This window comes from Phodopus roborovskii, unplaced genomic scaffold (assembly GCF_943737965.1).
Source record: "Phodopus roborovskii unplaced genomic scaffold, PHOROB, whole genome shotgun sequence".
NCBI lineage: Eukaryota > Metazoa > Chordata > Mammalia > Rodentia > Cricetidae > Phodopus > Phodopus roborovskii.
This window is the reverse complement of record NW_026125545.1, coordinates 2,026,716-2,087,663: the sequence shown is the minus strand read 5'-3', so window position 1 is coordinate 2,087,663 and position 60,948 is coordinate 2,026,716. Positions and strand designations below refer to the sequence as shown.

Sequence of the window (60,948 nt, the reverse complement as noted above, 5' to 3'; positions counted from 1 at the left end):
CTCAGATTTTAATATTTATTTATTTATTTATTTATTTATTTATTTATTTATTTTTGAGATGGGTAACTTTGTAAACCAGGCTGGCCTCAAACTGTCTGCCTCCACCGCCTGAGTACTGGGATTAAAGGGGTTCATCACCACTGCCCAGCAGATTTTATTTTTATTTATCTATTTATTGAGACAGAGTTTCTCTGAGGCTTTAGAGGCTGTCTTGGAACCAGCTCTTGTAGACCAGGCTGCCTGGTCTGCCTGTCAGCTCTGTAGACCAGGCTGGCCTTGAATTTACAGAGATCCATCTGCCTCTGCCTCCTGTGTACCGGGACTAAAGGCGTGCACCACCACCACTCAGCTTCAGATTTTAATTTTTTTAAATAACAAATAAAAATCCATTTAAGTTGGTGTATGTTTCTCTTTTTTGACAGGATGCCTTTATCCCAGTTTGCCAGTCGCCTTCGGAAAGATTTAAGCACTGAAATGATTAGAACTAACATTGCTCACAGGAAGTCGTTGTCTCAGAAGGAAAACAGATACAAGGTGTATGAACGGAACAGGCACTTGGGCTTTAGAGATGTCAACATTCCATTGGAAGGGAGAGAGCTTGTTAATATACATGAGGTGTCTCAAGACCTCGCTCCAGAAAAGGCCAGTACCAAAATAAGTAAGTAAAAACCTTTCATAATTGTAAGTACTTTTCCAAGCAAGTCAAAGTGGATCTGGAGAGATGTCTTAACAGTCAAGAGTGCTTACTATTCTTGTAGAGGACCTGGGTTCAATTTTAGCATGGTGTCTCACAACCATCTGTAATCCAGCTCCAGGGGATTTGACTCTTCTGATCTGCACAGGCTCCTGCATGCATGTGGTACACATACATACATAGGCATTCATGTGAGTGTGTGCAAGTGGAGATGAGAGGACAATGTTGCAGAGTTTAGCTGTCCTTCTACCATTATGTTGGTCCCAGAGATCACACTCACATTGTTGGAATTGTTCAGCAAACACTCCAGTCACTGAGCTGTCTTCCTGGTGGTATTGGGACTAGAAGATCATAGTCTGCCACCATGTACAGCTCTCTTCCAGGTTTATTGTTTTTCTGATTCAGAAGAAATGTGAGGGGCAAGAAAGAGTTAACAATAGTTACCGGTTTTTGTTTCTTCTGACCTGAGGTGAATAGTACATATTTGAAGAAAAAGGAACTGACTGGACCAGGTAGTTTAGCTATCTACAGAGTTGTTAAAATGGAAAAGGCCTAGAATCAGAGTTTTGAAAATGGGACATGTTTTTTGTTTTTGTGGTCTGAGCACATCTGAAATATGCAGTGAATATTGTAGCAGACAACAGTAGTTTCAGGAAAGGGTATTTTTAAAATGAAGAGTTCAGTTTTGAACATAATAATTTTTCTTTTTGGCCTGGAGGTGGTGGAACATGCCAGCACGTGGGAAGCAGAAGCAGGTGGATCTCTGAGTTCAAGACCAGCCTGGTCTCCAGAGTGAGTTCCAGGACAGCCAGGATGGTTTCGCAGAGAAACCCTATCTCAAAAAAACAAAATATAATTTCAAATTAAAATAGAATTGCTTTATTTTCCCCATTTCCTCCCTCCACTTCTTAGGTATCATTCCTCCAAACCTTCCTGTCCCCCCCCACAGTTGATAGCCTTATATTGCTAAATAAATATGCATGTATATGTATGTATCCACAAATACATAAATACAGCCTGTTGTTGGACATGTTGGAATTATAAATGCCTATTAGGCATGTAAAGGGATGATTTTAAGAAAATCATTGAGGGGCCTGCTGTGGTGGCTCATGCCTTTAAGGAGGCAGAGGCATATTAAAGCCATGGGGGCTATATATAGTGAGACCCTGGCTCAAAGCAGGGAAGAATGAAGGAAGATAGGAATGGGTTCAAAAGAGAATGGATAATATTTAGGATAATATTTTTGCTTCAAAGATTAGATGTAATTTCTACTCTAGGAAAACATGGTGGTTAGGAATAAGTAAAACACTTGAAATAGCAAAAACAAGGCCCCATTAAGGGCCCACTTATGTGGGCATGGATGGACTGGGCCTACGGACCTAATTAACACAAAAGACAATTCATAGAAATCCTTATAAAATTTACATGGGGGGTCTTCATAGAGAGAAGGAAATTAAAAAAAAAAAAAAAAAAAGGTATGATGCTTCTTAGACCAAAGGTCAGCAAGCTTGTGAAGGAGTGACAGAACAAGGTATTAAGTCCCAGGATTGTTGCTATGAGACACATTGTTGCTAGGAAGCTACGGCTAGTGGAAGACCTGCTATTTTCAAAAGTTGGAGCCCAGTGAGGACGGCTGTCCTCCTGGGCTTTGTATGTGAGTGGCATCCCTCCCAAAGAATTGTTCTGTTGTTTGCAAGGTGTTAGCATTGAACTCAGGGCCTCACCCATGCTAGGCAGTTACTCAAGTGCTTTCCACTGAACAGTAGACTCCCAAAAGAACCTTTGGGGGGAAGACCCAAAACAACCAAAAATGTTTTGGTAACATTTTGTTTAAAATGTTTTATGGACTGTTGTTTGACACCTTCCTCCTCTTAGAGTCAGAGAAGTCGGTCCTGAGTGAGCAGAGGAAACAGCTCCTGCAGAAATACAAAGAAGAAAAGCAGCTTCAAAAGCTGAAAGAGCAACGAGAGAAAGCTAAGCGAGGTGTGTTCAAAGTGGGGCTCTACAGACCTGCTGCACCTGGCTTTCTCATCACAGACCAGAGGAGTGTGAAAGCCGAGCCCGAAAAGGTGTGTTTGTGATTTCAACTTAAAGCAGACTGACAATTCCTTTAACTCCGGAACAAAACAAATAGCTGCTTATGGGGAAGTTTCAATTTTAAAGACATGGAATAAATTTTGCCTGTTGTTGTTTGCTTTTTTTTTTTTTTTTTAATTGATCTTTTTTGTCTGTTTAAAGGCTTTTCCATACAATGGGCGTATTACAAGATCAAAGGCCAGAGAACACATGGAACACACTAAGGTATCATTGCGTAAAGATAATTGCTACTAAAATAACATATTGTACCATTTTCCACCTACAATCAGATGCAAACATAGTGATTTATTTACCTGAATTGAAAGTGTGAAAATTCGTGGTGACATAGAGCAGCAGTTTCTGGCTAGATGCCGAGGAAGTTTGCACTCACAGTACTCTTTGCATAAGCACCTCTTAATGTAATCCATCCCAGATTTCATCTTTATGCTGCTGTTTGTTTACTGTGCTGCTACTGTGCATTGCAAACTAACTGCATGCAATGCAGATCAGAGTGAGACAAGCACAGAGTGGGCTGAGGTACATTTCTGGGTCCTCTAAATACAGCAACAAATGACGGATTTGGAAGGAATTAAATATGTTAGGTGGGAATTGGAATGACTTTTTGTCAAGTAAGGAAGCTAAGTTTCATGTTTTTAACATAGTGGAGACACTGCCATGTTCCTCTGGGATACTTACTCTGGGTTTTCTGGAGCTTACTGTAGTAGGCCTAAAAATAAAATCAGAACATAACTGTATGGAAGATGGGAGATGGCAGAAAGAGTAGGCATTGAGCAGTGTTGGGAATCAGAGAGGCCAGGGATCTGTACAGATTAGACACACTATATCACTGAGCAAATGATTGCACCATAGTACACCAGCCACTCACTGTTCATGGCTCCTCATGAGGCTGAGACAGGGAATCAGCTTGCCAGTCTAGACAGCACAAGAAAGCCTCATCTCAGAGAAAGAAAACCACAGAAAATGAACGTTCTTAGTGTTTTCAGATTCTCAAATGAGCATATGGCATTGAACACAGAGCTCTACCTGCCTCTTTCCTGAGTGCTGGGATTAAAGGTGTGTGACAGCATGCCTTCCTGGCTTTGGTTTTTGTTTTTGCGGGAGTTTTTGTTGTTGTTGTTTTTTTTTTTTTTTTTTTTTAAGATAGGGTTTCATGTAGCCCAGACTCGTGAATCTCCCTATTGGTTGATGCTGGTCTTGAATCGCTGATTGTTTTGAGATCAACTTACAAGTTAAAAGTGTGTTTTGATTTATTATGCAGTTAAATAACAAAGTACTTAATTCTCTTCAAAGATTGACAGTAAGAATGTTCTTCAAGCAACACGATCTGGCCAAAAACAAACTTCTGAAAAGAAAATATTGGACAAAGAGAAAAAAGGTGGGGACATTAGCAGTGATGATGAACTTGGTGCTGCCAAAGGAATAATTTATGCATGACAAAAAACATCTGATTGTTTTTCCCAGTTGTGCAGCCCATGGTGTCGTCAGGGAAAGCGACTGGATCAGCTGCTACTCAGCGGACAAAACAGATGGCTCGAACAGTCTCGTCTACCACAAGAAAGCCAGTCACAAGAGCTGTTAATGGTAAGAGACTGTCCAAATGCACACACAGTAAGACACTTTATAAAAAACAAGAGCAGCCCCAAAAAAGACAATCACTGAAATATAGTGTGTTAATAAACAAACAAAAAAAATAATAAAAACAGATGCTGAAGTATCAAATTGGTAATGGAGTCATGGGTGAGGGCTGTGTGTAGGCTATATGTCCATATTGGGTAGCTTGCCCATTAAGCTAGACTGGCTGGTTGGTAAGCTCAGGGGACCGTAACATTACAGGAGCGCTGGGGACCAGACTTGGGCCTGGCATTAGTTACAGTAAGCACTTTGTTTGCCAAGTGAACTACTGCTCTGAACTGTTCTGTTTTGCTTTGTTTTTGAGATTTATTTCTATTTATGTGTGTGGATTTTACCTGCATGTATGTTTATGTATCTATCATATGTGTGCCTTGCTCCCACAGAAGCCGGAAGAGGTGATCTCTCCTGGTCAGAGTTAAGATGGTTAACTTCCATGTGGGTGCTGAGAGGAAGCAATGCTCTTAATTGCTGAGCCCTCTCCCCAGCTGCCTGACTGGTTTTTGGAGGAGGCTAGCTTGTACTGATGATCCTGTGAAGTTACCAATTAGCTGAGGCTAGCCTATAGTGGTGATCCTGTAAAGTTATAGGCTGCACAGCTGTTCTGGTTACTTGGTTAGTTTAGTGTTGGTGGTAAGATTTGTTGGTTTTCTGTTCTTTTTTTTGTTTGTTTGTTTTTCCATTATAATCAGTATGTATTTAGTAATCAGGAAAAAAGAAAGGAGACATACCTTTATTTTGAAAGTAGATGGTTTGTATTTGACAGGAAATTTCACTTCATTTTGTCCCGTTTTATAGTGTGTCTCTTGATGATCAAAGTTGAGGTGTATATTCCTATTTCTCCTTCCTCAGACTTTACCAAATGATCTAGTACTTTAATGTAGCTTTGCTTATCTGTTTTAAAATGGATATCTCACCTCATTTTTTTATTTTAGAGAATGAATCGGAAAGAGTAGCGCCAAGTAGAGGAAGACCTGCCAGGAAGGTGGAAGGCAAGCCTGACAAGGTAGAGTACTGGGTCTCTCATGTCTAAGTGCCTTGACATCTTGGTCCTTTCACAGCTGAAATGAGGCATGCAGACTTCTGAGGGCAAGCCTGCACACATGCTAAAACCCGTCACAAGGACTCACTGCCAACTAGTGGCTTAATCTAGCCCTGGGTTTTATAAGTAGGGGGGCATAATCTGATTAACAGAGAAAATGGAGAATAGGAAACACAGCTTGGGACTGTTTCACAGGAACTAGTGATAGGGTGAGATGTTTCTGTTTCACAGGAACTAGTGATTTTGGATTTAGCTAGAGTGGGTTTTGTCTGTGCTTCCAATTAGCTACATAATTAGAATTTATTTCCCATCTCTAACAGAATTTCCTGTACACAGTTGAGAATTCAGTAAGCTAAGAGTTTCCTAGTAGCATCTGGCAATGAAGTCCTCAAAGAACAGGACCTGGGCCTACAAAGATGGCTCAGCAGATAAAGGTGCTTGCTGCCAAGCCTGATGACTGTAACTTAATCCCCAGAGCCCACCTGGTGAGAGGAGAGAGCTGACTCCTGTAGGTTGTCCTCTGACCTCACACATAGAAATTAAAATGAAAACAAAAATTTTTTTATATTTTTTTATTTAAATTTGAAACAAGCTTGTTTTACATGTCAATCCCAGTTCCCTCACCCTCTCCTTCTCTCCTCCCCCCCCTCAACCCCTATCCCACCCCATCTCTGCTCCCCAAGGGGGGTGAGGCCTTCCATGGGGAGTCTTCAAAGTCTCATATCATTTGGAGCAGAGCCCAGGCCCTCCCCGATGTCTGCAATGCAACCATAAACTTAAAAAAAATCATGTTGTAGAGTAAGAAACCTGCCTAGAGCCTTACTCCATACTGATATAAACATAAATCCTCCATAGAGGTCTGGAGGAATGTCCCTTAGTCTAAATAAAAGCTGGGTCAAACCACTGAATTCAAAGAAAAAGGTTCTATGTATTCTATAAACCTTTGGCGCTGGATGGGGGGAGTAGCAGGGAGTCAGGTGTGGCAAGCTTGACTGAGCCAGCCCACATCAGCTCACCCATGATTTTGCCCCTGTCCTATCATTAATGTTCACCCCATGTTGGGTGCCAAAATGTAAATGGAGTTCTTAATTGGTCTAAGTAGTAAAGACCCCAAAATCATATATAGAGGAAAATGCTGAGAGATGAGAGAGGAGCAAACCACCACCACACCTTACCTCCTTAGTGTCTCAGCAGACACGAGAGTGAGCTCCTGTTTCTCTCCCTGCTTATATCCTGTTTCTGCCCAGCTACCTCACTTTCTGTCTGTACAGACCTCCAGACCTCTATGGTTAGTGGCAAGCTCTATTCTCTGACCTTCAGACAGGCTTTATTGGTACAGGGAATGGAGAGTGAATCTTTTTAAGCCAGCTGGGCCTTAAAGGAAGAGTTACTAAGATTGATTTTGTGGGGCCAGTGAGATGGCTCAGTGGGTAAAAGCACTTGTCAAACCTGATGACTTGAGTTTGATTCCCGATTCTACAAGTAGAAGAGAACCGAAGTATTATTTTTCCGAATGTTATCCTTAGTTTTTACTTTCCCTGACACACTGGTCTTTGAGATTCTTATCAGGGTTGAGTTTGAGTTCAGATCTTAATAAGTCAGAAACTTTTTTAAAATATGTAAATATCAAGTAACAACTAAACAGAGCCATTGCTCCAGCCCCCACAGTCCCAGGTGTGTGTGTGTGTGTGTGTGTGTGTGTGTGTGTGTGTATAGGTTAATTTGCAAAGGGCATAGTGTAGTCCTCTAGAATAGGAGTCATTCAATAAATACTAGATTTCTCATTGTAAAAGCCTTGCAATAATCCATGTAATTTTGATAAAAGTTTATTTGTGGGGGGGAGGGGAGCTGGAGAGATGGCTCAGACCGTAAGAGCACTGGCTGCTCTTCAAGAGGTCCTGATTTCAATTCCCAGCAACCACATGGCAGCTTACAACCATCTATAATGAGATCTAGTGCCCTCTTCTGGCTTGCAGGCATACATGCAGGCAGAAGACTGACACATAATACATAAATAAATCTTTTTTTTAAAAGTCTGTTTCGTTAGTTGGTTTTTACATTTTAGTTTTAGTATATTTTAATTTGAGAGTATCTATTTTTGTCTCAAATTATGCATGTAGATGCTCTCTTGCTGGCTTTTCCTGTTGCTATGATAAAATACATGACTAAAGCAACCTAAGGAGGAAAAGGTTCATTTTGACTCATTGTTCAAGGATGTAGTCAGTACATTGTAGTTGTGGAATCTTGAGGTTAATTGGTCCCATGTCATAAGCAGCAATGAATGCCTATGTCCAGCTCACCTTCTCCTTTTGGTTAAATTGATCAGAATGGTGCTGCCTATGATTAGGCTGGGTCTTCCTACCATATTTAGCTAAACATCACTCACAGGTGGGACCAGAAGTTGAATCTTGTTGAATTCCAATCAGTACAATCCATCACATTGTCAAGCTTGTTGCTGCTGCTGTTATTTGTGTGTTTCTGTGTTAATGATTGGGTGCATTCCCAGGAGAGAAATTAATTCCAACTCTATTCTGCTTATACCTAGGTCATTCCCTCTAAAGCTCGTAGTGAAGAAAGTCGTATGGCCCCACAGACCAGTGTAACAAGTAGAATGGATCTGGGTGGCGTCTTCCCAGAGATGGAGAGTGTACCTGAGACGCTTCCGGCCAAAGTGGAAGAAAGGAAGTCTTTTGCACCTTCACATTGTGTGTTTCAGCCACCGAGGGGTCTGAAGACCTATCAAGTGGCTCCTATGAGTCATAGAAGTGACAGCACTTTCTTGACGCCCAGTTGTGACCAGAGCCCTTTAAAACCAGAAGTGTAAGATATAAATAATCTCGAAGCACACACAAATACTAATGCACAAATCATCTTAATAATAAGCACTTTACTAGAAGGAAAAACAAATGCCTGTCTTACATTTCTACCTTTTTTTTTGGTTTGTTTTTTGTTTTCTGTACTATTTATAGTTAGTAAAGTATGCTAACTACTAATCACACAAAATAAGTTCTTTTGAGAAAAGTTCTTCAGAAGCCTACGGTAATGTCTTTGATAGTTTTGATATTTTTCATGATTTGTCTTCACCATGAATATTTTTTGCTTTTAAATATGTGGGTTAAATATAACCCTTAAATTATAATTAATTTATTTACTGTTGTAAAGATTTCTTTTTATATACAAGAGTGTTTTGTGTTCATGTATGCAGTGCCTGATCCCCTGAATTGGAGTTACAGGTGTTGTGATCAGCCATGTGGATTCTAGGAATTGGACCCACATTTTCTTCTAGAGCCACAGTGCTTGTAGCTTGAACCCTTTTTCCAGTTCCTTGGGTTTTTGGGGGTTTTTTTGTGTGTGGTGGGGGGCTGAGATAGCAGCCTAGGCCTCCTAGGTCCTGGGATTATAAGCATGTATCATTACCCTGGCTTGAAATAATTTCTTTTACAAAAGAAAAATTGTCATCATTAAATCAGTCCTGCCACCTTTTTTCCCTCAATCTTAGATTTTTAGTTCTCTCTCTCTCTCCCTCTCCCTCTCTCCCTCTCTCTCTCTCTCTCCCTCTCCCTCTCTCCCTCTCCCTCTCTCCCTCTCTCCCCCTCTCTCCGGTTTCTGTGGCCAGAAGCATCACATCTCCCTAGAGCTGGAGTCAGAGTAGTTCTGAGCTACCTGATGCGTGCTGAGAATTGTACTTGGGTCCTCAGCAGGAGCAATATGTCCTCCTAACCCATGAGCCATATGTCTAGCTCTTGCCTGCCTTCTTCCTCTAGTAACAGAAAATAATTTGTAAATGGGAAGTGGAGGGCCACTTGGAATCTTTAGAGGAAAAGGGGGGATTATAAAGTAGCCTTCTAAACACTAGGTGGCCTCATGTTATTAGGAATCATTCAGCAGCATCCATGGCTTTTTTTTGTTGTTTGTTTGTTTGTTTTAATCTCCTAAGAGTTTCAACATCTTTGACTCCTACTATAATTAGTTTAATAACAATGTCTATTCTCACTGTTTTAAATTTTCCTGCCCAGAATAAACATTTTTAAAGATACAAATCAAGGCTGGCTGGTATGTGCCCACAACTATCCAAATTGGTAATCCTAAAGAGAGGAATTTAGAGTTTAAGGCCAGTCTCCATTTCGAAGCAAGATATCAATCATGTCAAAACCAAACAAAAAGATCCCAGCTTCCATGGTACCAGACGTCTTTAGTAGCCTAACCCCCATCCCAGTGCTGGTATAACAGTGTGTCACCATGCCTGGATTGAAATTTACTAAATAAAAGCAACTCTGTGAGTTATGTAATAAGGCCTGCTCTTAAACAAAAGCATTTCACTCTATCTTTTTTTCTTTTAAAGCAACATAACTTTCAAATCCTTCCATTGTATATATGTGTACTTCATTTTTCATGAAGTATATCTTTGCTGTTACTTTTAGCACTACAACTCAAGATGCGGCAAATGAAATCTTGGTACAGAAATCTGTAACTTCTACCAACACAGCACAGCAAGAATCAAATAAGTTACGGAACGATTTGGATTCTCTAGCAGTCTGTAGTGAAGGTACCATGTTTTAATTAAGATGTCACTTCTCTGGCTTATGATCTTGAAGAACTTCCTGTAGAGCTCATTTTCACCATGTACTTCAGAAATAAGACCATGGCCTGTGGAAAGTGGAAATGTGGAGAAGCTGGGGACATCGCTCAGCCACTAAGCTCTGGAGCCTGAGGATGGAGTTAGATGTGGGGTGGGCAGGAGCTGGAGACTGGCACTGGGGAGGTGGGGACCCTGCAATTGGCCTGTCCCAGGCCCTACAGAGACCATTACAGAAAGTGCTCGAAGAACAGCACTTGAAAATGACTTCTGACCTCCACGTACACAGACATATAAATATTGACAACCATATGTGAGTGAAATAACAGTCTGAAAAAAATTTTTATAAAGTTCAACATTGATAAAACTGAAGGATGTTAAAAACATATCTTGCCAAACAGTGGTGGCATACACCTTTAATCCCAGCACTTGGGAGGCAGAGGCAGATGGATTTCTGTGAGTTTGAGGCCAGCTGGTTTATAGAGCGAGTGCCAGGACAGGCTCCAAAGCTACACAGAGAAACCCTGTCTTGAAAAGCCAAACAAAAACAAAACTTGTGAGGACTGTCATTTTAGGAATTGATTTTTAAATTAATGAGTAATGTTTTGTTTCTTGTCATAGAACATGGCTTAAATCAAAAGGAAGCGTCTACAAACTCCAGTTGCCCTTCGGTGGAAGGAGTTGCATCACTTGAAGTAGGTGAAGGCCAGGTGTCTCAGCCTCAGCATGATGTGCCATATTTCAGGTATTTCAGAATTTGCATTTGTGTCTAGATGTTAAACCCCAAGTTAAGGTGTTTAATGTTTAATGCATAAATATTTAATATGGTAACTGGATAGACGGCTGACTTTGGGTGATTTTCATTTTGCAATAGCCAGAACCTAATAAGGTTTCTGTTCCAAGAATAAGCAGATGTGTGAGGGAAGAGCGACTGTTCAGCCCCATAGTTTGACCCTTCCATGCAGGTGTTAACTTTTTGTGAATATTTTGAGAGGTAAATAGTGGATTTGAGAACAAATACAGACCTTTTAGCGTTTGAAAATGTAAAAATCTTGTACAATATATTGTTGTGTTTTCATTTAGTGGTAATTGTTGGTGACGTTCTGTTTTAGAACCTGAAAAACTCTTACGTGTGAGTGTGTGATACTAAGAACTGTCAGGGCTAAGCTATGACGCCTTCCGCATTGCTTCGGTCATTCTGTTTCTCTGTTTCTCCATTGAATGTAAGCAGCAGACCTTTCTCCCTGTCATTTCTTATTCTCCACTGCGGGGCATTAAGCCCAGGCCTTGTTTGTGCGGTCCTTGCTCTATCACTGAGCTACACCTCTAGAGATGTATCCCAGCACTCAGGATACTCAAATTTCAGGCTAGCCTTTGTTAGTTACATAGTGAAGTGAGATCCTATCTCAAAAGAAGAGGACTTCAAAACAGAAAACTGCCCTTGGGTTTTCTTAGTAGGCAGTTTGTGGAGTACTCTGCCCATCTGTCTCCCCATACCCTCTTGTTTGTTTAATCTCTTGAGTTGTGTTGATATTCTTTCGATTTTTTTTTTTTTTTAATGGTAAGATAACATCCTAGAACTTTGACTTTAAGTGCACTGTTACATTTACATTTCTGTTTGTTTTGTTTGTGGTAGGCTCATGCTATATTTTCCTGACTGCTAAACTCACTATATGAACCCAGAACCTAACTGGCCCAGAACTCACTCGCTATAGCAGTCGCCAATTTAGATTGATCCTCTCTCCTGTCTCTGGTGCCACCACACCCAGCTTACTTCCACTTTAGCCATTAGAATTGCTGTGAACGCAAGTGTGCAATTCAGTTCTCTCATGTATACCTAGATATAGGTTTGCTGGATCATAAGTGTTGGTTGCTCTGCACTCTGGGATGCCTGTATTAACACAAATTGAACTCCTAGGCCTAGGTCTCTCGGCCTTAGTATTAGTCACATTTTAAATTGTGTACTTCTTGTTTGGGGTCTTTCTGTACATTGTCAGGTATTTGGAGCATCCCTAGTCTATAGTGACAATCAAAAATGTCTCCAGCCAGGCTCAGTGGTATACACCTTTAATACCAGCAGAGGGAGGCAAAAGAGAGGAGGATCCGAGTTCAAGGCCATCTAGGGTTTTATAGTGACACCTTCTCATAAGAAAAGTCTCTGTGTGCATCATCAGATGTTCTCTGAGGAGCAAAATGGACCCAAATAAGTACTATCCAAGAGGGCTGGAGAAATGGCTCAGAGGTTAAGAGTACTGGCTACTCTTCCAAAGGACCTGAGTTCAATTCCCAGCAACCACATGGTAGCTCACAACCATCTATAATGAGATCTGGGGCCTCTTCTGACACATAGGTAAAACATTATATACATAATGAATAAATCTAAAAAGAAAGGTTATCCAATAGCTAGATTTTGTAAGGCCCTATCACATGGTGGAGTGGTTTGCTGTCTGTGTCTGCCCTCGTTTTCGCAGATGTGATCTCGCTTTGTAGCCTTGGCTGGCTGGACGTCACTGCGTGCACCATGCTGGCTCTCACTTGCACTGCTCTTCCTGCCTCTGCCTCCTCAAAGCCCATAACTGTAATCCTAGACTCCGCAGGTTTTAGCTTCATTGCTTGCGGCAGTCCTTAGTTCTGTGAAGAGTATATGAGTATGTAGTATACACCAAGGGATGTTGGACTCAGCCTCTGAACAAAGGGTAGAACAGATCAGAAGTGGTTGCTTGAAAAGTGGGTCTTGGCATCACCCATCCAATAATATAGACTTGAGGTACAGCAGAATGGACATACACAAGATATATGGTGATAGGGAATTCGTCTTTTGTAAGTTTTAATATATTATAGTTCATTGAATCCTTACACATAAGATCTTGATATTATACTTCATTTAATTCTTACACATAAAATCTTAAAAATAACTATTTTTCCTATTATTTTGTACCTTTGTTTTAAACCATCCTAGTCTTGTGTATTAAAGTGTCATAATGGTAAAATTGAACTAAGGTGACCACGCCTGTATAACTAAAATGGATGTCACAATTTTAGAAAAATCCTCCAGTCTGAAACTGACAAATTAACTTCACACTGCCTGGAGTGGGACAAGAAACTGGAACTGGACATTCCTGATGATGGTAAGAAAAGTACTTTCTTGGTTTTGTTTCTTTTTTGTTGGTGGTATTATATTGTTTTGTGTTTTAGAGAGGTTCTCCTAGCACGGGCTGGCCTAGAGCTCACTCTGTAGTTGAAGGGGAACTTGAGAGGTGGGAAGATGACTAGGGTTCGAGGGCTGGGCTCACAGGTGTGTCCAAACACACCTGACAATAAAAATGACGATGCTGTGTATTACAGTTTCCTTGTAGTAGGAGGAGGATTTCTTTTATGTGCTGAGCAAGTGCTTGACCAGCATGCTAGCTACATCCATAGCCCTTATTTCTCTTAATGTTGCATTCCTTTCCAAATTAAAATTCTAGTGTTCAACTTTGTAGTTTTAGGTTTACTCAAAGTTCCAAGAGTTGTTCAAGTTATGACCTCTAATATCTCTGTGCTAAAGAAGTATACAACTTTCGTGTATTTTGTTTTTATAATGTGACCTTGTACATAGTGGTGTTAACCTGACATTTCTTAGTTTTACAAATACATGTTCTGAATTACGATTTGTAAGTCAGTATGAAAACAAATTTTATTTATCAAAAGTTCTTAGTCCTACTTATTTAGAGAAGCCATTTAAAAAGTTAGCAGTATAATTAAAAAATTAGCAGTATGAGGTCCTGGGATACTTACGTACCTTGACTTGTTTGAGGTTGAATTTTCATAAAATAGAGAGGAAAGGGAATGCTATTAATGAGGCCATGTGTGATTGAGGCTGTTATTGGTACTTGAAGCAAGGAGCTAGTGCTCAGTATTTGTGGCAAAGTGTTTTGGATGGTTATTTCTTGTTTTTCCAATACGAATTTAATTCTGTAAGCTCTTGGGATTAGGGGTTAAGTCTCAGTTGGCTGGCTGGCTATAAAGTCCCGTTTTCATTTCTTATTCTGTAGCCAAAGACCTTATTCGCACAGCAGTTGGTCAAACAAGACTCCTCATTATGGAAAGGTTCAAACAGTTTGAAGGACTGGTGGACAACTGCGAATACAAACGAGGTGAAAAAGAGACTACCTGTTCAGATCTGGATGGATTTTGGGATATGGTTAGTTTTCAGGTATGTGTAGGTGTTCTCTACATTTGCTTCTAACATCACTAAATAGTAGTTTTTTTTTTTTTTTTTAGCTGCTTATGATGTAATAAGTGAGCTATCAGGAGACACCATGTAAGCTGCATTGTCTGCTCCCCCATGTTCTTAATAGTCTGTGATAATTCTACATGTGAGGCATGAGCCAGGGCAATTACTGTATTCAGTTGCGTGCCACGCATTGCTTTTAGAAATGATAAAAAGGGACAGAAAGAGCTGACCATGGTGGCACACACCTTGAATCCCAGGCAGAAGAGGCATGTGCTCTTGAGTTTGAGGCCAGTACTAGGACAGCCTGGGCTACACTGAGAAACCCTGCCTTCAAGACAAACCAGGCACAGAGAAAGAAGTGAATGGTTTCCTTAGTAGCCCTTAGATACACCGTTGACATTGTAATGTAAGCTGAGTGTGGAAGGAGGCAATGGTGAGGAGGCTGTGTGTTTGGGGGAAGATCATTTTGTGCCCTGCTGACTTGATTTCAGAAATGAGACTGTGAGGAGCTGAAGAAATGGACCAGAAGGTAAGAGCTCCTGCTCCTCTTGCAAAGGCCTAAGATTCTGTTCCCAGCACCTACATTAGGCAGCTCACAACTGCCTGTATGTACCTCTGGTTTCAAGGGGTCTGGTTCTCTATCTAATTGCAACCCAATGTATACGCATGCACACACGTATAACATAGACATGTAATAAAATCATTCTCGTTTGTTTCGTTTGAGATGGAGTTTCTCTATGTAGCTTTGGCTGTACAGACTGGCCTGGAACTCACAGAATCTGCTTGCATCTGCCTCCTGAGTGCTGTGATTAAAGGCCACCACCGCCCAACTAAAATCATTAAGGAAGGAAAAAGAAGCAAGCAGATGAGCTGTGTGTGGTGGTTTTAATCTCATCATTCTGGGAACTATTTCTAAAGAATTTGCTTTCAGAATTACAAACAATATACAGAAGAATTTAAACCATACAGAAGGATGTACATAGGTTATGTGCAAATACCACCATTTTATGAAAGAAAGGGCTTTTACTTCTGTAGTAAATGTGGTGCTGAGGCCCTAAACTGAAACCTTCTCTCTGCCAGGCAAGCATTTGGTCGTTGAGGTATAACCTTCCTCTTCTCTGGATTTAGATTTGTAGCATTTATTCCCCTGCCTTCTTCTCCCCCTAACAAAGTTGAGGAAGAAAGCATGAAATGAATAACTGAATTTAGAAAGTTGGGAAAAGACCAGAACAGATGCCTTAGCACAGAATAAAAACAGATGGTGATTAATGAAATGGTGAGCTCATACAATGTCAGCATCATATTCCATCAGGCATTTAGCAGTTAAAGCAGTAAGGTAACAGCTAAGCAGACACTCACAAAACCCTGACAGTGAATGCTGGGACCAAGCAGCAAGGCATGGAGCAACAGGAACTATGTCATTGCTGGTGACAATGCCAATGACAAGTCCAGACTAGAAGACCATTTGGTGGTCCTGGCAAAACTAAACACACTCTGACTCTGGTCACTTATGATTTGTGTGCACTGCTGAGAGCAACACCATTTGTATTTGTCAACACCGGGGGAAAAAAACAGGATGTCCCTTAATGGGGTAATTGATAAGTGTTTAAAAGATGCTGTTTGTATTATATACTGAGGAAACGATGGTAGTGAGGCTATCTTTTCTAGCATCACAGTGATCAAAAATAGTTTGAGAGTTGCTCATCTATCACATCCTTTCTGTAGGTTCTAAAGGGCTCTTTGATTGAACACAGTAAGTTGGATAACCCCAGCATTTGGGAGGTAGAGGTAGGGGATGGTGAGTTCAAGTATGTCCTGCACTGTGCAACAAGATGTGGGTCATCTTGAATTAATGTAAGACCCTGCCCCCAGCTGGGAGTCGGTGGCTCATGCCTTTAATCCCAGCACTCTGGAGGCAGAGGCATGCAAATCTCTGAGTTTGAGGCTAGCCTGGTCTACAGAGAGAGTTCCAGGACAGGCTCCAAAGCCACAGAGAAACCCTGTCTCCCTGTCTCAAAAATCCTGCCTTCCCTACACACAGGAGTTTGTTTGTTTTTTTTGTTTGTTTGTTTGTTTTTAATTTATGTGCATTGGTGTGAAGGTGTCAGATCCCCTGGAGCTGCCATGTGGGTGCTGGAAATTGAACCCAGGTCCTTTGGAAGAACAGCTGGTATTCTTAACCACTAATCCTCTCTCCAGCCTCTCACACAGGATTTAAAGTTAAATAACTAACGAGTTCTGAGTCACCATTTTCAATTTATTTAACATAGTCATTTGATAGTCATAAAATAGCAATTTTAACATAGCCTTAATAGGATGAACTTGGGTTTTTATTAACAGGTAGATGATGTAAACCAAAAATTCAACAACCTGATCAAACTTGAGGAAGCTGGATGGAGAAACAATAATAATCCAACCAAAAAAGTCATCCGGGTAGGTTTGTGCATTTCCTACCCAAATTTCTAGCATAGATTCTTGTTTTTAAAAATAACTTTTATTTATGTGGGTGGGTAGGCGTGGTCCACTTGTTCCATGGAGTACATGTGGAGGTCAGAGGACCACTTGGAGGCATTGTTTCATCTTTCTTCTTCCTTCTTTTTGTGTGTGTGTGTGTGTGTGTGTGTTTCCTTTTCCTTTCTGTAACTGTGCTGGCTGTCCTGGAACTCACTCTGTAGACACGAGGCTGACCTTGAATTCAGAGATCCACCTGCCTCTGCCTCCCAAAGTGCTGGGATTAAAGGCATGCACTACCAACTCCCAACAGCATTGGTTCTTGTATGGTACAAGTTTTGAAAATACTTAGCTTTGGGTTTGTTGTTTCACAAACTAAATTTCATACATTGCTTATTACATTCTGATTGCCTTTGAGGGAAAAAACAAGGATGTAATCAACAGGAAGTGTAAGATGTTTACTTCTAAAGAGAAGAAATAAAAGATGTGTCTAGGTGACTTTCACATTCCCAGATAGTGGGTAGATTGGCATGAGTTTGTTCTGATGGCTGCACCTACATTGTTGACAAGTGTGGTATGGCATGATTGTAATACCAACTCTTGGACTGAGGCAGAATGGTTTCCATGAGTTCAAGGTCAAACATGGTCTATGTTGCAAGTTTCAGGACAGCCAGGGCTGCATAGCATGACCGTGTCTTACAAAAAAAGCCAAAACTCTTATATTTATAGATTTCTTTGTGATTGCAATAGCAGTAGATAACTCATGTTTTGTTTATGATAAATTCCAAGTAGTGCCATGTTAAGCTTTATAGAAGTCCCTTTAGATGGGTGCTATATCCATAGTTTAATGGTCTAAATCCCCAAGACTCCAAAAGACTAAATCATTTGCTCAAGATAGTGCTGGATTTCATTCCTGGCTTTCATATTCTATATTCCGTGCTCTTACTGGGCAGACCACACCCCCCCTCACTGTTTACATGCTTTCTGTGTGACACGCTGTAGAATGATAAGGTTTTGCATATTCTTCACTATGCTTATAAGGTTTTCTGTTTTTCTTTTAAACATGCTTTATTAATCTAGTAAGAGCACTTGTTGCTTTCTTGTGCACACAAACAGGGTATCACATAAGAGTAGTAGTTCTGTCTGTGACCACCAGATGTCTCTCTCCTCCTACTTTGTTTTAGCCTATTAGTTTGGTTGGTTGGGGAGACCTTTATATTCTTGGGATCATCCTAGGACAGTGTGTGGACAAGTGCTTTATATCTGAGCTATACTCCAAGCCCTTAAGGCTACTGTTAATCAAATAAAACTAATCTTGTACCTATACTGTGATAACAACCTTTATCTCCTACACATCTCCCTCTCAGTTTGTCAGTCATATTTTCTATTACTCCTAGAATATGTTCAATATCTAACCTTGATTATACTGAAACAACCAGCCTGTTCACACATCTTATGTATATCCCACCCCTTCAGCTCTTCTCAGTCACAAAACCTGAAAAGCAAAAGGAACTCTGCTCAAGCTCAAGTTCTGCACATCATTGTCTCAGTGCATCTGTAGTGAAACCAATTCCATGAACTTTTTCTGTCTTGGAAGGATGGCATTGCCGTGTTTTTCAGGTGTATGTCTTATAGTTCTATGGGTTTTGTTGAGATCAGGTCTCTAGTCCACACTATGTGTAATCCTCTTCCTTTAGCCTCCTAAATGCTCAGATTGCAGATGCCAGCCACTACTCTTGGGTTCTGCTCCAATATTCTTTCTGAATGTTTCACTTGTATGCATGTGTATGGATGATTGTGGGCTACCCTGTGGTGCTCTTAACCACTGAGCCACCTCTCTAGCCCGTTCTCCCCCGTTTCTGTTATACATACTTCTTCCCTATGCGCACCCAGTAGATTTTAAGTCCTCTCAATTTTACTTTAAATATTTGTCACTGCTCTAGAGGCAGTGGGACCTGGGAGATTGGAGTTGATAAAAGAGGCAGATTAAAGTCTCATGCAACAGCCAACTTTTTCACAGCTTTAAACAGTTTATTCTCTAAAGGTTAAGAACAGTCACCTGAGTAAAGTTCTCCTGAATTCAAGTTGTATACAATCACAATGACAAGCCACACGTACCAAAAACATATTTTCTATAGAGGCACATAAAGGACAGTTTGAACATTTATAGCAACAGCAAACAATAATGAGAAATGTGAAGTAAACTCACTCCTATCGGCAGTACCTGGGAGGAGCATGAAAACACATTCCCAGAACAATTCCATGTTTTAAAGAAACTGATGTCACAAGAGTGTTCACTAAGGTTTTCCTCACTCCATTCCTGGACTGTATTCCAACACAGTTTTCTTCCTGGCTTTTATTTTTAGACAGGGAAGTTCCAGGCCATCCTGTGAGGTTCTTAACCACAATAAAAGTTGAACATTTTTTTATGGATTTTTTTATAAGTTGTCTTAGTGAAGAGACACCATAAATAACCAAGGCGACTCACATAAAAAAGCATTTAATGGGAGCCTGCTTACACCTTTAGAAAGATAGTCTGTGATCATCATGGAGGGAAGCAGATGGGCAAGGTGCTGAGCAGTAGCTGAGAGCTTTACATCCATAGGCAGCAGGAAGAGAGTGACAGAGAGCCCAGTGTGGTTTTATGAAACCTCAAAGTCACCCACCCCAGTGACACTCCTGCTTCAGCAAGTCACGCATGTTTCAGCAGGGCCACATCTAATTCTGCCCAAATAGTTCCACTGACTGGGGATCAACCATTCGAGTGTTTGAGCCTCTGGTGGTCATTTTCATTCAAACCGCACCATACAAGGTGATGCTTAGTTGGTGTGGTGATGCCTGTCTTTAATCTCAGCTGGTCCTGAGGTTGAAGCAGGTGTGCATTCAAGACCAACTGGGACAACTGTGTCTCAAAATAAGTTATAAGGGCTAACGACTTCACTGGTGGAAACAATTTCCTGCCATTTACAGAGCTCTGGGTTCAGTCCTCAATACCAAAGGAATAGGATGGTAATTTCACCTTTAATTACAACTATTTCTCTTTGCAGAAAAAAACTGTGCCTGTTAGAACTAACAAAGCAAAACAGGATGATGATGGGAGAGTGGCAGCTAGAAATCGTCTAGCCGCCATAAAAAATGCAATGAAAGAGAGACTGAAGGAGGAAGAACGTGCCCATGTGGCAACTATGGGAACGCCAAAGAAAGCTGAGACAATAGTGTTTGATGCTGGCTTTTTCCGAATTGAGAGTCCTGTTAAATCGTTTTCAGGTTTGTGATTTTGCACAGGCTTAAGAGAAATATTTGGGCCAAATGAGGGCTTGTATGAAAGGTGAGAAATAGTTTCTACGTGAAAAGACGAAAGTGTGCTGATTTCTAGAGAACGGACTATGCTAGCAAACCCACATGCGAATCAACATTTTGAGAGGCATTTGTGATCAGATTGGTTTGTGCATGATATGTCTTTTAAGATGATGTTTGTATTTTCCAAGTGATTACATAGCTGCTCCTGCCATGCAGTCCCATAGTCTGTAAGGTCTGTGACAAGTTAGATTAGAATTAAGATGCAAAAGAAATTGAACCTCCACTTTTATGCTTTCATGAGCTGTTTAGCTGACTGCTGCCTTTGCACATGAGAGACTGAGCTACTTCAGTGGAAATCTGTATATCCCTGCACTTCATTTACTGTTTGTTGAGATTCTTGATCAAACTCTACTTTACCTAAGCTAGGCAAGCACTTGTCCATTGAGTGATAGCCTCCCTTTTTCAAATTTCCCAGGTTATCCTTGAATTCAGGCCTAGAACTTGCCCTAATCCTCTTAGCCCTGCCTTAGCATCTGGGGAGTCTGGGGTGTCAGACTCCCACTCACTTGAATGAGATCATTCTCTTACCTCCTGCTAGCTGGCACCAGCCATTCAAATGCCTGCCATATGGGAAAAGGCTGATTGTCCCAACAATTTGTCAGTAGTCACTTATTTCCGGGTACTAACTCCCCACTTTTTTTTTTTTTTTTGGCTATATCTGTACAGCAGGGTACAAACTGTGTCTCATCTTTTCCAGGAAATTCTCAGCTGTACAAAATAATCAAAGGAACTTGTTATAGTCTTCCAACTGAGGTTTTATTTTTGTTTTGTGTTTTTAGGACAAGGTTTCTCTGTGTAGCCTTGGCTGTTGTGATACTCTCTCTGTAATCCCAAGTGCTGGGATTAAAGGCATGTGTGACCTTGCCTGGCTGGGTGGATACTCTTGATCCAAACATTCATTTGAGTTAGCGAAGTAGTTCACTAATTTCATCATACTTTTGAAAGTATTCTTTTTTTTTTTCTTTAATGTGTGGGCCTTTTTATTTTTAAGAATATATATATATATATATATATATATATATATATATATATATATTAGCCACCATGTGGTTGCTGAGAATTGAACTCAGGATGTCTGGAAGGGCAGCTAGTGCTCTTAATCCCTGAGCAATCTCTCGAGCTCCTTCTCAAATATACTTACTATTGTGTATTGTCAGAGTTGCACCTTTTTTTATGTTTAAGTTTTAGTGTTGTATGTATATAGATGATTTGCCTGCACTTTGTCTGTACTATGTGTGTGCTTGGTACCTGCAGAAGCCAGAAGAGAGCATCAGATTCCCCAGGGCCTGGAGTTACAGCTGTTATGAAACACCGTGAGGTGCTGGGAATCAAACCTGGTCCCTGTAGAAGAGCAATTAGTGTTCTTAACTACTGAATCATCTCCCCAGACCAGGTCTATAACATTATAGGCATGGGATATCTAAGGGACATAATCTAATACGGTAGTTAAAAAGAGTAGTCCCTAGCACTTGACTTAAATGTTAACAAGAGAAGGCATAGTTAATAGGATTTGCATTGCCTTTCTGAATGAAAAGTGAATGAAAGGACTTTTGCTATGGAGGTTTTTTCTTTTTCTAGCACTTTCTTCTGAACGTCGTTCTCAGAGATTTGGAGCACTTACGTCTGCCAGCAGAGTCATGCCTGAGAGCAGGGTTGCAGGGGACCATCAGAGACAAAGGATATCATCACTGGAGAATCCTGAACCTCAGAGCAGCCAAAGTGAACGTGTCAATAAGACATTGTTTTCACATATTCTTGAAAGCAGGTATTTCCTTAATGTGCATTACAAGTTTAATAGTACTGATATTAACTGTCATTTCACATGGTTAAGCTGTTAAGATGTGACAGACATGTTTCCAATTAAATCTCGCATATGACCTGTAATATGTAGGCAAGACATGCATGCTCTTCTCTAACAGGAAGCAGACTTACGATTTGAGGTTGGAAGAAGGTGTGGTGGTGGTAATCCTGGCCACTCAGGAAACTGAGGTGGAGGAATGATTTAACCAGGGGTTTGAGACCAGCCATATCAAAACACTGCCTGTATTAAACAAAAGAAAGCGGAAAGATTGGAATTGATAAGTGGTCATTTTTAGATTGGCAAAATGTATGGTGCAGTACACCAGAGAGAAAAGCCATGTGATGTCCTCTAGTGCTTGCCAAGACCAAAACCAACAACATAATGGCCAGCTGGGAAAACTTGGGACAGGTTAGTTAACTGAGCTTCACTCTCCTCATCTTGAGAGGCACATATTTCCATACCAGTCTATATAGGAAGTACCCATGTGTGCAGATGACCTAGACATCACTTTAGGCTAACCTATCCTTTACAGCAGCCATGTCAGGTGTACTGAGTGAGGAATGTTAACTAGGCCCATTCTTCATACAGGATCACCTATCCACAAATGCATAGAAGAACCTAAACTGTCCCTATTAATGGTTCATAAATGCTAGAACATCTGATGGGGGAAAGGGATTTTTAAACAAGTAGATAAAATTGCAATCTGATGTCTGGACAACATTGTTGGGCTTACTAATTAATCTGAAGTTTGGAAAGTGGTAAGCACTCATCATTGCTAACAGTATCACTAAGGCATGGAGTGCAGAGAGGCAGGCCCTGTGAGTTAAAATAGGAGAAGCACATGAAAATTCTTAGCTGTTTTATAAACTTTAAATTTCTGATATACACCAAAGCATTTTTTTATCACTTAGGGCTTCAAAAATGCTTTTGGTATTGTAAAAATCTGTTTTGTAAAGCATCAACTTCTTATCATGCTACTTTGTGTAGCTTATGGTTTATGATCTGTATTAGAAAGACAAGTATTTGTCGCCCCAAAATGAATCTGGGGCCAGCAAGATGGCTCAGTGAATAAAGGTGCTTCTTTGCAAGCCTGGTGCATGAGTTAAATTGCTACAAACATTGTAAAGGAGAAAAGAGCTCACTGCTGTGAGTCACACTGACCTACAGTGTGCAGTGTGACTTCACACACACACACACACACAGTTCTTTGTTTTAATGTTCAATTTCAAGTACCTTTCAGGAAGGCATCTTAAACAACTTTGCAATAAGTTGTTCTTTAAGATTCATTTTCACGCCAGCAGTGGCGGTGGCAGCACACGCCTTTAGTCCAGGATTCCGGAGGCACAGGCACGCAGATCTCTAAGTTCTGAGTTTGAGGACAACCTGGTCTACAGAACAAGTTCCAAGACAAGCTACACGGAGAAACCTTGCCTTGAAAAACCAAAAAAAGGGGAGGGGGCTCAGATTTATTTATGTGTATGTACACATGTATGCTACATATGTGAGGGTACCCATAGAGTCCAGAAGATGATTTTAGGTTTCCTGGAGCCTTAGTTACAAGCAATTGTAAACTGACCAACATGGAAGCCAAACTCTTATCCTCTGTAAGAACAGCAAACTCCATCTCTCCACAAGAGAATTGTTGTTGTTGTTGTTGTTAAGGTTTTTTTTTGAGACAGGGCTTGTCTGTGTAATAACTCTGGCTGTCCTGCAACTTGCTTAGTAGACCAGGCTATCCTTGAACTCACAGATATCTGCCTGCCTCAGCCTCCCAAGTGCTGGGACTAAAGGTATGTGCTACCACCACTCTGTGAGAATATTTTTAAAGCAAACTTTGAAGAGGTTGAAATTAACATTTTGTTTATTCACTTTGAATGTGTAGATTCATGCATGTATGTGCCATGATATGTGGAGGCCAGAGGATAACAACTTTTCAGGGATCAGTTCTCTCCTCCCAACATGGTCCAGGGGTTGGACTCAGGTCATCAGGCTTGGTGGCAGGGAACCATCTTGTGGGTCCCCAAAGAGACTATGACAGACAAAATTTTTAAATTTGTTTTTAATAACATACAAAAGAATGAGTTTTGTTATGACATTCTTGGGTGTGTGTGTGTGCGCACACCTGAGCACTGGGATTAACATAGTACATGCTAGGCAAGTACTCTCCAACCCTATGTTTTTTTTTTTTAATTACATTTTTATTTATATATGTTGTGCCTGAATGTTGGCACATGCATACCCAGATCTGATCTAAAGTTTATGATTAGAATATATTGAATTGTACTATTAAATAAATGTAGGAGACTTGCAGGCATTATGGCATGTCCCAGCACTTGGGAGCCAACCTGCGTTACATACATAAACGAGCAGTTTTCCCACCAGCCTGGTCCTACAGCCACGTCAGCCCCAAATAACACACAGAGACACTGTATTAGATATGAAACTTTTGCCCTGCTAGTAGTATTTCTTATTGGCTAACTCTATCTTAAATATTAACTCATTTCTATTAATCTAATGTTTCCATGTGGTCTTATCTTACCTGAGAGAGGGTCCAGACTTCTCTCAAGTCCTTACATCTTGACTATCCTCCACTACATCTCCCAGAATCCTTCTTGTCTCCTAATCCTGCCTATCTTGCCTTCCTATTTGCCAACAATGCTTTATTCATTAACCAATGAGAGAAACATATTTACAGAATGATATCTCCCATTAAAATATCAAGACTCTTTTACACAAAACAAATAGGTTACACAGTAATTTAGTTGGCTTTGCTTCAGAAGTCAGCCTCATCTTGACCTTTCCCTAGGTTATGTGGCTCTGAGTTTGGCCGTGATTCAGCATTGCAGGCGAAGCCATATTAGCCTGAGTGATTGGCATGGGAAGGGACATGTGTTCAGGGGAAGAACACATCTTGCAATAACTGTAATCTGGTCTGTACAGATCAGGCAGGCCCCTGGGCCAGGCTCTACTCTGACCTCAGTATTCAGACTAGCGCCCTGCATGAAGGATGGGCTCAAAACCCAGGTCGAATGACTATGACATGCTTAACTATTGGTGTATGACCACTGTTTGTTTCAGGTCCAGCAGAGTAGAAGACACTTCGTGTCCTAGAGAGCAGGATTCAAGTGCCAGAGACCATGTAAGTCCTTCCTATTCTGGAATGGCAGGAGCTTGCCAAGGGTGTCATCTGTTTATGTCAGACAGGAAGTCACTCAAAGAAAGGAAGAAAAAGTAACAAAACTTCCATTGGAAGGCTAGGTGAATCAATGCAAAGTCATCATGCTCATCTGAATGGCCCTTGAGTTCCTTGAAACATAGTCTCTTTGTATTCTTCAGCAGCATGAATATAGAGCCAGTGGATTGGATCAAGGGTCCACACTCTTCAGCCTCTTTTAAATATGTTCTAATTATTTTATATATAAATTTTTTGCCTGGATGTGGATATCTATGTGCTGTGTACATGTAGTGCCTGAAGGGTAAGAAATGGGTGTCACACCTTCTGGACGTGGAATTATAGAAAGTTGTGAGCTTCCATGTAGGTCCTGGGAATCAAACTTGGATCCTCTGGAAGAGCAGCCAGTGCTCTTAACCTTTGAGCCATGCCTTGCTCTGGCCTCTGTGTTTTGCACTGAACTTTATGATAACGGTAGCTATACCCATCTGTGTGTCAGGTCTGCCTTCTTTTCCTGTGTAGACCTAGCAGGCTTGAATTGGAACCCTCTTACTCCAGCATCCTGAGTAGCACTATAGTCTGGTGCCACCAGGTCCAGTTTGCTCTTATAATTTACTTTCCTTTCACAAAAACATTGGCCAATCTTTGAGCTGAATATAGGTGCTTGCGGAGAAGCTTACTGTCGTTCCTATTTGTTCTTTGTGATGCGTGCAATACAAGACAGTAGGATTCATAGTATTCTTTAGACTTTTTGTGTGGTTTGTTGTTGATGTTGTCACTGTTTTATAGCCCTGGCTGACCTTGAACTCACAAAGATGTGCCTATCTTTGCTCTGCCTCCTGAAGTTCTTAGATTAAAGGCATGTGCTACCACCTGGCATTTTTTAGACTTTTAAATATGTCAGCCTTCTGCTTTTCTTATATTTCATAGCAGTAACACTTTTTAAAATTTGTTCCAATTATGTGTAATTGGAATCGATGATGCCCATTTTGACCTCCAGGATGTGAATGAGATAAATGTCAAGATGGATTGTTTCCCCGATGAAATGATGGATTTGTCTATCCCTGCTGTTGGAGTGACGGGTGATGATAAGCAGAAGGAAGCACTTTCTGGTGTGGAAGGCATGGAAATATCCTCTAAAGTCCCCTCCCAAGATGTGCTGATGAGTAATCCTGAGAAAAACTCCCCCTCACGAAGTACCTCCTCTCAGGAAGAAGCCGAAGTGTCCCAGCCAGGTAAAATTTTCTCAGATGTGGTGAAGCCTGGATGAAACATAACTTAGATGAAGGTGTGATTGTCATAGAATTCTGAGAACCAGTTTCTTATGATGAAAGTCAAGATGTTAGAAGCTCACTTTAAATATCATATAAACTAGTTTCAAAACACTGTTCTTCAACAAGGTGTGGTGGGCCATACTTATAATTCTAGCAAAAGAGAAGCAGAGACAGGAGGCTTACTTCTAGTTCAGTGCCAGCTTGTCTTACAAGGTGTTCCATGCCAGCAAGAGCAATACAGTGAGACTCTGTCTCAAAACAACATCCAAAGAGAGAGTATGCTGCTTCTAACCCGAGGCCTGAGAGACAAGTGCTAATCCACACTGGAGATGGTGGGCATCTGGTATTAGACTTGTTTGGGGGTCCTCACAGTTAGAAAAATGCCTTTAGTTCTCTTCTTCAGCCCATTATCCCCAAAATTGTCTTCTATCTACTGCCTTGTGATTGTTCTGTAAAAGGGACTGGGTCTCACATTTGTGTTAAGGTAGAATGAGGGCCTGGTCTCCTGCTGTCCTCAGTCTGCTGGAGACTAAGGTTAAGTGTTGGCGCTGTGCAGACATTTCATGTCTTCACCTAGACTTCTTTTGCATGAGACATGATCTCACTATGTAGCCCTGGCTGTCCAGAACCTCATGTAGATGTGCCTACCCCTTAGGAGTGCCAGGGTTGGAGCTGTATGCCTCCACACTGGCCTCTGTGTTTTTCTGCAACATTTGGGGGGGGGGGAACCTTTAATATTATAAGTGTAGTGCTTTCTTGGAAAGGACCCTTATACTCTTTTTGTTTTTGAGACAGAATTTCTCTGTGTAGCCCTGTTTGTCCTATAACTTGCTTTATAAACCATGCTGGCCTCAAACTCAAGAGATCACCTGCCTCTGCTTCCCGAGTGCTGAGATTAAATGTGTTCATCACCACTGCCTGGCAACCCTTATACTTAAAAGAATTTTACACAGCAATCTAATTGCATTAAAACATGATATAGACAGGCATGGTTTTGTTTTAGCATTTAATTGTAGTTTTTTCTATCTTTTAAAGCTTTGCCCATTTGTAACAACCCTTGACCAAAAGAATATTCTTTAAAAATTATTTCCCCTTGTTTTTCAGTACCATTACATAGACGGCTCAATTCTGAACATTGCCTTCTTGATCCAGTAAGTTTTCCTCTTAATTTAGCAAGTTTCTATATATATATATTCCAGATTTGTACAACTGTAAAGTTTTTGTGATTTTCTTATTTATGGTTACTGTGTGGGTGCCACAGCTTGTGTATGGAAGTCAGAGAACAACTTTCAGGAGTTAGTTCTCTCCTTCTGTTGGTGTTTCCAGGGGTGAAACCCAGGTTGTCAGCCCCTTTGCCTGCTGAGACCTGTCAACAAACCTGGTTTGGTTGGTTTCAAAATAGGATCTTGTTGTGAAGACCAAGCTAGCCTCTAACTCTCCCTCTCTGGTATTGAGATTACAATTTCTTATATAAAATGAAAATTGCTCGCTTTTCATCTTGTGTGCAAGATTTAAAATGTATGTCTTGCTATTACTTGTGTGTGTGTGTGTGTGTGTGTGTGTGTGTGTGTGTGTGTGTGTGTGTGTGTTGAATTGTATACATTATCTAATGTTCTAAAGTGGGAAAGGGCTGGAGAGCACAGCTGCTGCCCAGAGCACCGGGGTTCAGGCCCCAGCACCCCATGCAGCTCACAACCATCAGAAACTATAGTACACATAAAATACATACATTTTAACATTTTTAATTGAGAAAGGGCTTTCACACTTACATACTCTTGTATGACATATATTTTGCTATTCAAATCTGATAGGACAAATTGGATGAAAATTTATCTAATGGTTGGCTTGAATTCTTCCAGATGTTTCTAAGTAATGAAAATTTTTTTATAATAAAGTATGAAAAAAAGGACGCCTGTCTGTAATCCCAGCACTCAGAAGGTAGAGGCAGAAGGAGTTCTGCGAGTTCTAGGATAGCCAGGACTACCAAAAAAACAAACAAGCAAACAAACAAAAAAAGATGAGGCTGCTGCTTCTCTAAAATGCACAGAGCTCATGGGTAGTACCTGTCCCATCTCTGTCCTCCTTGGCTATTTTCACCCTAACCGTTTGGATTTATGCTCTGCTGTGTTGTTTTTAAGCTGCAGACTTTTACTTTTGGTAATCTCTTACTTGTAAGTTGAGTCCACACATTATTTAGCCCTTCTGAAATCTTCCTATAACGGTCTTCTTCTCTCCCACATTAATTTAATGTAGACATGGGTTTATGGGCATACCATACATAATGTATATATTTAGTTTCTCACTAAGAGCACAATATAAACTTGTTATTTCTAAAGTACACCATCATTTCATAAATCTGGTTCTGTAACTATAAACTCATTCACTTCCTGACTGATGCTCACTCGTATTGACGGTATTGACATGAGCATCATAGTTCTCTTTCTACTGAGTGGATAGTGACCGTTAGCCTACCTCTAGGCCATCTTACTTCCTGTCTGTCCATACAGACCTCCTGACCTCTGGTTAGCTAGTGGCAAGCTCCACCCTCTGATCTTCAGACAAGCTTTATTTGTACAAGCAAGATATCTCCACGTAACACCACTGGCTTACTGACTTTCCATGAAAGGTTGCAGCACCAGCTGCTACAGTGAACCAGGAAATGGCTTTGGTTTGCTAATCTTGAATATTAGGCTATAAGAAATTCAGATGTGCCAAGCCTAACCACCCAGACTCAATCTTCAGAATTCACCTGATGGAAGGAATAAACCAATTCCTGCAAGTTGTTCTGTGACCTCCTTGCTCTTGTGTGTATACCCTTGCATGCACTCAGTAAGCAAATATAAAAAATAAACAAGAAATCCAGTAAAGCAAATGTAGACTTGAGTAGCAGCAGATACATTTATTCCCTAAGCCAATGAATACTAGGGCATCTTTGTCTCGACTTTTGTTATCTTGAAAATATACTGTCTTTGGTTAGGCCCTGTGCTGCCCTATGTCTCAGGAGAAGAATTGTGTCACTATCAACATTCTTGGCCTCACCTTCCTTACTCATAAACTACAACTTAGATCAGAGACTTCAGCAACATAAGACTAATTTGTATAGTGGACCTGATTTAATTGTATTCTTGGGCCTTATCTCTAATTAGGTCTCAATATAAAGTAAGACTGAAATTTACTGTTTTTGACATTTGTAATATGATTAGAGGTGCTTTGAAGCTATATGTTGTCTCACTGAATTTTAGTACTTGATACTTATTCTATGTTTTTTTTTTTTTCCATTTCCATAAAGATACTTAAGTCCACCTATTAGGCTCAAATTAATACTTGCCAAATAGCATCATTTGAAACTGAAGTAGGGCTTGATTTGGGCAATTTAAAAGGTCTTTGTAGAATCACACTATGGTAGAAGACCCATAAGTGCTGTTACGTGGGTTAGGATTTGTGGAATCTGCATAGGTAGCTTAAGATGGCTTTAATTCAACCTACATATGCCATAAAAGTCCATTCACACATTAATCATCTTTTTAAGTAAAATTCATAGCATGCCTTTTAATTAAAGGCTATAGTGGCACACCCCTTTAATTCCAGCACTCAGGAGGCAGAAGCAGGCGGGTCTCTGAGTTCAAGGCCAGTCTGGTCTACAGAGCAAGTTCCAGGACAGTCAGGGCTGCACAGAGAAACCCTGTGTGGAAAAATAAAACAAATTAAAAAAAAAAAAAAAAAAGCGCTTTACATTAGGTGTTATGTTTTTACTAATTTCATTGTTACATGGAAAACTTATTCTTTAGCACTCGGTTAAGTAAGTGGCAGTGCAGAAAGTTTATTTGGGGCAAGTCTTGATGATAAATTCAGTGATTGTCTCTGCTTGCTCTTTAGCCAGCCCTAAGCAGCACCAGTCCCTGCACACAGTTGGACACCAGACAGCAAAATCGTGCCAGATACATCTCCTTCGGTGGTGACCTCATCGTCTTCTCGCCACTGACACACGGAAGTAAAGAGCACCACGAGGGTTTTTAACTTAAAAGTAATTCCTAACATTTTTTCTTCATATCATTAATTCTGATACATTCTTAAATTGTTGGAAATTTTGAAAGTATGCATTAGTATTCACTTCTATTTGGTCTATTTATATTGTATTACATAATGTTTTAATGTTCAGTGTTAAGACACTTTTGAGATACTGTAAAAACTGCAGGTTTTGTAAAATATTAAACAAGAAACAAATATTTGCATCTGTGTCCTCTTTTGGTTTTTCAAGACAGGGTTTCTCTGTGTAGCTTTTGAGCCTGTCCTGGAACTCACTCTGTAGACCAGACTGGCCTCAAACCCAGAGAGTCACCTGCCTCTGCCTCCCCAGTGCTAGTATTAAAGGCTTGTGTTCTCATTTATAACCATTCATTTGACCCTGTGTCTGTTGACAGCAAATAGCTTTGATTTCCTTCCTTCCTTTAGATGGAGTTTTCTGGATCACGAAGTTCATTCATTACAGATCAATCCCTGCTGCCCCTAGTAATTGTCTCTGTAACAGAACCAGTTACCATTGACAAGGTTGGAGGGGGTGTGAATCTTAAAAGATTTTTACAGAATGCTGTACGCTGCCTCACATGGATGCTAAAGCCACGGCCTCTTCTTGCTGGAAGAGCAGTGTGCACTCTTAACTGAGTTGTTCCAGCCCTGTTTGTTTATAAACTCATAGCTTTGTGATCATAAACACAGCACTAACTCAGGAGGGGGACAACTCAGCGGATGAAGGTACTTCATGTTATGGCACATGCCACCTCTTCCACACACAGACATAACACACAGACATACATACACACACATTACTCAAACATACACACATACACACACACACACACACACACACACACACACACACACACACACACACATACAATAGAAAATAAACACAAAACACAGTGCTCCAAACAACAGCACTAACAAATGCTAATAGCCAGTCCTGTGTTGTTATTTTGGTCTGAGTGTGGGAGACGGATTGGAAGAAGACATTAAGAAATAGAAACCTTGTAGCTTATCTTTTAAGGTTAGACACTTACAAAAGAGAAATCTCAATCTACTTTTGATATCAGAAGGAGATGTGTTTGTTGTTTGGGAAAGGTGATGTTTATCATGAAGCCCAAGCAATTTAGTGGAAGGTTACATAATGTGTTTGCATAAGAGAATGTTCATAGAAGGCCCTCTTTACCTACCAAAAGATGAAGACTGATCTAACAGTCTCCACTAATGTGTAGTAAGCTTGCCTGGTTGAACTAGCTCTTATAACTTAACCTATTAAGCTATGTTGTGCCACATGGCATTACTTCATCACCGTACTGCCCATCTTGCTTCCTCTGGGTCTCAGGGCAGTGAGATTGCTTGATGGGTAAGGGCACCAAGACTGATGACCTGGGGTTAATGCCTGGAACTTTCATGGCAGGAGAGGCCCAGCTCTCTGCATGTTCTTTTTCCTTCAGATATTTATTGCAAATGCTTATGACCTATCTTCATGAACATCAGAAGAGGGCATCAGATGGTTGTGAGCCACCATGTGGTGCTGGGAATTGAACTCAGAACCTCTGGAAGAACAGCCAGAGCTCTTAAGTACTGAGCCATTTGTCCAGTGCTTGCCTTTACAAACCTTTGTTTCTGTTCTTCCTGGGACATGAGCTTGTGACAATTGCCAATTTAAATTATTTAACAAGATAGCATTGTAGAACAGACAATTATGACATTTCCCTAATCTTTGAGCTTGTTGGTGATAGAAAAGATAAAAACTTTTGGTATGAGAATGTGGATATAAAAACCAAGACAGATACCAATGTCTCATTGGTATCAAATACGGATTTGAAAGCAGTGAACTGTGGCTTTAAAAGAAAAATGGGTTTAAAAAAATAGCGTACACTACAGCTATTTCAGGGCTGTATCTATGATTGTCCCATAAGCCATGATTGGGAATGATTCCAGTCACCTAGTGATGTGGCCTTCACACGTAACACAGTGTACAAGATTGCTGGTGTGAGCAACCTGTTCCCTGTTATAGAACAGTCTACATGGTGCATATACCACATAATTCTGCGAGACAACAGTAGCCTCACACCCTCTTCACTGTGTCTAGTTTGGCCCATATCCAGGGATATGTAAGTGCACCCTTTGATCTTCACCTGGAATCACCTAACAGTACTAAATAGCGTGCCTACCCAGACATAGTAGTGATAGCCTGCTGGAGAACTGTTAATACTGCTCATATATTACCTTTTTAAAAACTAGAATGGGGCTGGAGAGTTGGCTCAGCAGTTAAGAGCATTAGCTGCTCTTCCAGAGGACCCAGGTTCAATTCCCAGCACCCACATGCCAGCTCACAACTGTCTATAACTTCACTTCCAGGGGTCCAACACCCTCACACAGTTGCAGGCAAAACACTAATGTAAATAAAAATAAATTTTAAAAGTCAGATGGCTTACTATCACATATTTTCCTTTACATTACACTGTTCCGTCCCAAAGTGTATATAAAGACAAGCAGCTAGAGCACACTGGTTGAAGAGGGATGCAAGTCCGAGGCCTGAATAGGCCTCAATGATCTTCTCTGAAAAAATAAAGGGGGGGGGGGTGGTGGAGAGATGGCTCAGCAGCTAAGAGCGGGAATTACTTTTGTAGAGGACCTCTCACCTGTGAGCAGGCACCTGCACACATACACACCCAAACACACAGTTTAAAGGGCTGGGGAGTGTGTGGCTCAGTCAGAGAATACTTGCCTAGCATTCATAGGTCCTAAGATTTGACATCTAATATCAGAAAATAAACCAAAACCAGGTATCCATCAGCATGGGAATATTTATTAAATGGATGCCTTACAAGAAGGCTAAGAAGAAATAAATGTAAAGTGTTCCACACAGAATGAGCACGTAGCCTTTAAATGAGTAACCTTTAACTTCAGTTTCAAGTGCTACCCCCGGATTAGATCATAGTGGGTGCAGCACTGGTAAGGGTTATGTCCCCAGAAATCTCCATCTGGTTGATCTCCCTGAGGTTTTTCATCCGATGGTTGTACTGTAGCAAGTGGACATCGTTGACTGCAACCTTGAAATGGTCAGGTTCAACCAGGACTTGAATCTAGAAACCAAATATGAAAATGGTCAGCAAACATGTGTTAACTCGTGCAATTTAAGCATTCTACCTTGTGTATGTTTTTGAGGACATATTGTCCATAATGCATAATTTTCATTTGTCAATTTCTACATAAAGAGGGAAGGAAAAAAATACATGTGTTTTTAAACCAGTGTAATCTTCGTTCTGGAAATCCAACACTTCATCTTATTTGTGGAATGATGAAGATCCAGAGACAGTAACTGCATAGCAAAACAAATCTAGATTGCCACATTTAAAGCACAATAAAAAAAAAAGGCATCAAAATTATCAGGGTAGATAGTGGAAACCATAAAAGCATAATTTACCTACACACAAGTTTAGCTTCAGTGGGTTCTAAAATTCCTAAAAGTTAAAAACAGCAACATAGGAATTCCTTAATGACAAGTAATAATTTATAGGACTGGTTAGTTTATAGCCAGTTTGGGAAAGGCCAGGAAACACACACTCCTCATAGTGAGTGGACATATTCATCCTTAAACCCTTTAGAAGAGTGTAAGTTTGGAGGTTCCTGAAGGAACCTGGCCACATCCCCAGCCTTCTAAGCGTGGTTGCTGGGGTGGGGAGGAAGACTGGGTAGGTGCCCAGGATGGGCATGTGGTTTTTGAGTATTTCCGTCAATAGAGAGCACAATCTGCACACCGAAGCAGTAACTTACTTTGAATGGTCTGCCACTTTCAAAAGGGAAAGCTGACTGTCTTTCTTCCCTTCCCCAGTTGTTATCCTGTTTGGTGTTGCACACAATGACTTTCCTGTTGTTTTCATTGAATCGAGGGTTAAAGTGGAAGGCAATGTCATTCCCTCTCATGAAATTCAGAGTAATCCTGTTTTAAACCAGAAACCAAAGATATTAAAGTATGTATCAAGTAAAGTGCATCTGTTTCTAAAAAGCAAAACCTTTTTTATAATATACAGGAATTTCCAGACAGGAAGGAAATAAACCAGGACATGAGTTCCTAACTCAAAGAAGAGCAGACCCACCATCTCATTATGTGATCAACTCAAAAGTCTAGCAGGGCAATACATGTTATCTGTTTATTGAGACAGGATCTCACTATAGCCCAGGCTGGCCTCCAACTTGTGATTCCCTCCTACCTTGACCTCCTAAGGGCTGGGATTCCAAGTGTGTGCCACCAGCTATTTTGTTTTTCATTTGTTTATTTTGCAGGGTTATTCATTGACTTTGGTGCCATTCTTCCTGATCCTTCAGACATACTTGTCTGTATGGCTTTGGAGCCTGTCCTGGTACTCATTCTGTAGAGCAGGCTAACCTCAAACACCCAGAGATCCACCCGTCTCTGCCTCCTGAGCACTGAGATTAAAGGTGTGTGCTATCACCTCCCGGCATTACAGACATACTTTTGTGTACTCATGCATACACCTCCTAGATATCCTCAGCTTTAGACCCAGCGTAAGAACATTTTATACCTTGCTATAATTACTAATGGTTCTTTCCTGTCTTGATATCAAAAGCAAGCCAGCAAACTGAGAACTGTCAAGTCAGTTGACTTTAAGTTATTAGAGCTAGTGGGACAAGCCTAAGCTATCAGCCAAGCTTTTATAATTAATAAGTCTCTGTGTTGGGCTGGAAAGATGGTTCAGTGGTTAAGAGCACTGGCTGCTCTTCCAGAGGTCCTGAGTTCAATTCCCAGCAACCATATGTTGTCTCACAACCATCTACAGTGGGATCTGATGCCCTTTTCTGGCATGCAGGCCATGACATGCAGATAGAGCATGTTAAATAAATAAATCTTAAAAAAAAAATCTGTCTTTTGGGGGGGTTATTGTTTGTTTGCTTTGGTTTGTTTTGGGGGGAGCTGGCAGCCCAAAGAAAAATTCATCTACAGGTGGTACAGGTGGACTGGTAAATTCCACTTGAACTTTCTGACCCATTTCATTCTCCTGGGGGTTAAGCACACACGAGTCCTGTTAAGAGGCTGACCTTACTCCTAGGTTTCTAAAGGTGTGTCCATACAGTAACACTAAAAGCTGACAGACTGTGGTCTAGATCTAACAGCAATTCTCTGGGTAGTTTGAATAACTTAGGAAGCAGTCAGGAAAAGTGACAGTAGTGTTTGTGTCCGGTGGCTCTCATCCTTCTGTGAACAGAGATTGTCATGTCTGTCACACAAGCACTTTTTCCATGAAGGTTTGAGTGTTTGTGAGAAAGTTTTGGCCAACATCACTAGCATTGCCAGAATGGAATTATGTAGTGCAAAAACCTTCTATTACTAACCTTACTGTGTGGTCCTGTATTATGTTGGAGCAGACTATATTGATAGATATTTTGAAAATAATACAAGTATATATCACTTATCCATATAAGAGAGTATTTACTGTTAGACAAGTTTTGTCATGTGATGGAGTACTGTGCTCAGAGCATCTGTCTAGGCTGTGTGGAAAGGAGGGTGGCTTATCAAAGATGTGCCTATCTGGTGACAGAACTTGGCTACCATCCGTTTACCAGGTACTAAGTAATACAGAGGAATTCATAGCTTCATTCTGGTTTTTTGAGACAGTCTTGCTCCATATAGCCCAGGGGTGTCCTTGAACTTAGAAACTTCTATTTCTATCCCTGTAAGTGGGGATTGTGGGTATGCACCAACATATCCAATTGCTTATTTAAAAATTCTTGAGTAAAGCCTGACGATGGTGTTGTACGCCTTTAATCTCAGCATTTGGGAGGCAGAGTCAGGTGGATCTCTGTGAGTTTGAGTCCAGCCTGGTCTACAGAGTGAGTTCCAGGACAGGCTCCAAAGCTATACAGAGAAGAAACCCTGTCTTGAACCTCCCTGCCAAAAAAGATAGTCTTTATTCCCAAACTAATTCACAGCTTTGCTGGGTTGCAATCTACAGCTTTGCTGGGTTGTAATCCACAGTTTTGCTGGGTTGTAATCCACAGTTTTGCTGGGTTGTTGGTGTCACCCCATGTACCTGTTTGCATTGGGCTTCACTGTGCCTATGACTGTGATCAGCATTCGAGGCATGACTCCTCCAGCCAAGGGCAGCTTATAGGGCACTGTCTGGGAACAGACAAGGACATGTATCAGTAAAGCACTGGATTTGCCTGAGGAAAGTAAAATTGCATTGCTAACATTGTTACAATGCATGTGACTAACACAGAACCCTAGGCCACCCATCTAGATTCTGAGGCTACCTTGCCCAGGCCTAAATCGATGAAGTTCCCAGTGTGCGCAAATGTTAACTGAGAAATTAACAAATAAGGAGGTGTTCTGGGATCATCACTAGAGCTGTTTCAACCCATTATTCATCCTTTGTCTAACATTTTAAGGTAGACGTGACGAACAGTCCCTTGTCACATGACATGCAGCGCTGTAATTCTGCTGCCTGAGAAAAGGGTTGTGTTGCCTGTGACAGGCCACCAGCCAAATGCTTTGCTTTGAAAGTCTGAGTATATGTTGAATGAACACTTTAGTTCATTTCACAAGTGTTGAGCTCTACCCCTGCCTCTGGTCTTTCCTTTATGCTGTTTTCTCCCAGCTTCAGCTGCCCCCCAAACTTTCATGTCTGGCCTGACCTGAACTAGTCCAGTATGTGCTTCCTGGAGTTGCTCCCAGTGGATCTGTGAACAGGGAGCTCCTGGTACAGGTATGTGCTGGAGGTGTTGGCCCTGCCCTTTGCCCATCAGTTCCCTTTTCTGCATCCCTGGTTTGAGGCAAGGCTTTGCAGCTTTGAAAAGTACTCAGTATTCACTGGGGTTGTAGGTATGAGCCACCCCACTCAATATGAACATTCCTTTTTCCACTTGACCAACACAGCCCTGTGGTTGGCCCTTGAGACAGGGCTCAAGCAGCAGCCTTAAAGATAACCCTCTAATGTCATCCCCCTGTATATCAAGCCCATGAAACAACTCTTCCTTCTTACCAATGCTCCTGTAGGGGCACCATAGGGGCCAGCAGCAGGAAAGGCACTAGGGGCACTGGGGTAGGCCCCAGGTGCTCCAGGTTGCCCCGGGAAGGCTCCAGGGGCAGTAGGTCCAGGGTAAGCTCCAGGAGCAGGAGGTCCAGGGTAAGCTCCAGGGGCAGTTGGGCCAGGGTAGGCACTAGGCGGAGCCTGCCCAGGATAAGCCCCTGGAGGAGCCTGTCCTGGATAGGCACCAGGATAGGAAGCCCCTGGGTAGCCCCCTGCCCCAGGCTGATTCCCCCATGCACCAGGCCATCCTTGAGGGTTTGGGTTTCCAGAGCCAGCTAAGGCATCATTAAGCTGTGAATAAAGACAAACAATTAGAGGATAGGACTCATTCACAAAATAGAATTCACCAGACTACAGGCATCTGTGAGCTTGAAAGCTGAGGGATACGAGAAAGATCACACTCTGCCCTCACCCATGCTACTGTTTGGAGTCCCAAGGACTCAGACTTTGTGACTGCACCTCTGCCGTTTATTTTGTTTCATTCAGCAGATCAGGGAGGGCTAAATTCTCCTAATTTACACCAGGAACTCGTCATGTACAAGCCAAGCCCATGCTTTCTAATCAACATGGAAACAGCTGCAGCTGTTGGCCTGCTGCTTCCAGCAGGGACATTACTGCTGCTTGGAATCTACTTCGGGAAAAGCAGGCCTCCAGCTAACCCGCCCAGAGCAGACAACTGAGCCGGATGGAATGTCATGTTAGGAGAGCCAAAGGGCGGACATGGACTACTTACCGAAAAACTGTCTGCCATTTTCCTAAGAGGAAAAAAAAAAAAGGAGGTTATTATTATTTGAGTCTAAAGACTACAAACCTTCATGAGATAATTTAGCATCCCAATAAGTCATGGGCACTTTCAGTCAGTCTACAATGATTTTGCTCAAATCAATGGTGCAGGACTGATAAACATCTTGTGGAGGGGCAGGATACTTTCTAGCTAAATTCCAAACCTACTTAAATTGTGGAGTTAGACCTTGGTACTGGGATCTCGTGTTCTGAATTCTGAGAGTAAAGCCTTGACAGGCAAGGGGCAGGGTGAGCATTTCTGCCCCTTCTCTCTGAAATACGGTATAAGGCGTGGCTTCTCTCGGCGGCCTCCCTCGGGTCTCTCTACCCTTCAAAGGATTCCTGTGCTACACAGAGCACCCATTTTCTCTTCCCAGCCCTCCTTAACACTGGAGGGAAGCTATGTGTTGGTTCCTTTGAGATCTCCACGACAGCTTGACAGGGCTGCTGCCTGGTTATTAACCCTGCATTGGCACACACTGATGCCTGCTCCGAGCCACCGATTTCCATACAATCCCAGGGCCCACAGACCAGCAGGGGACAAACATGCTCACAAGGTGTGAGCTATGCTGTCAGACTCTGCTGGGACATTCAAATCTGAGAGTTTATTTGTGAGTTGGGAAGGGAGATGGTGTTGGACCAAAGCTTTGATGGACAGGTGACATCTGAGAGTCTTTGGTTGGATTTGGGGGTGTTTTCTTTTGTTTTAGACCTTGAATTTAGGACCCTTCCGCCTCAGCCTCTCAAGGTACTTGTTATTCCAAATAAAATGATCAGCAGTAAAGCAGCTGAACAAAGGGCAGTCAGGTGGCCATGGGAACAGAACTGTGTGGGGGCCCAGATGCTGTCAGACAGGTTTGTCTTGCACAAAGCTGCCGTGGGGCTGGTTTGCAGCTTCCTCCTGCTCCTGCCCTGGTGCTAGGCCTATAAAAGCACCACCTGCCCCTGTTTCAACAGCTCCCTTGGAGTGAAGACAGGGGGGCAGCTTTGGTTTGGGAACTATTTTTTTTTTCCTCCCTCCCTCCCTCCTTTCTCCTCTTTCTCCCTCCCTTCCATTCTCCCTCCCTCCTTCCTTTCTCCCTCCCTCCTTCCTTTCCTTTCTCCCTCCCTCCTTCCTTTCCTTTTTTCCTCCCTCCCTCCTTCCCTCCCTCTCTTCTTTCCTTCCTCCCTCCTTCCCTCTCTTCCTCCCTCTCTTCCTTCCTTCCAGTGCTGAGGACTAAATTTCCTGCCTTGACATATTTGGCAAACACTCCAGTGCTAAGCAACACAAGAGAGCTGCTTTGGAGCATGGTCATTTTGAACTCTTATGGTAATCCTCCTTCCTAAGCCTCCCCGTGGCTAGGATCAAAGGCATGAGCCACAGTGCCTGGCTTCAGAATTTTCACAAGAAAATCAATCCTAGGTTGGGCGTGGTGGCACACAGCTTTCAGAATACAGAGGCAGATAGATCTCTGAGTTTGAGGCCAGGCCAGCCAAAGGCTACACAGCACAGTCCTGTGTCCATTTTGGAATAGTTTAGCACTGCCCACTTTGATTACTCTTTTCCCACCCTTTCAGCAGTACCTCTGGCTTCAAGCCATTAGAGGCCAGTAGCACACTACTAATCTATAACTTGTGACAGCCCAAAATGTTTTTAAACATTGCCAGATATCCCCTAGGGCCAAAACCAGGTATGGTTGAAAACCAACCATCTATCCCTATGTAAAGGTACAGAAGCAAGGCAATAAAAACTAACAAGGAGTTTCAGGTTTTGCCAAGTTTACAAGGAAGGGTGTAACCTCAGCTCCAGGGAAGCTGGGCAAGAGGATCAAAAGTGTAAAGCCCATCTATGCTGCAGGTCCAAGCAGCTCCTGTTTCAAAACCAGGGCAACCTATTGCTGCTCGAAGTGCTGCACACCGGCCACCCCAGTACTCAGAAGGCTGAGGCAGGAGGATTGAGTTTAAGGTTAACCTAAGTCACATAGCAAGGTTGCCTTCAAAGCCCAAAATGAAAATCTTTTTTTTTTTTTTCTCCTCCCCTTTAGTGGGCTACCATTTTAAGAGATGGCAGACTTACCGTAACTATAAGGTCTGAAGACCGAGTCTTCGATGGTAAATAATGTTTCACGTGAAAATTCTGTGTGAGAAAAACAAAAAACACTTAACTTTACCAGTTTCTTGGAAAAGTGCCCTATTAATAGGATAACAAATTATGTTTAAGAATGACACAACTAGAAACTATAAGGGACACTTCCACATTGAGCTTGTTCTTCGAAAAGCCTCTGATCAGGGCTGGTTTAGTCCAGTTTCCAATCTCATCAGATGAAGTGTTAGAAACAGCAGATTTCATTGTGATCCACGTAGGCTGTGGATGACAGTTTGGATACACTGGGACACATCCCACAGGATGCTAGGATAATGACACATGCCTTCCTGCATTTGTGTGGGGATTCTCGGTGCCCAGAGAACTTTCACAGATCTGTTTTAATTCTGCTAGCAATCTGATGAGACCAACTGGAGAAATTATTCCTACTGTAAAGTGAGAAATCAGAGAGCTAAATCAGTGACCCAGAGCCATCTCAATGGCAGTTTGGGGACCAGGACCCAAGTTTCCTGACTAGTTCAAGTTTGTTCTATATTAGTTTAAACCCTACATTTTTGATGTTTAAAATAGACTCCTTTGAAATTGTTAGTTATTTTATTGACAGTTTCTCTGGTTTATAAACCAAAACTACCTAACATGCTGAAATAGTAAACACATTTAAAAATAAGGTTAAGCTTGATCTAGAACACTAACTCAGTGACTCATTCACCACACAGGATATTGAACACACAATACCGTCGTGTACAGTCACATGGCTAAGAAGAACCACATTTTAACCAATAAGTTGTAATTTCCAAAACCAGAATTTACTGTTTTGTTTGTGTCACCTCTCAACCATATTTTTTTTTACTGAGGTGTGTGTGTGTGTGTGTGTGTGTGTGTGTGTGTGTGTGTGTGTGATGCATGCTATGCACCTGTGTGTGAAGGTGTGCATGCCTGTGTTGGGGAGGTCAGGGATCAGAGCCAGATGCCCTCCATAGTCACTCTTCATCTTATTTTCTGACTGGTGATCCTCCTGCCTCTGCCTTCTTCAGCAAATCCAACCAGCTTACACCACCTCAGCCGGCAAAAACAGCCTAGACCTTGTTTCAGTTAGAAAAAAAACAACAGAAACTCTTCCCATCTCAAATTCCTTAATCACCCCTACCAAAGACTGTTGTGGTAAAAAAAAGCAAGCTTTTGTTTTTAAACTTCAATTTTATGGAAATAGTTGAGGGGTGGCTCAGCACTTGGGAGACTGAGACAGGATTGAAAAGTGAAAGCCACCCTGGGCTACATGGTGAGTTCCATACCTGCCTGGGCTGCACTAAGACCCTGCTTCCCCCTTACCCCAAAAGTAATTAGATAAAAATATGGAAATACATAAACTTGAAGCAAACAGCTTTGAATTTCAGAAATTAGTGGTATAAACACTGTGATTGCAATTGTTTTCTTCAAAATAAGCTGGGTCACTAGGTCCAGAGGGTCCTCATTATCTAGAAACCCTCCTCCCAAGGATCACTTTACAGATAGTCCAGATTCTGGGATAGGAATCACAGCTTCAGTCCATGCATCTCAGCTCCCTGCATTTGTGTTTGAGACAGCGGAATAAATCCAACTTTTAAAAGCCTCCAGCTAAGGCTCTGCACTCTGTGAAAAACACCACCACACCCAAGCCTTTCCCTGCCCAGATCTAGAGGTTATTACACAAATCACACACTGATGAGTCACTTGGCTTGCAAAAGTTTAGAGGTTACCATCGTTCCTCATCTGGAAACATGCGCACTAGAGCCTGGGCAACACTTAGTTCTGTGTGGTCAGCACACCACCGGGAGTGGCTGTAACCCCTGTCGCTGCTGGACCTGGTAGAGTTCACTGGCATCACACGGCAAGATCTCTAGTGAAAGGCTCAGTAGATGCACCAAAGGAGCCTGATGGCCAAGTCAGGGATCCCAGGAGCTGTCCTGTGGAATCCCCAGACAGTCCCGCAGCGTGCCGGGAGGGGGGCCTGGTTCCTATGGCTAAGCTAGGGACAACCGCTGGGAGCCAACTGCAAGGTGGCTGGCTCTTGGGCTCACTGGAGCCCAGAGCTTCCGATGCGTGCCCAGGACCCGCCTCCCCAAGGATGCTCAGTTGCGGGTCTCAACTAACTTTCTCCAAGTGTTACCCGCGGGTGAGCCACAGCCTTGGACCCGTGCCAGGGACCCTATAGGTCGCCTACTGTCAGGCAAGCCCTTTCTTGGTGCACTGAGCAGCACCGATCCCCCTCGCTCCGCTCTGCGCAACTCACCTGGTCAGTGCTCCGCCTGCTGCTCTTCTAGGGCTGGGCGGCGGCTGGGCGCTTTTAGTACACTTCTTTCTGAGTGGCCCGCCCTCCCGGGGCGGGGCAGCATCCCCAGTCCAGCAGGCTCCTTGCTGGGCCGCGCCCCTCGGACCCCAGAGCTTCCACCCCCCCCCCCGAACAGGGACACGCCCGCCAGCCTGTGCCCCCTCACCTATGCCCGGCAAGTGGGCCCTGGCCCTCGCACCCAGACACGCTCAGACTCACCCGATTCCCGAGTCTGAAGCTGCATCTCGTGGTCTCAGCCTGCCTCCATTTCCTTCGCCCAAAGCCTTCCCCAGAAGTGATCAGTAATTTATGCATGTGAGGGGAAGGAGGAACAGTTATCCCTGACATGACTGAGCTGCAAGAGGCAACCCCATTTAATTGATTCCTGCTCTGAATTTTGCTGTGTCTGTATACCCCAAGTTTTGGTGTTTTGATCTACTCATAGCAGGTTTTTCTCAGTGGGAATTTGCTGATTAACGAATGAATGAATAAACAAGAGTGGATGACTGAGTGAATGAGTGAGTGAGTGAGTGTGAGTGAATTGCTTCCTAAGATGTTTTCTTAATGATTAGAGAGAGGAGAGTCCTGCATGGCAAGGGACAGTGAAATCAAAAGAACAGGGCGAAGCTCTGTATGAAAAGTTGTTACAAGGAACAGCCACCTTTGCAAGAAGGCTGATAACTAGTTTGGAAGCATTTATTTAGATAAAAACTGAGTGATGTGGTGGTTAAGAATATTCAAGATGATTTTTCTTTTCCGGCTTCAGACGATAACATCAGCTAATATCCACCAAACATTTATGCATCCCATACATTTACATACATTTATGGAGTTGGTATTGTTTTAATCCTGTTAGGTCTAAAGCACCTTCTGGTGACAATGTCCTAAACAGACTCTAGCTGGGTAAACAGAAACTTAAAGGTAGTTTCTGTTGACCAGTAATCTCTCTTAATCTGCCCCTAAATGTCAACTACCTAGGGCAAGGGCATCTCGTTCCTGGTCAATTCCAACAGGATGTATCAGCTCAGAGCCCCCCCCCTCATTCTGCTATCATATAAAATCCACTTGCATTTCTCCCCCCCAACCCAGGTGGAGTGTTACCTTGGCAGTCTGAGCTCCAGTAAACCTTCCTTTCTACCCATGCAGCAGTCAGTCCAGTTCTGTAGTTTTGCTGTGCCCTTGTTTACAAACTCCATTTTAGAGATGAGAAAATTTTGGTATAGAGAATTAAATATAATCATGATCAGGGTGAAAGTATGTCAGAGTCCAAGAGTTTGAGAAATGGTCCCTCTGGCACCACATGTCTTCCTGCTCTAACTAAAACCCCAAAGACAGCTGTCAGACAGCTCCTAGGGAGGAGAACCTGAGTCAGACAGGAAGGAAGCTCTTTGGTCCTGTGCTGATGTCCGCCTGGAGGGGCAACTCTGCTCCCCCACTGTCCAGTGAGGTCCAAGAGGAATGGGCCATTGTTCATCTTGTGAGAACACACTGGAAAGTCACCCTCTAAAGCAAATACAGAATCTGCCTTGGTGCTGGGTCCCAGCCTCCAGAATGATAAGATGTAAGCACTTGCTGTTTACAAACTACGCGGTCACTGATTATTCTTTTTGTATAGAAGACCAAATGTGCTCAGACACTGGGCAAGCAATTTGCTTCTCCAAGCTCCTTCCACTGGAGGAGCAGAATCCAGAAGTACTAACTTTTATGTTATGCTGTAAAGCAACAACAAACCACTGGTGAAGAGAATCACTGTAGAACTGACTAGACAGTGCATCATGTAAGGGTGCGTGTCACAAAGCCCGCCAGCTTAAGTTTGATCCCTCTAACTCATGAGGAAAGTACACAATCAGCTCTTGAATGTCGCCCTCTAACCTCCACAAACGTGCTCACATGCATACATGCAAAAAGAAATGCATTTTAAAATATCAAAAATAGGCAAATAAAATTTTAGAAATAAAATAAATAAATGTAAGTGTTTAAAAAAAAAAAAAGGAATCATTGTAGTAGGTGTGGTGACTCCCTCCTTTAATCCCAGCACTTGGGATGCAAGGACAGGCAGATCCCTTTCAGTTTAAGGCCATCCTAGTCTGTATAGGAATTTGAGGCCAGCAGAGATACATAGTAAGACTCTGTCTCAAAAACAAAAATTCCAAACAATCACTGTAGACGCTGCCTTATGTAAACCTTGAAGCAGTCCAATGTCACCTGACTGCAGAATTCCTGTAGTCTCTAAAATAATCGGTATTAGTGTATTAATAAATGGCCTGGGAAATGTGCACACAGCACTCACTCATCAGTGGCACTGAGGAGGCCTACTGTAGTCTCTAGGATAGAGCTACAAGTTCTACAGGGCCTGCCACTGTCCAAGCATTGTTGTCCCCTCCAAGCTTACACAAGGAAGTCACTGTGTGTCTGCAGATGAATTCTGACACGGTGAACTCTCCCCTGCACAGGTAGCCTGGCAACTGATTGTCTGAATGAGTCATCTGGAGATGATTAGCATGTGAATATTGAACAGGATGAGTCATAGGGTTGTCTTTTGTCCCTTGAGAAAACCCTTCAAGCCTTAAGATGTTGAGTCACAGGGACACTCTCTCTGAGGGCTAGCCTGAAGTGAACAGTCAAACAGGTTGCTATGGAGATAAGAGATGAGTCACACTCTTGCCCTCTGGTAATCTTTGATGGTTTTTTTTTTTTGGGGGGGGGTAGATAAAGCTTGTGCCTTTGATGCTGAGATGGCTCACTATGAAGTGAACCATAGCTCAGACTTCCTTCTTCACTGTCCCATCCTAGAGAACACTCCTCTGCCCATTTCATGCCAAATAAAACTAGCAACAGGGTCTTTCTATGCCAGGGAGTGCCTGAAGTTTATAATCTGTATAGTGCAGTGAATGACTCTTTAGAACCCAACCCAATGCCTATATAACCTCATTCAAAATAAATGTACGAGGCAGTCTCATAAAATATCACTGAATGACTACTGCATACGGATGACTACGCTGTTTGGAAGAAGGGACAAGCCTATCCTTGACCCTCAGCAACAGGCCACGTGGTTTCTTCTGACACAGAGATGTTAGGACTCTGATTTAATGATTTAATGAACAAAGGACAGAAAGTCAAGCAAAGGCCCTCAGGACAACTCCATACGCACAGGCCAGGGAGGGACTTGAAGGAAGCTTCTGGAATATCCAGATGATGTCTGAAGGAGGGAAATTCAGGTAGAAAAAGCCAGGAGAGAATGAAAGAGGCGGGGTGGGGAAGAGCATGATCGAGCGAGAGAGGGGGTTGAGGGAGGGAGAACCAATTAATCACTTTTTAAATAGGAAAATTAGAACTGGGGAGAAGGCTAGAAGTAAAGAATAGAAAAGTATGGACATATAAAAAGCATGTGTGGAGCTGGGTAGTGGCACACGCCTTTAATCCCAGCACTTGGGAGGCAGAGACAAGTGAAGCTCTGTGGGTTCAAGGCCAGGCTGGTCCACAGATGAGTTCCAGGACAGGCTCCAAAGCTACAGAGAAACCCTGCCCCTCCCCAAAAAAAAGAAAAAGAAAAAAAGAAAAAAGAAAAAGAAGAGAAAAGAAAGAAAGAAAGAAAGAAAGAAAGGAAGAAAGAAAGAAAGAAAAAAGCATATGTGGGGGTATGTAAAGAAGGCTCAGCAGGTAAGGGTGTCTGCCACCTACCCTCATGACCTGAGTTCAAGGCCCTGGGCTCACATGGGGAAGGGGAAAACTGACTCCTGCAAGTTGTCCTCTGACCTCCATTCATGTGCCATGTCATGCACATATCCACTCACACATACAAATAACTAAATGTAATAAAAATTAAAGCATGAAGAAACATGAACTAAAGCCAGGAAGAAAAATTTCCCAGAAACTAGCTATGCTATACCAAATAAGGAAAGATGCCCCACAAAACTTGAAGCCCTAGAGAAATATAAACAGAAACACAGAACAGACTGTTGATCAACCAGGACAAAGAAAAGTAAAAGATCTTCCCACTTCTCACACTTGGTCCATAGCAAGTCTGCCAATTCTGCGTGTCTCTGAATCCTGTCAATACGTCCAGGTGACAGGTGAGAAGTGGAGCTGGCCCGAGCACACTTGGTGTCTATGATGCTCTGAGTTAGGAACTTGGAGCTCTGGGACAGAAGGTAAGGCTCTGTGTCATGGGGACACAATGTATTGCCTTGAAGTCAGAATGCTTTCCTGTTCTGGAGCCAAAAGACTGTGGCTCTCTGCTGCTAACATCTCAGCTGTCTGCAGTTGGTCCTTCCTTCCCAGTGTGCTTAGCAGGTACCTAATGTACACCTCAGCCATTTTGCAAACCCACTCCTTCCAACTCGCTCAATACACAAGTTCATCAAAGCCTAGCCAACACATAAAATGGGGTCCGTGGAAGCAAGGCACCACTTGCTGGTTTACACAGGCTCCCTGCCCAGGCTGCGGCCCAAACCCTCTCAAGAAAGCATTGGCAGCCCTAATCAACCAGGGTAGAGAAAAGTGAGCAGAAGGAGAGAATTAGAGGTATCCACTGTCAGAGTGGAAAGCTCCTTCCCCTGACTGCCTCAGCTCTAGCCACCTCTGCTCTTTTTTCTGTCACAAGCTTAACCCCAGCTGGCCTTTACCTGTGTCACAAACCCCAAACTCCTGCCAGACCCTCTCCTGAGAGCTGGGGCTTCAGCATGCCACCTTGCAGCTGCCTCTGGCAGAACTCATTTCCAGGACTATACTTGACACTTATGTCTGCTGCCCCTGTGAAGAGTCAGAAAACATGGCAAAGGAGTGGAATGGAAGAGTTTGCTATGGGTACTGTGGTGACAGACTGGGTGGCTTCAATGACAGACTTGCAAATATAGGGGCCAGCAATGCAAGAACAGGAAGTTAGTTTCCTTGTCTTCCTCCTTTTATTTTTTTTTTTAATTTTATTTTATTTATTTATTTATTTATTTATTTTTTTGAGACAGGCTCTCATTGTGTGCCTGGTTGACCTAGAACTCCTTATGTAGACCAGGCTGTCCTTAAACTCAGAGAGATCCACCTGCCTACGCCTCTCAAGTGCCCACCATGCCTGTCTCTTTTGTTGTCATCATTGTTTTGTTTTTGTTTTCCAAGACAAGAGTTTCTCAGTGTAACAGTCCTGGCTGTCCTGGAACTCACTCTGTAGACCAGGCTGATCTCAGATCCACAGAGATCCTCCTGCCTCTGCCTCCCGAGTGCTGGGATTGAAAGCATGCGCCACCACAACCTTTTGTAATGGAATGTCCTTTATTTATTCTTTGATAATTTCATGCACATGGAAGTTAGTTTCTTCTGAGGCCTTAGAAATGACTGATCTTTCTGAGTCTTGGCATGGTCTTCGCTCTGTATGTCTCCATGTCCCAGCCTTCTCTTCATATGGGACACCAGTCATACAACCGGATGAGGTCCCACCCTATGACCTCACTTCTACTTTCTCAGCTCCTTAAAGGCACCATTTCCAAATAAAGTCACACCCAAAGTTCCTGAGGTCCTCACCATGAATGAGGAGGGGCTACAGCTCAGCCTGTAAAATAGGACTGAGGAAGGTCTGGGGGTGGGGGTAACTGTCTTGTTGGCTAAAATGGTCACTGGCAGTCTAGAGGGTGACAGTTGAGCTGAGACGTAAATGCTGAGAAGGGCACCTGGTAAGACGGGAGGAGGAGGTGAGCAGCAAGAACCCTGGGCTGAGCATGAGGACGAGACAGAAGACACAAATTACACGACTTCTCATCTCTTTCTGGGTGACCTTCTTGCCATGTTTGAAGGGGTAGCCCTGGCCCTGTGTTGAGTTTGACACACGAGAGTTGGTAAAAATCCAAGGCAAACTGCCCCTGCAGGCTCAGTGTATGGTTTTCCCACCTGGACCCTGGCAGACCCCAGGGAGGGGCATGAGGGAGGTACCTGTGCCCTGTTAACCTGAAACCTTCTCCGCCTCTCGATGAGAAGGGTGGGCAGAGATGGTCTGAGATGAAGAAGCTTCATGGGGCACAGGGGCAGGAGGGAAGAGGGTGGCTACAACAAAGAATAGTGACCCACACATGTGATGAAAACATAATGAAGCCCGTTACTTCGGGAGCAGATGGGTAAGGGCACCTGAAACCTGAGTTGGATCCCTGGGCCTCACATGGTGGAAGGAGAGAGCCATCTCCAATGGTGGTCCTCTGGCCACCACACACAGGCTGTGACTCATGTACACAGACTCACAAGTGTACCACACACTCAGACACACATGCAACAATAAATTATAAATGAAAGCTTAAAAAACTGGCTCCTTTGTACCCTAACTTAAAATTTTAATTTAAAAATTAAAAAACAAGGAAGCTTGATGGGACCTGGAAAGCTGAAGCAGGAGCATTGTGAGTTTGATCTAAGCCTGGACTACCAGGTGGGATCCAACTGAAGAAAAAGAAGAAAGAAGGGGAGGGAAGAAAAGAAGGAGAAAAGGGAAGGGTAGGGAGAAAAAAGGGAAGAGGGAGGAAGGGGGGAGGGAAGGAGAGGAGAGGGAGGAGGAAGGCTTCGGTGAAGTCCTGAAATATTTAAACACCCAATCTCACGTCTGCATTTGGATTGTGCTTTGCACTCTTGACTACCCAACCCGGGACCCTTTTTAAATATCCGTTTCTAAAGCTTGGACTGGCTAAGGCTGGTTTCTGTCACCAGCTTCAAAAGCATTCTAATTAGGACAGAGCACGGCTCCTGCCCCCTCCCCCACCAGACTGGCTCGAGGACTGTGTGTGCTAGATTAGTCACAGCCAGAAAGCACTGGTTTCCATGCCTGTTTCCATGACTACATGACTCATGCTCCAGGATCTCCCCATGAAGCCCAAACCAGCCACACAGCTTCTCTTAGGAAAGCCTTTTCTGGGTGTTGGCTGTTGGGGTGCACCTTCCAGGTAGCCACTGCGCTGGGATTTGAGCTTACACAGACCTCTACTTTCTTCCCTGAGGCTCTCATCAGTTCTCCCTGCCACATTATTGCAGACTTCCTGTTGTCACACTTCCTGTCTGCCCTTCAGCACATTCTGTCCTTTTCTCTACTCCCAAACGACTTTCTTATTTTCCCCAGGAACACATAGGCTTGCTTAATAAGTTATAAAAACTAAATAAAAACTAGAAACGGACAGTCAAGGGATAGCAAGCAGTGGCTCATGCCTCTAGTCTCATCATTTGGGAGGGGGCTGCAGCAGGAGGATTGACATGAGTTTGAGGCTGGCCTGGATTACAGAGTGAGCTCCAGACCAGACTGTCCCAAAAGACCAAACAACACTCTTCCTGGGTGCTAGCTTTGATGGAGCTTTGCACGCAGCAAGCAGAGAATGGGGGAAGCTGGTGGGTGGGTACATGTGACCTACTGATAAGAATAATTTCCCTGGCACAAACGTGCTTACACTGCAAACAGAGCTGTGGGGCTTGCCAGGGCTGTGGCAGTGTGTAGAGAACAGGACGGACGGACTACAGCTCTTAATGTTGTCAACACACTATGCATATTCTCAATACTTTTGCTGGCTAGCAACCATCAAAATCTTTGCAGCTAGTGGGAGAAGTAATTTGTGCAAAGAATCAGAGAACACAGAGAATTTTCCCCTCTGTATTTTTGATTTGTTTGAGACAGGGTCTCCGCCTAGCTGGGGCTGGTTGTGTAACATATATACTCAAGAATGACTTGATTCTTCTAACTCTCCCTCCTGGTACTGGTACGACAGGCATGTGCCACCAAGGCTGGCTTTCTAGACATCTGTCTTGTTTCCTTCGTTTTCTGTTGTTTTGTTGTGTGGGTGGGGTTTGTTGTATAGGCAGGGGTGCACCTATATGTGCTCTTAGAAGGCTAGAGCATTCTGCTCTGTCACTTTCCACTGTATGCCTTTGAGCCAGAGCCTGTCACTCACTGAACCTGAAGCTAGGCTGGTGACCAGCAAGCCCAAGTGATTCTGTCACCTTTGCCCTTCAAAAGGCCTGGAGTTATAGTATGGGCATGACCATACTTGGCTTTTTATGTTGGCACTAAGATCTGAGGAGGCTTGCTTGTTAAATGCTCTTATTACCCACTGAGCCACCTCCTCAGCCATCTCTGCACTTAAAAAAAAAGAATTTATTTATTTGTATCTTATATGTATATGTGAATGTCTGCATGTATGTCTTTACACAACATGTGTGCTTGAGGCCCAAGAGAGCAGTGGATCCCCTGGAACTGAAGTAACTATGAGGTTAGTGCTGGGAACTGAATGTGGGTTCTTTGAAAGAGCAGCCAGTGCCTCTCCACTTTTGAAGGGCCTTTCATAGGCTGTGAAACCACAAGGGTAGGAATCCAGAATGCAAACTTCTCAGGGAATCCAAAAATCATAGTTTAGCCTGGCCATTTACCATAACCTGTGGCTGTCTGGTAACAAGAGTACACTGGAATGCCAGGTCACACCTTTAGCTCAGGCAACGAACTGTGGTAGGGACATTTCAAAACAGGCTAGTTCCCCTAAGCTCATTGTAACTCAGAGCTTTCCAAAAGCCTTGTCACCACTTGCAGCAAAGATTTTCACAATCATGAAGTCCTCAGAGCCACTTGCCCATGGTCTCAACAAGAATGAACGAATGAACGTCAAGCTGGGCGTGGTGGCACAGGCCTGCAATCCTAGCATTTGAGATTCAGAGGCAGAGGTAGGTGGGTCTCTGTGAGTCTAGCCAAAGCTACATAGTGAGATCTTGCCTCAAAAAGAAAGAGAGGGGGTGGTGGGTGTCAGGAGGCTTGGAGGAGAGAAGGAACTCCCGTTTGTTCTTTACTTAGCATGGAACTTGAGCGGTGGCGGAAATCAGGCCATGAAAAGTGCAATCTAAGTTTATGGTGATGAGAAGGAGGATTATAGCACCAAAGTTCACAAAGCCCATCCTGGACACAAACAAAACATCAGAGCTAGCCAAGTGCTTCCTGGCGACATGTGTGTAAGATCAGAAAACTTCGAAGCTATTGATTGATGCAGTATTCCAGGAGGCAAAGAGAGACCTGCAAGGGAGATAAATGACTTCAACTCATCATTACTCAACTCTTACTCAGTTCTCATTCTGCCCCTGCTGCTGGTCCATTCACTCATTACCACATCATTATTCATAATCGGGACCCTCAGTAGGAGCAGATAACACAAAACCAGGAAAACCATGATCCCTGCCCTTAAGGAGCACCCAAACATTCAACTTCACAAACACGTAGGTACTAACTACTGTGTAACCTGGTATCTGCATGGAGTGGAGGAATAGGACACTTGCTGTGGTGGGCAGAGCAAGGAGGAATTTACTCCTTCTGGGAGTGGAGTAAGGAGGGGCAGGACCAGTGAAACAGCCTGACCAAAGCCAAGGGTGAGAAGGAAGGGTTCCACCCTTATGTGGAAGCAATATGGATGAACATTGCCCTTGGGTTTATTACATGGCAGGCACTAGGCTAGGCATTTTCTGTCCTTCAACTAGTGTAATAACTCACAATAACCTATCAGTGAGTAGTAATGAATATTTCTATTTGTTTGATGAGGAAACAGAGGCACAGGGAATTAAATAAATTGACCAGGGTCACACAGGTAGTAAGTAGCTGACTCAGGGGTTGAAATCAGGCAGGGAGGTATTGGGTCTGCACTATGGCGTGGGTAGGTCAGGCTGTAAGTGTCCTTTATGAGGGGTTTGCTTTAGAGTAGTAGTTCTCAACCTTCCTTAATGCTGTGACTCCCTCAGTACAGTTCCTCATGTTGTGGTGTCCCCCATCACAAAATTATTTTTGTTGCTATTTCGTAATTGTCATTTTGCTACGGTTATGAATAGTAATGTAAATATTTGATACTCAGATGGTTGAGAACCACTGCTTTACAGGGATGCTGCAAGGGCTGAATTGTGGAGGAGGAGAGTCAGAGAGTGGAGGACTCTAGTATCCTTGGAATACTTGAAACTTTGGGAATACTTCTAGCATTCCAAGACTTCTTAGACTGTGGGTCACGACACCGAATGTGGGGCTCGTGCGTGAAAAACTGTGGCAACAGCGAAAGGTTTCTGAACATATAACCACCAAAATGAATTCCCTCAAACAGGTAACAAATTTGGGATGTTTCTGGCAGTCTTCACCCATGTTGTATCGAGTGACCTCATTGCAGCCTTGGTCCAAACAGAGTACACCTTGCACTGTGCATGCTGTCTGTCTGATGTACCTCGGCTCACATTCTATACTCTTCTATATTGTGAATTGCAGTGTTTTTACTATACAAGATTTTTGCTCTTAGAGCAACATAGTGACTTCATTTTAGGAAGCAAAGACTTAAGAAAAATTGTCAGGGCTGGAGGAATGGCATTGAAGGACACAGACTATTCTTCTGGAGGGCTTGGGTTTGAGTCTCAGCGCCCCATGGCGCTCTCGCTCTTCTCCCAAGGACTGGTCTATGCTCTTTGACTGTGTTGGCAGGTTGTGTTGCAGAGCTGCAGGAGCCAGGCATCTTTCTTGCTCTCCCCTTAGTGCGGCCCATGCACGTCATGTGGCATTCCTCCCACACATCTGCCCACCAGACCCTCCTCTGTAGACAAACCTGGGTGGCCAATGCTGCTTTCACTTCTGTCAGTCCCTGGTCCACCCTGTGCTGATATTTATTAGATGCCAGGTTTTTCTATTGAGAAGAACCTCTGCTGTTTTCTTCTCTGGGCGAATCAGTCTTCTTAGCCTCACTTTCAATGGCCATTCCTGCTTAGAAACCATCTGTCCTCTGTGCCTGTGCATTAGTGTGAAACCTCAGCCTGAGGATGCTGGCTTGGCTGTGGTCTAGCCCAGCTCCCCTTTAACCCCTTCCCTTCAGTGGTGTGAAATGTACCAGCCTTTGCAGATCAATCATGTTCCATTTTGAAGTCCTAGCCTCATCTCTCTCTGTGCCCATATTCCTTGCTGGACCTTGACAGCATTTTCACACAGGAAAAGGGGATAAGGAAGAGGGTTAAAGACACAGGCCTGAAGATACAGAAAGTAGAGAGATGTCTGGCTATTGGGCACTAGGGAGTTGCGATCCCAGATCATAAAACCCTTATAGGTAAAGTAAAATAAGTGGACTGCTTGGTCTATCCCTAGTTCTCAGGAGAGATTTTTATTTATTTAATTTTTTGGAATGGGGTGTTTCATGACAGGGTTTTTCTATGTAACTGTCCTGGAACTCACTCTGTAGACCAGAGTTCCAGGCTCACTCTGATCTACTGCCTGGCTTAGAATTTTTTTTTTTTAATTTTTAAAATTTTTATTTTAACCAGGTGGTGGTAGTGCTCACATTTAATCTCAGCACTTGGGAGGCAGAGGCATGCCGATCTCTATGAGTTCAAGGCCAGCCTGGTCTACACAGTGAGTTCCAGGACAACCAGGACTGCTACACAGAGATACTCTGCCTCAAGAGAAAAAAAATTATTATTTTAGCATTATGATATGTGTGAGCGTGGGAGCATGCGTGCCACACTGAGAGTGTGGGGGTGGGGAACAGCCTGCTGGAGCTGGTGCTCTTCCTCTGTTGTGGATCCTGGGTACCAGACTCCAATGTCAGGCTTGTGTGGCAAGCATTCTTACCCACAGAGCCATCTCACTGGTCCCTCGGATGACTACAAGCCTTCCCCGGAAGAGTTTCACTGTGAAGCACTCAGAAATGTTTAGGGATGGTGTCTGCAGGTTATGGCCTCTGACCCATCTAGGTTGCAAACCTAACTTAGTAGGTAACTGTCTTAGTTACTTCTCTACTGCTATGATAAAGATTGTGACCAAAAGCAACTTGGGGAGGAAAACGTTTATTTGGCTTATATATCCCAGGTCACAGTGCATTGAGGAAAGCCACAGCAGGGACTCAGGGTAGAAATCTGGAGGCAGGAGCCAAAGCAGACAGAGGCCATGGAGAAGTGCCACTTATACACGTTCTCCACAGCTTGCTTAGCTTGCTTTCATACATACCCCAAGACCACCAGATCAGGGATGACACCACCCACAGTGGGCGGGCCCTTCCATGCCAGTCACTAACCAAGACATGATCTACAGATTTTTCTACAGGCAATTAAGATGAGGCATTTTTCTCAATTGAGGTTCCTTTTCCAAGGTAACTCTAGCTTGTGTCAAGTTCACAATAGCCCAACCTGGACAACCACAGATTTCTAAGTAACAGAGTGCGAGGAAGAACTAGAAACTCAGTGACATTAAAACAGGAAAACAGCTTGGCTAAGTTCACAGTAAGTGGCAAGGCTGGGCTATGCAGCTAGGCAATGGGACTTGTTGATCACCTGATCACACTTAGTCAGGCCCGTGGTGAGAGGCTCCTGCTTTGGTCTACTCCCTTAATTCCTTCTGAGAGCTTTCAGGGCTCTGCCAGTTTTATCTGGAAAATCACCATCCCTATCTCTCACAGCCTGCAGGGTAGGATGAGGAAGTCATCAGCTCTAGTTTTTCCGGAGAGCACACTGGGTTGCATGAGCTGTGCATATGTAAAAGTGCCACTTAGGTCAAAACTACTTCCCCAGTTGGTGCTGTGGTTAGGACCTTGCAGGCCTTCTTCCCTCTCCTCCGCAGGCCGGAGTCCTTCACGGAGTTACGTTTGCTCATCCCTCTGTCTTCTCTCACTCCTAAAGTCTTCCCTTTCTCCATGGATCACTTCATGTCCCTGTAAGGATGTCACATCCCTGTTCAATGTAGAACGCCACCCAACTACTTGTGAAGACTGGATCACTTCTCAGTCCGACTTTAGACATCACAGAAACTCTCTGAACCTACTCTTCCAGACTCTGAAAGTCCAGCCAATATCCCAGGACATAAACACCTTTAGGCTGATCACCATCATACATATGCATGGGTATATCAGTCCCTGTGTCTCCCACAGCCTCTGCAGCTGGCTCAGTTGATTGACCTGAGCCCTACCGGGTGTTAAGCAAGACTTGCCTAGCTCACACCCCAGCAGCCCCCTGGCTTGCAGCAGCTGCTTCATGATGACTCATGCCCTCAAGTGCAGGCCTTCTTCATCTTGACTTCAGGAAATGATGTCTGAGTCCAATAATCATGGTGTGGTTTAGAAAAATAAAAAAATAGGTGGAGATAGCTGAGCAGGTAAGAGCACTGGCTGCTCTTCCAGAGTCCTGAGTTCAATTCCCAGCAACTACATGGTGGCTCACAGCCATCTGTAATAGGACCTGGTGCCCTCTTGTAGTGTGCAGAGCACTCATACATAAAATATAAATAAATAAAAACTTAAGCCGGGCGGCGGTGGCACACACCTTTAGTCCCAGCACTTGGGGGGCAGAGTCAGGCGGATCTCTGTGAGTTCTAGGCCAGCCTGATCTACAGAGTGAGTTTTAGGACAGCCAGGGCTGTTTCACAGAGAAACCCTGTCTCAAAAAACCAAAATATTAAAAAAAAAATGCTACATACACACATACACACACACCCGAAAGGGGCTTTATTTTTGAGACAGTGTCTCACTGTTTCTATCCCTAGTTGGTCTTAAATCTATGGCAATTCTCTTGTCTCCTATTCTTAACTTCTGTGATTATAGGTATGAGGTACCACAACAGGCTAGCAGTGGCTCTTTTATTAATTACTTTATTTTAGGTGTACTTTGAATTCCTGTGTGATTTTATGTGTACCGTATGTGTGCAGATGCCAAAAAGTTTTGGGACCCCTGGAACTGGAGTGACTTGCTTCGAGAAACCCAGTGTCAGTCCTAGAAACCAAATGAGAGTCTTCTGGAAGAGCAGCAAGCTATACCCCCCAGCCTGTAGAAGTCAAGTTTTAAATCAAGATTATAAGGGTTACACAGAGAAACCCTGTCTCATAAAACCATAAACAAACAAACAAATAAATAAGGCCAGATTATAGTAGCTAGATGAGGTAGTGCTCACCTTTAATCCCAAGACACAGGAGGCAGAGGCAGGAGGATCTCTGTGAGTTTAAGGCCAGCCTGGCCTACACAGTGAGTTCCAGGACAGCCAGGGCTACATTGTAAGACCCTGTCTACAAAACAAACAAGAAAGCCATCAGCCAGTGTAAGACTTCCCAGTCACAGCTGTCTATCTTCTTCATCCTCCATCCTCCCACTCATCACCTGACCCACCATTTGGTACCCTCTTCCTTGGAGTTCAGATTAGTTGGGAGTTGTATACAGTTGTAAACTGTCATGTGAACCCATGTGCTCTGGAATCATCTCCCATGTTATTAACAGCTGAGCTATCTCTCTAGCTCATGACTCTAATTTTTAAAAGAACTGAGTCGTTTGTATATATTTTAAGTTAACATTTATTTTCCATTCACTTCTTTTGTTAATCTTACAATATTAGTTCTTTTTTATTCCATCTTTAAGAATTTTGTACAGTGTGTTGTGATCACCACTGTGTTGTTACCAACTCCTCCAATATCCACCCTTTCTCTCTATCATATAACTTTACCTCCTCTTTTTTCTTTTTCTAATCACCAAGTCCAATTTGCACTACCTATATGTTTTTAGATGTGAGACCTTCCACAGCCACTTACCAGAGGCTACACTCTTTTTATTATTTATTTATTTGGTTTTTTGAGACAGGGTTTCTCTGTGGCTTTGGAGCCTATAATGGAACTAGCTCTTGTAGACCAGGCTGGACTTGAACTCACAGAGATCCGACTGCCTCTGCCTCCCTAGTGCTGGGACTGAAGGTGTGAGCTGCCACCTGGCTTACACTCTTTTTTAAAAATTACACTTATTTAGTGTGTGTGAAAAGTCAGTTGTCTGCTTTCATCATATGGTTCCTAGGACTCAAACTCAGGTTGGCAGGCTTGGTGGAAGTGCCTTCACTCACTGTCCATGTCACCAGCCCAGGGGGCCACACTCTTGAAGGAAACTTTCTCTCCCAGCTGCTAACAATTACCAGTAGCTCCTCTCCACACTAGGATTTATCTAGCTTGAGCTTGCACATGTCTTCTGAATGCAAAGTTCACATTTACAGCTAGTATTTACTTCTTACATAGTCAATATATGTGAAAATCTGTTTTTGGTCAGCTCTAAAACTTGAAATAATCAGGCATACCCATTACAACCTTATGTCAAACTCTGCACTTAGTTTACTTCTTTATAAGTTTTTGTTACAGGTGGGGGTGTAGCTCAGTGGCAGGGTGAGTGTTCCAGAAAGTGTGGGGTCCTAGTTCAAACATGGCAGTAGCAAAAGAAACATATTAATTTTAGTTACAAAAAGTAAGTTATTTGTTTGTTTGTGTCTTTATTTATTTCCTTTTTCAAGACAGGGTTTCAAGACCTGGAACCTGCTTTGTAGAACAGGCTGGCCTCAAACTTTGAGTGCTGGTATCAAAGTCGTCTCTTGAGCCACCACTGCCCAGGTGAATATTTTTAAAGCAGCTTACCTTGTCATCAGTGTATTCCTTCAATTGATTCAGGGTTGTAAAAGCAAAACCTGGGACCTCATGTTGGAAGAAAAAACTGACTTTTGAAAGTTGTCCTGTGACCTCTACATACACACTGCAGTGGGTATACATCCAAACACACACACACACACACACACACACACACACACACACTAACAGACTCATGCTTAAATTACTAAATTTTTTATAATGTATTATCAGTCAATCTTTGCTTTCTATACCCATTTTTATAGTTATATGTCCTGAGTCATGAAATTTTCTTGGGCAAGAAATATTCACATGACAGAACACACCCTGGAACACAACACAGACATTCAGGGCACAGACATCCATGTTTTGTAGAGTGAGGACCCAGCCATGGCATCTCTGGTTCCATACCCCAAGAGTGGGACATTAACTTGTCACCTGGAAGAGAGACTTCTGTCAACACCTTTCCAGGTTCTTCACCCTTTCCCTTCAAAATGAACTCTCTGAGCTCAGCTCAGGATGCAGAAGGAAAAAAATCAAGAAAGGCAGAGACAGAAGGCAGCTATTTCTCAAAACCTCCACTTCATCGCTGAAAACAAATGCCTCCTTACTAATTAAATGCCAGGATGTGAAGCCCAGGAGAGAGGTGGGGTGCACTCTGGTACTGGGTGTGGCCAGTGTCCTGGGGTATTAGGCTCAGGACTCTCCCAGCTGATCTTCCAGAAGCAATTTCTTCCCAGTATCAGCATTATTGTGATGTCAGGATACCGTGTCCCTCTTCAGGTCACTGCCTGAAGGAAATGCTTTGGACCTGTGAGGAAAACAAGTTAAGTCAGGAGGCTAGACTGTAGTGGCCAGGAGCTAGCCCACCTGCCTTTCAAACCCTGTTATCTCCAAGAAACTGTAGTTCTTACGGCAGACATATGAAGCAACATTGCCCTAGATGACACAGATTTCAATTCTAAACCAATACTTCCTGTCTGGGGAAGGAAGATGGATGGAAGCTGTCTGTGAAGTTCTGCTCAGGTAGAAACCCAAGGCCAACAGTGGTTAAAGCCAAAGAGACCAGGCGGAAGCTTGGAGACTCATGAGGGAGGCAAATTCCCAGCCACTTCTTGAGCATGGACATTTCAGACATCAAGTGTCTTAGTGCCCTGCCTTTGCCTGAGCACTCAGATCCCTCAAAGGTGGGGATGTGGGGGGCAGTGTGTGTGGGGCGGAGCCAAACCTGCTCTGCATACTTCTGACTCACCCAGCCATTAGAACAGCCTATTCAGTTCATAAAGTGGGCACTTCATAAAGTTGTCTTTAGAAAGTGTTACAGGACTGGAGAGAAGACTCAATGGTTAAGCATGGTCTGATCTTCCAGGGGACCTGGGTTTGATTGGCAACACACACATGGCAGCTTGTAACCATCTATAATTGCAGTTCCAGGCAATCTGACGTCTTTTTCTGGCCTCAATGGGCACCACATGCGAATACTGCAGTTATACATGCAGGCAAAACACTCACAGTTGTAAAATAAAAACTATCAAAAGGTTAAAAAAGGAGTGTTATAAAACCCAGCCTATTTTTTTCTGGACTCTGTTAGCTCTTTATTTTGCAAGAATGAAGCACAACAGCGTCTACACCCAGATGACTCACAGGCTCTGAGGCATGGGTGTTTTTCCAGGCTTTCTTAGGGCAAAGCTGGCAATAACCTGGCCAGGTGTTCCAAGGGCAGGCACCTTGTCCCATGTCCTATAGTAGCTAAAACACTCCCTGCAGGCCAGGTGGGCAGCAAAAAAGGGAAGGCAAACCTCTATCCCCATCTCCAGCAGCTCAGTCATGCTAGGCCCTTCCCAGGCCATTTGGAGTTGTGAGATGGAGGGTAGGAGGCACTTACAAGGTCATGCACACTTTGGAGGGTTCCCAAATTTTGTTTTCCTATTTTGAGAAGTTTTTCCTGCTTGTCCTTTAATGTATGGGACATGCAGATTAAAATAAGCAAAGAAACTGAGTCCCAAAATGTTTGTTTTGTTTTGGTTTGGTTTGGTTTTTGTTTTTTCAAGACAGGGTTTCTCTGTGGCTTTGGAGCCTGTCCTGGAACTCACTCTGTAGACCAGGCTGGCCTTGAACTCACAGAGATCTGACTGTCACTGCCTCTGCTTCCCAAGTGCTGGGACTAAAGGCATGCTCCACAAATGCCTGGCTCTGAAATGGTTTTTTAATAGATTTCTTTTGGTTGAGATACTCATGTCCCTGTGTGAGTATAAGCATGCATGTAGTATATGGGTGCATGCACCTGTACATGCATGTAGAGGCCAGGAGAGGGTATCATTTGACCTTCTCATCACTCTTGCCTATTCCTTTTAGGCAGAATTTCTCCCTGCACCCGGGGCTCATGTTTTATTCAGCTAGATTGGAAGCCAGCAAGCCCCAGCATTCCTCCTATCTCTGCCCCTCTTGGCATTGGCATGCTTGGCTGGTTAAGCTGCAGCCCCGATGATTGCACAGCAAGTGCTCTTGATCACATCCTAGTTTGGTTTCTGTCACTGGGAAAAAGCACTGGGAAAATGCAGCTTGGAGAGGAAAGGGTTTATTTGGCTCATAGCTCATACTCCATCGTGGAGGGAATTTAGGGCAGGAACTCAAAAGAGGAACCTAGTGTTAGAAGATTTCAATCCCTTTAAGCAAATGGCTTGCAACTTGGGGTAGCAAGTCCCAAGGCATGGTCTTGTCTGCCTACAGACTTGCTACAGGCCATTTGTCAGAAGCCATCCCTCAATTGAGGTTCCTTCTCACAAGATGACTGACTCTAACTCATGACAAAGCCAACCAGCACCACCACTGGCCCCTCCCCACCCACCACCTAGCCCCCAAAAGAAAGCTTTTGTGAAGGAACATAGCAGAAATTGTATCGCTAGCAATGCAGACTGGGACAAGGACAGAAGGGACAGCTACCATGGGATAAAGGGCCGCAGAGGGAGCACTGAGTTACTTGTGGACATACACTTCCTCTCTGGAATGAATCACTGCTTCTG

General features: G+C 43.0%; 2 protein-coding genes across 2 annotated transcripts; one reads left to right on the top strand and one right to left on the bottom strand.

The window, feature by feature from the left end:
• Positions 1-423: 423 nt before the first annotated feature.
• On the top strand, positions 424-30,538 carry Dlgap5 (DLG associated protein 5). Its single transcript, XM_051177088.1, has 18 exons — positions 424-658; positions 2,570-2,763; positions 2,933-2,995; positions 4,082-4,166; positions 4,253-4,372; positions 5,356-5,426; positions 8,008-8,282; positions 9,884-10,008; positions 10,660-10,783; positions 13,081-13,166; positions 14,073-14,233; positions 16,595-16,687; positions 19,753-19,972; positions 21,644-21,830; positions 24,945-25,005; positions 26,039-26,273; positions 27,417-27,463; positions 30,189-30,538. The coding sequence occupies exons 1-18, from the start codon at positions 424-426 to the stop codon at positions 30,327-30,329; spliced, it is 2,523 nt and encodes an 840-aa protein (XP_051033045.1). The 3' UTR covers positions 30,330-30,538.
• A 2,589-nt stretch (positions 30,539-33,127) lies between these two features.
• Lgals3 (galectin 3) lies at positions 33,128-40,349 on the bottom strand. Its single transcript, XM_051177087.1, has 6 exons — positions 40,230-40,349; positions 38,124-38,145; positions 37,343-37,681; positions 36,392-36,480; positions 34,116-34,281; positions 33,128-33,424 (listed from the first exon to the last, which is right to left on the bottom strand). The coding sequence occupies exons 2-6, from the start codon at positions 38,139-38,141 to the stop codon at positions 33,269-33,271; spliced, it is 768 nt and encodes a 255-aa protein (XP_051033044.1). The 5' UTR covers positions 38,142-38,145; positions 40,230-40,349; the 3' UTR covers positions 33,128-33,268.
• Between the last annotated feature and the right edge of the window lie 20,599 nt (positions 40,350-60,948).

What these genes read in the sequence shown, in the direction of transcription:
- Dlgap5 (XM_051177088.1), top strand. Translation starts at nt 424, where the DNA reads ATGCCTTTATCCCAGTTTGCCAGTCGCCTTCGGAAAGATTTAAGCACT. An exon ending in TGAAAGCCGAGCCCGAAAAG is followed by an intron (nt 2,764 to 2,932) that starts GTGTGTTTGTGA and finishes GTCTGTTTAAAG; the next exon opens with GCTTTTCCATACAATGGGCG. An exon ending in AGCCCTTTAAAACCAGAAGT is followed by an intron (nt 8,283 to 9,883) that starts GTAAGATATAAA and finishes TGTTACTTTTAG; the next exon opens with CACTACAACTCAAGATGCGG.
- Lgals3 (XM_051177087.1), bottom strand. An exon ending in GTGAAGCCCAATGCAAACAG is followed by an intron (nt 34,282 to 36,391) that starts GTACATGGGGTG and finishes GGTTTAAAACAG; the next exon opens with GATTACTCTGAATTTCATGA. An exon ending in AAAGTGGCAGACCATTCAAA is followed by an intron (nt 33,425 to 34,115) that starts GTAAGTTACTGC and finishes TTTGGTTTCTAG; the next exon opens with ATTCAAGTCCTGGTTGAACC.